Here is a 66378-nt window from a genome sequence, read left to right as displayed (position 1 = left end):
AATATATCTACCAACTGGAAGTTATAGTTGTCTAACAGAAAATCTGCAGAGAAAACTAAAGATTAGAGTAAATGAAAGGAGGCCTATCAGCTTTAAATACTTAGAATAGATAAGACATTACAATTCTAGTTAAAACAAGCACAAAGCTGTTCAATGATTCTAAGAAGAGTTTCATTGTTCTAAACTTAATTTTTTGTTTCATTGTGAAGGGCGTGACAAAGTTTTAATATTGCATTTATAAAAAGAATAAAGGAAAATAGAAAATAGATAAATTACTTTATTAAACCCATGCTCCTCTTACGTCTTCATTTTTATGCTGAAATATGAGTGCCCCATTTCCTAACATTAGCAAACTTTTTTAATGAATGCATGTGCTTTTAAATCTAAATCTGCTAGTATATGAATAATGACCGTTTTGGAATCATAGTATAAAGCAAATCTCCTTCTTTTAATCTATTTTCTTGTCAGGAATAATTTAACCTTATAAACAGAATAAATACAACCTATTTAGCCCTATTAGACTTGAGCCAATTTCTTGTTCCCTTATAGACACTTAGACAATTATATTCTCCACTTTGCCTACTTGTCTTCCAATTCTTTTATGTTTAAAAGATAAAAAACAAACTATGATTAACTTTAAGTATTATATTATTATGACACCATGTTGGCCTCAGGTACAACAAACCCTAAGGGATGCTTTTTGGGAAAACAGACTTAAAAAAAACTTAATCAAAAGATGTTTGAGCCAAAGGCTGCCTTTACCCCACCTCAGGCAGAATTAGAAGAAGAAAAAGAAAACATACTGAAATGTTAATTTTGACTCAGTTTTAATGTAATAGTTCCAATAAACCTAATATACACAAAAAGGAGAATGTATGTTAAGTCTTTCATTTCATCTTATCTCTTCTCTATTTTTTGATGGTGCTTATGAAGAACAGATGGTGTCATCCAGGACATGTTACTGTGAAGATTCATCTCTGCAGCCCAGATATTAAACTGTCGGCAGCTGGTTTTCTGTACATATTATTAGCATTAAGAGTTTTCCAGTCTTGTTCTAGTAGTTTTTTAAAGAACAACCCCTCCTGTTTCCATGTGCTTGTTCTTAATTAAAAACATGAACATGCTGCTGCTCCCTCCCCCTTTCATCTCTCTGTCTCAGAGACTGAATCGCAATAAACCACCAAATCATACTACGGTGACCCGCTATAATTTACACACTATCATTTATACACTCATTCGGATTATCATATTCTGTGATTTCTCCATTGCACTTAACACAATTCAGCCTCACTTACTGTCAGAAAACGAAGCAGACTTAGCTTGGGGCATTAGCACTTCCCTCGATCAAAGATACCTGATAAACAGACCACAGTTTCTGAGACTGAAGGATCAACTACGGAATCAGGTAGTGAACAGCACAGGAGCACCACAGGGAACAGTACTACCACCGTTCCTTTTTACTCTTTACATCTCTGACTTCCAGTACAAGATAGGGTCCTGTTATATGCAGACATACTTGGATGACTCTGCAGTCATTGGGTGTATCAAATATGGACAAAAAGCTGAGGTCAGGGAGCTGGTGAACGGATTTGTGGCATGTTTTTTTTAACAATCATCTGATCCTGAACGTATACAAAACAAGGGAGATGATTTTAGAATTCAGAAGAAGCAGGAACAAGATGAATCATATTAACAACAACGAAGTAGAACTGGAGGTGGTGAAGGAGTATTAATACCTTGGTTTTCACCTGGACAACTAACTAGACTGGACACACAACTGTAAAGTTGTCTACAAGAAGGGACAGAGAAGACTGTATTTAGTAGCTTAGGTTCTTCGTAAGCAAGATGCTGCATACCTTCTCAGTCTATTTTTGAGAGTGCAATCTTCTTCCATCATCTGCTGTGTTAAAAGCATCAGAGCAAATTCCTTTGATAAGCTCAACAAGCTGATAAAGAAGGTCATCTCTGTTCTGGTAGTCCTCTAGAATATTTAACAAAAAAGACTTCTTCATAAAATGAAAAACATTATGGACAACTGTAACAATCTTTTTCTGGCTTTCAAACAACTACTACATTTTCAGTCAAAGGTTTCTCTAGATCCAATGCAAGAAACACAAAGGATCCCTCTCTTCTATAGCTATCAATATCTACAACAGCTCGTTAAAAGAGCATTAAAAAACTGAGTTACTACATTATCTAATTTCCCACTTTAATCAATTAAGTATTTTCAATTGAACTGAATTTGAATTAACATAAGATACAATGAGAATCCATAGATAAATGCATTTCCCCTTTCTGTTTGTCAACTTTATCAGAGAAGAGAAGAAAGTAGGTTGGACCGATGCTGAGTATTTAAGCATGAATGGACTGATGCATGTTGTGGCCTTTTATGCATGAGTAAGGCTGTACTGTACATGACTTCGATACCCTCCAGGCTCTGGAATGGGTACTAACACACTGACACAGTTATCAGACCACACTAATTTGGTCCGGGACTGTGTGTGTGTGTGTCTGCAGATGAGGTTTAGATTGTATATGTACAGTAAGTTCCAGCACATGTCTGATTATTTCATGCAGCAAAAGCTTGTGTATTTACAGCAACTTTATAGCCTTGGAGTTTCAAATCTAGGGCAACGGAGAAAACATTTTTAACAAGTCAAGATCCTGCACTAAATTCACTTAATGCATTTGTCATCACAAACTCATTATTGCCCTTCATCCAAGGAGAGTCAGATAGACGTAAATTTGTTGGAGGAGCTCTTGGCGAATGATCATGCACTTGTGCTGTCTGACCCAATTTCAATCCTCATAGTTTCATATGGTGATGGAAATATTGCAAGATAAACACACAAACACACACACACGAAACATATTTCCCTACATCTTCACATTAACACTTGCACATTCTCTATTTTGACAAATCTAAAAAATAATCTGGCATGAAATTAAAAGAACACAGCTTCGTCGTTAATCCGGATTAAATCAGTCGGTCTGGGAGCGTTGATTTAATGACTAAATTACAGCGTTATGCCACCATACTTGGGCCTATGATTAATCCTATTTTGTGATAGCTGCAAGCAGGGAAGCAGAAACATTAGCCATGTTGAAAGTATATGTAGATGTGTATGTTTTTTTTCCTGTTTTTGAACCCATCCTTCAATTGCTCTGTTTATTCAAAATGACATAACTTTTGGGTGGTTGCCCAAAGATGAATCACACAGAACTAAAACTGGAACTAATGAGCTTCAGGTCTCAGATAGAGGAAAAGGTAAATAAAGAGAGAAAAACTGGTATAACTAAAAAAGGTGTCAAAATTCAAAGAAAAATTTGACAGTATCTTGTTTTGTTTTTTTTACTTAATCATATGCTTTGTATTTTGTTGAGCTATAATTAACATTGCAATTTCTGTAAAAATTAAATAAGGGACATTTTTATTTCAAGCACTGTCTTCTACCTACCAACATTTTGAATTTATTTTTGTTCTCTGTTGTGTGTGTGAAATGATTTTGTAAACATTCAGATCAAACCCTAAATTAGACACCTAACTTTGTTTCTTGATCTGTGACAGTTCATATTTTTAAGGAGAGTTGGCAACCTTATGACCCTGCACAAATGACACTTTTAATATAGGTCATATGTGCAGGTGTACTGGTTAGCATTAAAAAGAATATGAAACAAAAATTAGAGTAGTAAAAAAATTACTTTCAGCTTTGTATTGCTTTTTTTATAAGGAAAGAAGGAGTCTACTTTACAAGCTTAGAGTGGGACTGCACCACATTTGACATGGTGCATAAAAAGGGACAAAAGTTTAGGTGGGGAAGTGATGCTGGTACCCTTTGAAATAAAAAAGACATCTCTTATTAGTACATTCAGGGAGCAAAGCACCCCAAAAATGGCTAGAATGTTTTGTTTTCTAATTCTCGTTCCTAATAAAACAATAAAGAAAACGTTTAGGCATTGGCAAACTGAGAAAAATAAGTTAAAAAAGTTCTGGAAAAAAAATCTTAAATCACAATGCAGGCCTGAATTCAGCAATAACTTTAAAGGAAGCTTAAAGTGACAATTGCTGTGAAGCGTACCAAAATGTGCTGCAAAAATGTCCTAGTATTGAACCCCAGTCGGCCTCGGCAGATGGCCACTCACACTGAGCCTGGTTCTGCTGGAGGTTTCTTCCTGTTAAAAGGGAGTTTTTCCTCTCCACTGTCGCTACAAGCATGTTTAGTGTGAGGGATTGTATTTGAGTCAATGAGTCGATGCAATCAACTGGTTTTCCTTAGATAGAAAACTTTGTATGAATTTGACTGTATGATCTGGTTGAACTGTAAAGTGCCTTGAGATGACATGTGTTGTGAATTTGTAAATATATATATATATATATATATATATATATATATATATATATATATATATATATATATATATATATATATATATATATATATATATATATATATATATAAACTGAATTGAAATTGAATTGAATAGTATAATATCTAGGCACTGGAATTTGTACCAAGAATTAATACAGACCAGGCGATCCAGTAGGACAGGCTGGTTCCACTGACCCTGTGACTTCCTTCTATCCTTCATCAGTTCTACTTCTTTCTTTTTGTATGACTCTGAAATCCTCCCAGTCAACATTTGCATTACTATAATTTCACTAATTTTCAGTCGTTTTTCAGCTGTTGCACTTTTAATGGCCTCCTTCATCCATGATCTTTATAATTTTTCATTCGTCCTTTTCATAAATCTCACATTTTTTCTTGCTTCTCATCCTTCACCTTTTAGCCAAAGACAGTTGTAATATCTCAACTTAATTGGACTTTTATTAACTATGAAAATTAACTTTTCATAGTAATCTGCAATATGAAAATATCAAGATTTGAAAAAAAAACTCTATTTTATTACAAAAAGAAGTGTATAACAGGAATTATCACACTCACACAAGTCTTTAAAGAACCTCTCTATAGAAATCTTGTTCTCATGGTGGCTAATTTATTAAGAATACTTTGCCAGAACAGATGTAACATTTTTAATGATGCCTCATTACCTACCCAGTTAACTGTTTCAGGAAATCATGCAGAGGCCATTCAATTCCTTGTCTATCCCTTAAGCAATACTCCCATAGTACGTACAGGGTTTCCCTTGACTTCTGAAACATAATCCTAACATCAATTGGTCTGAAGCCCTCATTTTCTCCTCTCTGCACTCCCTCCTTGTCCTGCTGTGTCCTCTTCTATCTTTCTAATGTTGCTCTGTCATTAATATCTCACCAGCACTACGATTGACATTGATTTGCTCCCATGTGCTCCACTGCTGGCAGGCAGACTGTTCAACCTCTATGGCAAAGAACAAGAGGCCATCGAAAGCTATATCAGTGATTTACTTAAGGCTGGGATCTTACGCTCTTCATTGTCACCCCAGGAGCCTTTTTTTTGTTCAAAAGAAAGACAGGTCCTTTCGTACGTCCCTTTATTGACTATTGCTGGCCAATTTATTAAATGCTGTATCGTAGGTTTTTCAAAAATTATAGCTTTGTTGCAGCTCCTCTTAACGCCATCATCTCCACTAAAACACAGTCCTGACACTGTCTTGGTGATACGGAGCTTGCACTAGTCATTTGGAGAGTTCGTAGGTTCTAGCCCAGGGGTCGGCAACCCAAACCGTTCAAAGAGCCAAATTGGATGAAAAAAACAAAAAACAAATCTGTCTGGAGCCGCAAAAAATGTAAAAGTCTTATATTAGCATCATATGGCAACACGGACGCTAAGTGTATCAGACCACTATATAAAAAAAGGACTACATTGGCTTAAATATATAATGTGCATTCATGATTAAATGTTAATCCTGGAGCAAATGTCCCATGGTGGCATGAGGTGAGGGACGAGCAGTGAACGCTCTCACCCACGTGAAATCCACCGCGCACCACTTCACCGCCCTTCACCGCGTGGTTTAACTTTTGCTGCATTGATGAAATTATAGAATCACAATAAAGGAATCTTTCTATGGGGGAAATGTTTCTGTTGGGAGGAGTTGATTAAGTCACGATGGACCAAGCAGGAACTGACATCCATCAGAGCAGTGCTCTCTAACCCCCGAAATCGGACATCCTCAGTCATCAGCGTTCCTCTGTGATATTGTTATTTTGAGGATTTTGTGTGTGTGTTGGGGGGGGGCGCTAAAAATTCTCGTGCCAAAGGCCATGCTTTTTTAGAATGCTAATTCGTTAAGCAATAGGCAGAAGGATTCTAAAGCTTTATCGACATGTTTTATACCAATGTGCGATGGATTAAATAACATTATGCTTACCCTCATTATATAGGACTCTTATCTGCACTTAAAGAGAACTAATTGCAAGTTGGATTAATCATTCAAGTTATTAATATTGCAAACTGTCCTCCCATGTTGGTTACCATTGCATCACACAAGAAGTGTTTCCCAACAATGTTTCCCCAACATTGCTGAATGCACACAGCTTTTAGAGATGTATATGCCTAACCTACCATTATATCAAAATTCACAATTCTCACACAAATCTCTCATCAAAGCATGTTTTGCTAAGGTTGGTCCAAAACTGGACAGCTTCAGCTGCCAACACTACTACAGTCTGAAAGCAGCTTGGAGAAAACAGGAAATTTTGACATTCTTTTTTAGTTTTAAGCAACTCTATAGGAGGAGATAAAAGAGCTGTCATTCCAAGCTGAGCCTAGCACTGGATCAGTGACTGCACCACAGCCCCCACTGATCTGCACAACAGGAACCGATTAACACATTGTTACATCTGAAGCCAGCCTGATCCTGCACCATAAAAGCGTGTTTCTTCCTGGCGCTGCATGCATGAGTTTTATTCTTTAAAATGACTGGGTCAAAAGAAAAAAATGCTGTCTGGATCTGTGCAAACAAATGAAAAAAGGGACGGGGACTGTAGGTGTGTCCTTTCTGACAACACTTGTTAATCAGGTGGAGAAAGCACATCCTCTCAGGCTCACAAATTTCAAAGCATGACCGTCCTTATTATGCTGAAGATCAATGGTAGCAACAGACTGGTGTGCATCTGTATGCATGTCTGGTTTGCAGTGGTGAAAAGTAATAAATTACATTTACTTGAATACTGTACTTTACTTTACTTGATTAGTTTTTAGGGAGGATACTTATAGCTTTCACTCCAGTACTTTTCAAGGTGAAATATTATACTTTCTACTCCACAAAATTTTGATGAATCTACTAGTTACTTGCTACTTTTGGCTCAGCTTATCTTTGTAATCTACTGATGCAGTTTTACTGTTTTGAAATGCAATTACAGCATGCAATATAGCGGCCTTACGACTGAATTTAGACACCCCTGCTTTAGAGATTTGCATGACATACACACATGTGAGAAACTCAGGGCAGATATTAATTGTAGTTAATACATTTTATTAAGCCATTAGTTGTTGCAATGTTTCAAAGTTGTCCAGTGTCCAGTGTTGAGAGTTCTCAAATCAGAGTTGTGGTTTCTTTGTCATAATAAGATTCAACCTTAAACCTCTATTCAATATTCAAAATGTGAGGAGAATCAAGACACACCTTTTTTATTTTTGTTTTGTACCGTTTTTATGCTGCAGTTCTTTAAAAGTGATTTTGAATTTATAGCTGGTTCAATCTTAAAAACTCACACGAAGAGAAAAGACAATTAGGAGAAATTGATTGATACAATTACTTTGTCTTTGGCGCTCAGACCTCGACAGGAAACATAGCGCTTAATTTTGATAGATATTCATGAACAGGAGCAAAGAATAGGGCTGTTTCCCCCCAGGCCTGAAACTGGTGGTGGAGTGGAGATAGATGAAGTTGGTCAGTCTGTAGACTGCTGGTTAGAGAGACGGTCTGCTGAGCTTTATGGGGAGATCCAGTAGACTGCGTGAGCTGATACTAGAGCTTCACTTAGGGACCTGGAAGATGGAGGACTAGTTTGATAACACAGGTTGAGAGAATGTGTCCATTAAGAGCAAGCATGGAGCGACAGTGGAGAGGAAAAACTTCCCATATGGGAATGTTAAATGGAAGAAACCTCTATCAGAACCAGGCTCAACATGGCGGTCTTCTGCCAGACCGGTTAAGATGAGACAGGGAACGCAGTAAGAGTCCAGGAGGAATGACACTGAAGAAGCTTTAACTACGATGGTGGAGGAGGGCCTGGAGGTGGGTTGAAACTGTGTCATCTGAATGAAGTCATAGCGCATCCGTCACCCGCGCACAGGAGCAGAAAGGTGCGTATCAGAGACCTTTTAAGATTAACTTTGGATGCCGATTGGCTTCGTGGTGGTGTGGTTCAAAGCTGATTGGCTGTGTCGCAGGTGGATGAAGGAAAGCAATTAGTTTCTTCAGTTGAACTTCCGCCTAGGCTCCATTTCTACACATCAATATATCAGGTGGTTTCTGAAAGTTACAAGGTTCTGAAAATTATACAGAAATGTACTTTTATTAGAACTTATTTTTGAATACTTAAATACTTTCAAATACATGTACTTTTGAGTATTTTATTTTAAACAGTAAGTACTTCAGTCATTTTACTTAAGAAGATGTCTGACCCGATACCTTACTTGGAGTTGAGAAAGATTTGACTGAGTATCAGTACTTTTTCTCAAGTACTACTGTTGAGTACTTCGTCCAACACTGCTGGTTCGGGAGTATCTTTCTGTTGCCTCAGAGAATAAAGAAAAAAAAAATTTTTTAAAGGAGAATTTAAGGATACTGAGGAAGCAAAGTTAATCCAGTGAAATTAAAACACGTGTTCAAAGTACTTTTGTACCACATCCATTAGGTTTGCCATACAGAGTCTTTAAAAGCTATTCAAATCCTCTCTCTTTTTGACATCATCACCAAGAAATGTAACATATAGTGGTGCAAAACTGCCAAGTGATAAATAAATGATACAGGATTTAAGAAAAAAAAAACTTTTATCAGAGAACATTATCTTTACTGATATTAAACCCCTTTTACTCCTAAGCCCGTAAATAAAATCTCAAGTAATTGTTTCAGGAGACACATATTACATGGATTCAGTCGATCTTTGCATAATTCAAATTTATTTTAATAGTATAATAATAGTATTAATGCAGCTGTTCCATGAAGGCTTCAGTGGTTTGTTGAAGATGAAAAGTACCATGTATAACTAAAGAACGCGGTAAACAGATCAGATAGATATGAAAAAGCTGGAGGTAGGATAATAAAAGGATATTTTATACTTTACTAATCTACAGTAATTAAGAGCTACTGTAACAAGAATATGGGACTAATGGCAGATTTTCCACCTGCCAGCAGCATAGAAACACTAACCTACTAAAAGTTGTCTTTTGATGAAAAATGTTTGGTACAACTCAAAAGTGTTTGGCTTTCAGCATGCCCTCTGCTCCCTATCCAGGGTCATAGTAAAACATAATCTAAATATCCAGAGATTTATTTTTCCCTAAAAGGTAAAACTTGGTTGCTCCCATTCACTGCTGGTGCATTTTAAAGAAAGCATTTTAGTTAGTTTAATTTAGTTAACAATAAGGCAGATGCATAAGGCCTTTTTATCTTTTGAAGGTCCAGACATGCTTTTTTTCTAAAATTAGAAATATTGGATTTTTTTTATCAAATTGCGTGTTCTGAGTACTATTAGGCTGCAAAAACAAAACCTTTTTCAGTAAATTTATTCAGACCTTGTGAACTTTGAGTGCTTTATGTTTGTCAGTTTTGGCCAAAAATGTTTGAACCGCAAAGGTTTAGATGTGAGAATACATGAAGGTTACACACAAAAGCAGACGTCAGTCTAATAAAGAATATCTTTAATTTCTACATCCATAAAGCAGCTAAAACATAATTTCAAAAGGCATGCAGCTTTGACTGCAAATAAAATTAGAATTATTTATATTATTTTTTTGTGATGTGCTGCTTTGGGTTGTTACATAAATAATAATTTTAAAAACACTGAAGTTTGTGACTGTAATGAAATAGTAAAGAAATAGCCAGAGAAAAGTAAAAACAATAAATACAAATTTCCAGCTCCTACAGACACCCACACATACTGGCACAAGAGTGCAGGAGAATGCAAAACAATTTACTGTAACCAACGGATACAGGACTGGTATCATAAAAGGAACAGTGTTAAAGTTAGATACAGAAATACCCCCCCACCCCCTGCCACCCTCAATATTTCCCCTCCTCCACTGTACATTTTTACAGCTCCCTCCAAATTCCAGCTACTTATTTTCCAGTTTGGAAAATATTTATTCCGGTGATGTTTATTCACAACCAAGGTTCTGAGAGGAAGATAAGAAGCCGAGTGCTCAGCTGGCCTCCAGGGCTCCTAGTCACAGACATACAAATCCTGCGCATCTAAATACACACCATGAAACGCTGGCTGTGAGAACTAACGAGCTTGTTTGTACACAATTCTGTGTAAAGGCACTTGCATGTCTGCTTTTGGTTTCGAATCACGTACAAACTCAGACAGTGTGTCCATGGAAGTCTGTCGTCATTATCAAATGAGGCAGAAACAGCTGTATTCTTGTTTTTACTGTTAACAAGAAAATCAATACAAATATTTTGAGGGGGAGCATCCAAACATGGCCGACCCTCATCTGTCACCAGTGTTTATCATGTTGTCAAGAGAGACACACACATGCATATTTTCAGGAGGCTCTTTAAATCCTCCTCCCACGTGCAGATGTGTGATGCGCACACCCGTAGAATTGCTTGAGGGGAGAGAAAGAAAGAAAGATGGATGTGCTGCTAGAATTTTCACATATTTTCCAGGTTTCTCTGAGCAGCCACAAGAAATGCTCAAAACTTGCATCTGTTCTGAAATGTGAACTAATAGTTAAACCTGGCTTGATTTAAAGCATTCAGTGTAGCAACACTATTCATACTAGTGGGATGAAAATGATAGTTTAAAAGCTAAGTCTGTTATGGTTAGGGTGGAAGTAAATATTTTGCCTTCATATTCTCAAAAAAATAAATCAGTTTTGTCCAAATAAATTTAAAAGTCAACTAACTAGTGAATATATTCTGCCATCATATAATCCAATCTTAATTTAGAATTACTTTAAAGATAATAACAAACCTTGGTTTTCACAAAATGCAGGGCTACCTGTAGAGCTCTAACAATAAAGTTTCACTTAAAAGTAACAAAGCATAAAAAGATAAAGAAAACATTAAAAGACTCTTTAAATAAGTGGAAAAGCCCATGATTAAAAACCAACCAAAATCCAAAGAAAAATGGGCCTCATAAATCTCTACGAACTTATTTAACAATACTTTAAAAAAATAAATATGACGTTTGTTGGGCTCACTGGATTGTGTGCTGAGCTGTGCTAGGGTTCTTTCTTACCTTTTCCTCCTTAGACTCCAGTCCTGACGAGCCTCCAGCTGGTTCCAATTGGACGCAATCAGGGAGCAGTATTTAGAGGAGTGGATTCCCTGGGACGGACGCCAGTCGGTTAAAGTTCCACACAGTGGTAACCTACCTGCTAGCTCTCCTAAGACTGAACAAGATAGTTTAGACTTAAGCTCACCTCCGTGTCCTCCTTCTCTCTCCTAGAAGCCTTGCTGTTTCCAAGCCGGTCCTCCTCCCAGTCTTCCTGGATCCTTCCCTCGACTGCTCACCTGCCTGTCCACCCTCTGGAGCTCTCAGGTCGAAGCCCTCCATCTCCGCCAAAGACTCAATCTCTGTGGGCTCATCCAACCTCCCCTCCAGCTGCTCCGCTCTCCAAGAACTGTAAGGAATCAGCATCTTCTCTAAATAACTCAGATCCTCCTGCCTGCATCTAACTTATATCTCTCTCCGCGCAGTTCCAGATGAAGCCGCAGTAATCCGAACCACCACGCCAGGCTGAACTTAACTCTGTAAAACTTTTCAATAAACAATCAAAAACTGCTTCCTACTCGCATTGTGTCTGCGCCAGAGTTTACCTTTGAATCATGTCAGAACCGACTGGCCAGCATGACTCTGCAGCACAACTGCGAACCGCTTTGTCCGAACAAGGAGTTCTCCTTGGCCGCCATGATTCGGCTATCTCAACAATAGCTCAACAGCAAACCTCTATCATGCAGACTCTTAGCCAGTTGTCACTCCAAGTACAGGAACTTAGCTCCAAGTTGCCTTCTCCTCCTCCTCCTCCTAGACTTAACCTATCTGTTGGTTCTGCTGCCTCTTCCAGGTCTCCCATCTCCAGAGACGTTGTTTTGCCCACTCCTGAGCCATACGCCGGCGACCTGAACAAAAGCAAGGGATTCTTGCTACAGTGCTCCCTAGTGTTCGGGCGGTCTCCGCAGTCATTTCCGGATGACGCCAGCAGGATCTCCTACGTCATTGGCCTGCTCAGAGACAAGGCTTTAAGGTGGGCTGAAGCAATAATCGATGATTCTAACATTTATGAGTACACCTTTGGAGAATTTCTAGATTTATTTAAACAGACATTTTGCTTACATGTTGGTGAGGAAGAAGCAGCCAAAAAATTGTGGACTCTAAAACAAGGAAACAAGTCAGCAGCAGAATTGGCAATCGAATTTCGTACTCTTGCAGCAGAATCCGGTTGGAATGAGACAGCCCTCAAGGGGGCGTTCCAACATTCTCTAAGTGAAAAGCTAAAAGATGAATTGGCCTGCCGAGAGGAACCAGAAACCCTGGACCAGTTAATTAATCTCGCCATCCGGATTGACAATAGACTCAGAGAAAGAAACCGTCAGCGAAATGTTGCTCCATCACACCATGCTTATGCTATGGCACCTGATCCTCAGCCCCAGCCTCAGCCTCGCCCCCCGTCTCCCGAACCCATGCAGATCGGTAGAGCTCGGCTCTCACCTGAGGAACGCCAACGGCGGTTGGCATCTGGCTGCTGTCTGTATTGTGGTCACCCAGGTCATTTGATTTCCACCTGTCCGGTTCGCCCAAAAGCCTTTGCCCGTCAGTAAATCTGGGGGTGCTGACGGGCAAAACCACGATTCAAAACAACCTCCGCCTAACTATTCATTCGTCCATCTGCCTCGATCGTAAAAGCCTCCCCGTGCTCTCCCTGGTGGATTGTGGTTCCGAACAGAATCTTATAAGCCCAGATCTTGTTCACCAATACAAGATTCCAGTTCAAAAACTCCCAACTCCAATCTTTGTGTCTGCCTTAGATGGTAGTGCTCTCAAGACTATAACTCATCAGACTGTCCCTCTTCAGTTTGTGTCCCTAGGCAACCATCACGAACAGATATCATTTCTAGTTTTTCCCACCAAGAACTCCCCAGTGGTTTTGGGCTACCCCTGGTTAATTAAACACAACCCCCAAATTAACTGGTCTCTTTCCCGCCTTGAGTCCTGGAGCCCTGAGTGCTCTAATTGCTGCCTCCGCTCTGCTCTCCCTCCTCAGAGTTCCATGCCCAATCCTCAGCAACCGCCAGCTGACCTCTCTAAGGTCCCACCTGATTATCACGATTTACAACGCGTCTTCAGTAAAGATTTAGCCCTCTCTTTGCCTCCTCATCGGCCCTATGATTGTCCCATCAATCTTCTTCCAGGCGCCCCACTGCCCTCTGGCCGATTATACAACTTGTCTAGACCTGAACGTCAGGCCATGGAGAACTATATAAACAGTTCTCTCGAAGCAGGTATCATCCGCCCCTCCTCATCTCCAGTTGGGGCTGGTTTCTTCTTTGTCGAGAAGAAGGACAAAACTCTCCGCCCATGTATTGATTATCGGGACCTAAATAAAATCACGGTCAAGAACAAGTACTCTCTTCCGCTCATATCAGCTGCTTTTGAACCCGTAAGCCAGGCCACCGTTTTCACCAAGCTCGACCTCCGAAATGCCTACCACCTGGTTCGTATTCAGGAGGGAGATGAGTGGAAAACTGCTTTCAAGACTCACATTGGTCATTTCGAATATCTGGTCATGCCTTTTGGCCTTTCTAATGCCCCAGCAGTTTTTCAGGCCCTCGTAAATGATGTTCTGAGAGACTTTCTAAATATCTTCGTTTTTGTTTACATAGACGATATCCTGATCTTTTCCAGAGATCTGGAGGAACATAAGGTCCACGTAAGAAAGGTTCTCCACCGTCTGCTAGAAAATCGCCTGTATGTCAAAGCTGAGAAGTGTGAATTTCATGTTTCTTCAACCACTTTTCTTGGTTTTGTTTTTGAGGGTGGACAGGTGAAGACGGACCCAGCCAAGATCAAGGCAGTGTTGGACTGGCCAACCCCTGAGACCAGAAAACAGCTCCAGCAGTTTTTTGGGTTTGCCAACTTCTACAGGAGGTTCATAAGAAACTTCAGTGTCATAGCCGCTCCTCTCTCTGCCTTAACGTCCACCAAAAGACCTTTCATCTGGACCCCTGAAGCTCAGAAGGCCTTCTCCGAGCTAAAGACCCTATTCTCAAGGGCTCCCATCCTCATCCATCCTGATTCCACGGCTCAATTCATCATGGAAGTGGATGCGTCAGCTACCGGTGTTGGGGCTGTACTCTCCCAGCGGTCCCCAGCAGACAATAAGCTCCACCCATGTGCCTTCTTTTCAAAAAGATTCTCTCCTTCTGAGAGAAATTATGACATTGGGGACAGAGAGCTCCTAGCCATCAAGCTCTCACTGGAAGAGTGGAGGCACTGGCTCGAGGGCTCAGAACTTCCAGTGGTGGTTTGGACTGACCATAAAAATCTGTCCTACCTCAAAAATGCCAAGAGACTGAACTCCCGGCAATCTCGCTGGACCTTGTTCTTCTCTAGATTTAATCTAAACATCACTTATCGTCCTGGCTCCCGTAACATTAAGCCGGATGCCTTGTCCAGACAGTTTGCCATTCAATGGGCACACTCTTCTCGGTTCTCCTGCCACCCAGGGACAAGCCGTACTATTGGTTTGCTCCGCCGCTATTTCTGGTGGCCTTCTCTCAACAAAGATGTGTCGGAGTTTGTCTCAGCCTGCTCCACATGTGCTCGTGGAAAGAACCTTCACCGCCCTCCAGCTGGTCTCCTGCAACCTCTCTCTGTCCCTAACCGGCCTTGGTCGCATATTGCCCTGGATTTTGTCACTGGCCTTCCTGTCTCCGAAAATAAGACAGTTATACTGACAATCATCGACAGGTTTTCCAAAGCCTGTCACTTAATCCCTCTTAACAAGCTTCCATCTGCTGCTGTTACTGCTCGCCTCTTGTTTTCACATGTATTCAAACTTCACGGCATCCCCTTAGAAATTCTTTCAGACCGGGGTCCTCAATTTGTTTCTCGGGTCTGGAGAGACTTTTGCTCTATCTTGGGAGCCAAACCCCGCCTCAGTTCAGGGTTTCATCCCCAGACCAATGGGCAATGTGAGAGACTGAACCAGGAACTGGAAAACGCACTTCGTTGCGTCTGTTCCAACAACCCCTCCTCCTGGTGTACATATTTACCGTGGGTTGAGTATGCCCATAATTCTCACATTTCTGCTGCCTCTGGGTTGTCCCCTTTCGAAGCCTCTCTTGGCTATCAGCCATCCCTCATCCCCTCTTCTTTTCCAGACGCCATCATCCCCTCTGTGAAGGACCACATGGAGGCTTGCCGCCGGATCTGGGACCAGACCAGAGCTGCCCTGAACCGTACCGCTGCTCTCAACAAGAAGATCGCTGACCGCAAGCGTGTGCCTGCTCCAGTCTATTCCCCTGGACAACAGGTCTGGCTCTCATCAAAGAACTTCCCTCTTAAGGGGTGCTCCCGTAAACTGTCTCCTAGGTTTTTGGGCCCTTTTCCTGTCCAAGCTGTTATCAGTCCTACCACTGTCCGTCTGAGGCTCCCTTCTCACCTTCGGGTCCATCCCGTTTTTCATGTTTCCCAAGTCAAGCCTGTGTCTTTCAGCCCGTTGTGCCCTCCGTCCGGGTCGTTGACGGCCACCCTGCCTTCACTGTGCGCCGCATTGTGGATGTCCGCCCCCGGGGTCGGGGTTGCCAGTATCTGGTTGATTGGGAGGGTTATGGTCCGGAGCAGCGGTCCTGGGTTCCGCGCTCCTTCATTCTGGATCCCATGCTCATCTCTGACTTTGAGCGCCGTTTGGCGTCTTCTTCTACTCGTCCGCCAGGTGGCGTCCCTTGAGGGGGGGGGTACTGTTGGGCTCACTGTATTGTGTGCTGAGCTGTGCTAGGTTTCTTTCTTACCTTTTCCTCCTTAGACTCCAGTCCTGACGAGCCTCCAGCTGGTTCCAATTGGACGCAATCAGGGAGCAGTATTTAGAGGAGTGGATTCCCTGGGACGGACGCCAGTCGGTTAAAGTTCCACACAGTGGTAACCTACCTGCTAGCTCTCCTAAGACTGAACAAGATAGTTTAGACTTAAGCTCACCTCCGTGTCCTCCTTCTCTCTCCTAGAAGCCTTGCTGTTTCCAAGCCGGTCCTCCTCCCAGTCTTCCTGGATCCTTCCCTCGACTGCTCACCTGCCTGTCCACCCTCTGGAGCTCTCAGGTCGAAGCCCTCCATCTCCGCCAAAGACTCAATCTCTGTGGGCTCATCCAACCTCCCCTCCAGCTGCTCCGCTCTCCAAGAACTGTAAGGAATCAGCATCTTCTCTAAATAACTCAGATCCTCCTGCCTGCATCTAACTTATATCTCTCTCCGCGCAGTTCCAGATGAAGCCGCAGTAATCCGAACCACCACGCCAGGCTGAACTTAACTCTGTAAAACTTTTCAATAAACAATCAAAAACTGCTTCCTACTCGCATTGTGTCTGCGCCAGAGTTTACCTTTGAATCATGTCAACCTTACAATTACAAGGCTTTGTCACGTTATCTGGATTTCAAATTTTTTATTGTAAGCTCTTTATAATCGAAACAGCTGAAGAGTGCAACTGAGGAGACTCACAGGGAGAGCAATAATCACAATGTTAGACTTTCAGTGGTTGATACGGTAGATATATTGAGCAAGGTAGATCTAGGTTAGCGATACCTACCCCCGCTGGAGTGTGGCACTGGTGATGGACTGCAGTCTGTAGAATGCAGCAATCCCTCACAACCAGCATGCATGCAGCGACAGTGGAGAGAAAAGCCTCCCTTTTAACAAAAAAAGTCTTCAGCAGTACCAGGCTTGGTGTTTGCGGCCTTCTGTTGAGGTTGACTGGGGATTTCAAGAAGATAGCAGCAGAAACTAAAAAGGAACATAGAAGCACTGAGCCATATAAGCGCTTTAAGCGTTAAAGAAGGTTATGGTTAACTAGCTCCATAGGTGGTTATGTCTTAAGATATAACTTTTTTTTAATTAGTCACAATCCATCGGTCAACATTCTTCTCGATGATTTTTTTTATTTATTTTTTTTTACTTATTTTTGTGTCCTGTTTTGCCAATATAGCTCTAGGAATATATGTCCCTGAGCTGGACCATAGCCCATCAGCTTTGCTTTCAAAAGCAGACCATTATGACTGTTGCCATAAGGTTCTGCTTGGTACTTGAATATGAAACTTTATAAAAATTTATTTTGGGAGTAAAACTGAATACAGTGGACATGGAGATAGAAAGAGAGGTGAGAAAGAAAGAGGGTATAAGAACTAAGGGGAGAGAGAAAGAGAGAGACAATAGAGAAAGCATGAATAGAGAAAAGAAAACAATACTGCAAAAACAGACAACACAAAAGATAAACAACACAGAAGATAACCGGTAACTCAGGGAAGTCTGCTTCCACACCTGAATGAGATGAGAGGGTAAGAAAACAGAAGATAACAACAGCAACAACAAAAAAAACCCAACAGAAAACAGCAAAAAAAAAACAAAACAAAAAAACAGACAACCAAATTGACATGAAGAAAAACTTAAAGAGCAGCAGGTAACCCTTAGATATTTATGTGTGTGGAAAGAGAAACCTATTGTGATTACACAATATTCTGGTGATATATGTCTGTAGCTGCAGCTAAGAATTTAGTATAGATGTGTATCTGTGAGCACTGGGAATCAAACTCCAGTGGTATAAATGCATGAGCATGATCCTGTATAAAGAGTTTACAGAGCTTCTTCAGAAGGCAAATATGCTTAATAGCAGGTGTGGACGGTCCCAGACTCAGCCTACAGAGCCCAGGATAAATAAAGAGGTGATCCTGGCCCCAGATATCCAGAGGCACCCCAGATCACTGGGACACACGGTGGGCAGACATATGTATGGCTGCTCAAGCCAAAGAGGGGCAGAAGAAAGTGCCCAGAGTTCGACACCCGAGGAGCAAAACTCCAACTCCATAACTATGGCTGCCAGGCAGTCCAAACCCCTGGGCCAAGTACGGTTCACCAGCCACTAGAGCCCAAGCACCAGCCACCACCCAGTATCCCCCAACCGACTGCAGGCACAGACCGCACACAGGATCAGGGCAGGTACCAAGGATGGAGCATAACCCTGAAAAGTCCCAGACTCCCACCCAATGCCATCACCCATTTCATTGGACGGATAATTCGTCGAAGCCATAGGACGGGAACCAAAGTCCATAAAGCCCAAGGCAATGACCAACCCCAAGGGCCCAGACTCATCCCCAGGCAGTGCGGGGTGAACACAGGTATGAAAGATACCATGCCAGCACCCCTCCTGTTCAGATGTAGTGTTGTTGCCTGTTGGACCACTGTGTATTTACAACCCTCCCCGAAACCTTAACTGTCTAAATGCATTCCAACAAATTAGCATCAGAAGCAAAGCCAGAATGGCGTACTCTCCTCCAGGGCCCCAAATCTGCCCTCTCTGATGCCCTACAAATGTATATCTTGGAAATGTTATAAATGATGCTGATTCGGGTGTGAAAATTTGGGCACAGGCTACTACCAGCATGGAAGGAGACACATTGCTGATGGTCTCTTCTCTAGACTCATTTATGTGTGGTAGTGTGATAGAGCAGATGAGGGCAAGCATCAGAGATGGAGAGCAAAGAGCTGGCCATCTCCCCTACTGATACACACATACACCCCCCCCCCCCCCCCCCCCCCCACACACACACACACGCATACTCGTTCTGCCATGTGTGTTGACTCCCATTGACTGCCATTGATTTTCAGTTATTTTCAACCCTTTCCATGCCCTAAACCTAAGCCTAAACATATTCATTACCAACGCATACCTCACCCTAACCATAACCCTAACCAATTGACACCTTAGCTCTAAACCTAACCCCCCGTCACCCACCCACCCACACACACACAGAACTGACCAGTCAGCGTGACGTAATAGCACTAGGAGGTGCCACGCCTAGTTGACCCCCAGCCTGGGTAAAGTGTCCAACCCAGCCCCCAAGCCCAACCCGCCACAGCCGTATCAGGAAACAACCAGAACCAAACCCACACCTACGCCAAGGCGGATGGTTTGTCACACCTCACCCAAGAACACTAGCCAGTCTGATTCCCTGCAGCCACACACCCACCGCACACACATTCCTCATACAGATGAACTGTAACAGACAATCTAAGCAAAGGGACTGAGGAGTTTGCCCGACAGGTTGCCCCCCACATCCAGGCCAGTGGGGGAGCGGGTGAAGCCAAGAGAGGCAAAAGACAGCTCAAACAATATAGAAGAATAATTTAGTCCTTAAAACTAGGTCAATATTTGAACAACTTATGCAAAAGCTCTGCTTGAACAAAAAACAAACTACCTTTAGCCACACATTTGACCATACAATGTTTCTCTATTTTTCCTCTACACTTCAATGGCTCCTTAAATTTAATTTGCTCCTTTACTTCCCACCTCACTATCTGAGGGGGTCTAAGCGAAACTTAGGCCATTTCTCATTATGCATATGTGTGCATTCTCATGTGCGCTTGTGCTCGTGAAACATTATCATCCTCAGCCCCAGCACTGTTGCAACTAACAAAAACATAAGACAGAGAATGGACAAAGTCACCCGATGTTGTTCTCGCCCCTCCCTCTTTACCGAGCATGCATCAGAGCAGACCTGTGCGTTCTTCAGACTGATAGCTCTCCCAGCAATATGGCCCATTTACTGATTTAGTGCATTATTTTAAAAAGTTTCAGATGCTGAGAGGACTGTGGCGACTCAGGGTTTCATAATTATCTATAGACTGTTAATAACAGGAAGTCAAATACAGTTCCAGACAAGCTGTGCTTGTGGAAATATTACAAGTATGTTTCAAGGGGACAGAGACAGGTTTGTTCTATTTGCTCCCGTTCTTCCTGAGTCCAGGCTAGGTACACCCTGGACAGGTTGCCAGTATATCACAGGGCAACACAGAGACAAACAGGACAAACATGATACGAAAATTCACGAACACATTCACACCTGGGGACAGACATTGAGAATTAGCCTTAGCTAAAATGTTGTAGTGTGTGACATGATGCATGAAACATACTTGTCCCTATCAAATAAACGAATAAAAAATAAATAAATAAATAAATAAACACCTAAAGAGAATTTCACAGAAGTCAATTAACAGTCATGTTTTTTTGGACTGTTGGAGGAAGCCGGTGTACCTGGAAAAAACCCATGCATGCACATGGAGAACATATAAACTCCATGCTGAGAATGAACCCGGAAGCTGCTACCCACTGCTCCACTGGGCAGCCCTGAATAAATGTCTAATTTAACAATCAAATAAGATAAGTAGATCATTATATAAATGTTTATTTCAAAATATTGGAATGTCCATTTATGGATAAAATGTAATTATATGTTATAACTTTTATAAATGATATTTATAATTAATTTAAAAGTATCTCCTTAAATATCCAGTACCACAAGCTTCTCCTTGACAAAAGTCCTAAAATATTTTACGTCCTTTAAGACACCATGGCATGTGAACACAACCACTTCACAGCACAGCAGAGGTTGAGATGTTGAAATTAGTTGGCCTACCACAAAATAAAACAAACATTCTATTTAATATCAGTAAGTGTTTTTCAGATTCCTGGAGTGAATCTGAAATTCTCCTAGAGACAAATAAAATGATAATCCTAATACAATATGTGTAAATGCATCATCACACCTTGTACAACTAAGCACAGGAGTACAATTGTGCTTTAAACATTCCCTTATGGCGGCACTATCTGAGGCACACTGGCATCTGTTTCAGGAAAATCGACTGATCTCTACCTCCATCTGCTGGATATTTGATGCAAGTGCGACATGTTTTGGACACGGTCAGAGTACAGATGCTAGAATAATTATAGCCAGCTGGAAATATTTAGGACACAATGTCGTGACGTCAATATGCAAACAGCTAATGAATGACTGCGATGGGTTCACCATAAAATCTCTGTCCAAAGCTGTAAACATCTCATAACAAGATGCATGGTGTTATTTATGTAGCAAAGAGAAAAATATATATATATTTGAAGTGTCTTGGCACTTTGCCTTTCCGCCACTAGATGGGAGAGTGGGACAGAAAAGCAGGGGAGAATGGCGCCTTTTCCATATATTAAGGGGATTTAGTTTAATCCCTATTTTTTGATGCATGGCATCAAGCACACAACCTTGGTCTCTTGTGTTTAAAGGTACACGGCAGCCATCAGCAGTCCCCGTTTGGAGATGAGGAACCATATGTCAATCAGCGTGCGCTGCCAGGGTCCCCTTTATCTCCGCTCGGCAGGGAGGCGTATCCTTTACCCCTCTGCGCTCCCCTTCACCACTCTGCTTCACTCCCTCCCTATTTCTCTCTCTCTCTCTCCCCTTTTCGGCTGAAACTAAACCTCAACCTGCTCCAGACGACGCCCTATAGCCCATGAGATTCCCGAGTTCTCCGCACGCCCGTTTCGCACGAGCCGAAGCCGTCGGGTTCTCATTATAACGTGAGGCTGCGCGCGAGAGCTGGCAGCCGCGTCACCTCCACCATATCAGAAAAAAAATAAAGGAGGAGGAGAGAGGAGGGGGTGTTTGGGGGCTTTCTGAATCTAGAAATTAATAAATATTAAAACACCTAGTTTGGAAGACTTCTGTGGGAAGAAAGGGGACCTGCATCTGAGTAAGTCCTGATTTTTCTCTTTTTTCTGTAGGTGACCTGTTTTCTGTGTTCTTTGCGGCAGCATCTGTGGCTTATTGGGACAGGATGGGATGACATAGCGCAGGAAGGTCGATGGAAGGAAAATACAAAACATATTGGCGCTCTGTGCGTGTGGCCTTCTTGCGCCATGTAAACATCTTGAGCATATTTGATGTTAAAACCAACACTTACTGCGCCCTTTAGTGGGAAATGACCGTAGAATAAGAAGCAGGTTGAAATAGTGTTTGGGTGTAATATTATGCCGTGTTTTGGCTGCATGTCTTAGGGTGCATGCAAGACACGACAGGTGTAACGGGAAGGCATGTTTACGCGAACGCCTTTGATGATCCATCATGTTGTATCGATCGGCTTTTGCGAGGAAATAGGAGTGTTTGTGGGTGTCTCGGCAGGTTAATGTCTCCTAGGCGCCAGTATGGCCATCACTGCGCGGATGAGAGATGCTTCCTGTGGATGAGAGGAGAGGAGGCAGAGGGAGAAGCGGGGTATCTCTGTGCGTGTGTTGTGATGAGAGAGGTCTGCTCCAACATGGCGCGCTCCCACAAGAGCTGATAAAACATTGGTCATTACATACTCCTATCCGGAATTTCCACTCTGCTGCAGAACAGGGAGTTATGATCCCGAGCATCTTCAGCTCAGGCGCTCCCCTACATCCTCTGTGAACTGCACGTAAACTCATGCCTGTGTGTGTTTCCCTGTCAGAGAATAACACAATGTCACTCCCATTCATTTTACTCTCTTCCTTGTTAACTTTGTTTGATCCCAGCAGGTAAAAGCTAGACCAGACAAAGCAGACTTTTTTGATCCTTTGCTCCTTGCCAATTGTTTCTCCTTTGGAGTTCTTTGTGGACTAATCCTTTGTTGATGAGTATTATTGAATTTTGTTTGTACACACAACACACCCAGAACAGTTCTTGTTCTGAACATACTCTAAGCTACATTTTGTTAAACAAAATAAAAAAGCTTCCTGTTTGTGTCCCATTAAGATCTCAATTTCACAAGGCCAAGTAAGCCAAGTCTTACTCTAAAGCCAGCATTACTTATCCCCCCCAAAAATATTAAAAACAATCCACTGGACTTGGTTCCAAGTTTGAAGATGTTTCGCTTCCCATCCAGAAAACTCTTTCAAATTAAAATGTCAGGAATAGCGTTGAGTTTGAGGTTTTATACAGGAGCCCCACAAAGTCTGTTTTTTTGCTTTGAAAACAGGCAAATTGGAACAGACGAAGGGGTCCACCCATTTGGAATGGGGGTCTTTGGCTTCTTTTGCAGACTGCAATACCCCATACCCATCTAAGTACCGTATCTGAAAGGTCTGTTGTTAAAGGGGATGGTTGAACTGGCTGAATAGACAAGGTCCTCGGCTCTCCTTTACAGGGGTTGGGGCTGCAATGATAACGGGATGGGATTAACTCAATAGCTGCTTTGTAAGTTTTTGAAAGCTGGAACCTGAGTCCACCCCCTCTGTTTAAGGTCGGTTTGTCGGTTTATTACTTATTGCATTACTTATTGTTGAGATACCAAGAAAGTATTTCATTTGGATTTTATGTGAAAGACTAACACAGTGTCATGCATGATTTTAAAGTAGAAGTAGCATTATACAGGGTTTTGAAAAGGTTATACAAAATATAAATGAAAGGCTTTGTGGAGGAATTAGTTGTGTGATCTTTCTAGCAAAACAGCCAAAGCTCAGTCAGATTAAATGAAGCCCATCTGTGGACATCTGTTTTTAAAGCTTGTTGCTGATTCTCAATTGGATTTACATCCAAACATTAACATGTAAATATGCTTTCATTTAAATCCTTCCATTGTGCCTGTTTTTGTATGTTTAAGTTAATTGTTAAGCTGGTGAGTAAACTACAGGTCACAGCAGCCCTGATTGGTTTTTTTTTTCCAGAACATTGTACATTTTGCTCCATCCATCTTTTCAACTTACCCATCAGTGCTGAAGATGAGTCGTACCACGGTATGATGTTGGCACCACCATGTTTAAGCATGGGATGGTTTGTTGAGATTAGTCTTCAGTTTTGCATGGAGGCCAATAAGTTAAGTGACGCTCTTATCTGGAAAAAAACACCTTCTTCCATGTGTCTTTGCAAAGTAATGACTACTGCCAGCTTTCAATTAGTAACCTCCTCCCTGTTGCCAGTCTTAAATGTAGGATTTCTGAGTTTTCATGGCCCTCTTGGTGACGCCATTTGGACTACTATTCTGCTGGATTTCTTGTAGAGGAATTAAGGTAAAACAGGCCAATTTCATATGCATCCCATGCATAATATTAACCTAAACCTTTCTAAACCTTTCCAACATTTGTGCAATGGAAAGTGACTACTGTGCTGCTGTAGTCAAATCTTATCATGTAGATACCAGGCCTGTTTCTGCTCCTGTTATTTTTTTCTTCTGTTTTTAAAGCATGAACCAGACACGTTAGGTCCCCCAAAATGCCATGGCCAGTCTGAGCTTGGCGAGGAGGGGTGTCTCTATCCGGTGGTCTGCTCTGTGTTTTGTCAGCAACTCACAGTGGAGCTGACAGCACTTGTCTTGTTCACCCAATCATCATCTGGCGTCACGACTGTGGGCAGCCGCATTTCTGTCTCCGTGTGGCTCCATGTGCACCTTTGTGTGTGAGTTTTAGCCGTTAGGCAGTAAGATTGAACAAATAAGTCAAACTCGTATGGATTGTGTGGGTTTTTGTTTTAGTTGTGTGCTGATGGTTGCTGCCTGACCTGGCTGGCATGGTAATTGGATGGATCTGTTCCCATCAATTTAGATTTGGGAAATAGGCTGGTAATCGGAAGGTCACTTGCTGATTTGTATGGGCTGTCAGGGGAAAAAATGTGTATTGTGAACAGTGTTGGGCACATTACTTTGAAAAAGTAATTAGTTATAGTTACTAGTTACTTCTCCAAAAAAGTAACTGAGTTACTAACTGAGTTACTCCACAATAAAAGTAACTAATTACAAGTAAAAGTAACTATTGAGTTACTTTTGCGTTTCTCGCCCCCGTAACCCTCACCACCCAGCCTCCACCTTCTCGCCGTGTGTTTCCAAAGCCAGCTGAATAGAGAGGTAGACAAAGACAAGAATCTACAGAGAGTTTAGCATTTATTGCAACTCAACGTAAATGACATCAGGGGGGAACGCGATGTGAAGTTTTATAACAGGACATTCAGATCCGGTGAGTATATGAAATTAATAACTGGGGATGTCTAATTCTGAAATCCTGTGTGTTTGGGTTGTTATAGATACTGCAACATCTATCTATCTATCTATCTATCTATCTATCTATCTATCTATCTATCTATCTATCTATCTATCTATCTATCTATCTATCTATCTATCTATCTATCTATCTATCTATCTATCTATCTATCTAGATGTATACTCTGTGTGTGACATAAAATATGGATCTCCATCCCTGCCACAAAGGCCATCAAATAATGTTTAAAATAAAAAATACAGTAGGTTGAAAAGGCAGAGTATCCATCCATCCATCCATCCATCCATCCATCCATCCATCCATCCATCCATCCATCCATCCATCCATCCAGATTTCTCCCTTTCTCCATATAGGCTATCATTTCTGGCTGTTGTCAGGTTCATTTGATCGTTCACGCTCTCCATAGTTCTCCTGTGGCGCGAGCACAGGGCGACTGTTGCGCGCCTTTAGCGAGCATGCGCGTTTCCTGTCGCTTGCGCGGTGACTCTTGCTGCCTGCGCTGTGCGGAGATGCAGAGGAAACCGTATGTGATGGGGAAATGCAGCTCAACGCAACACCGGTATTTCCATGTGGAAAACGCTGTTTTGCTGCTGGATTCCTCCTCACTCTCCATCTCTCTGTGTGCTGTACGTTAACACCCACCAGCAGAAACACCCACCCATTCAACTGACAGACGGAATCTCATCCTCCCCTCTCTCATGACAAGGCGCGCACCTCTTGATGACCTAAAAAATAATCTTTAATATCTCTTAAACAAAAGTAGCACAAACAATATTTTTTTCTGCACAAATCTGCACTAACGTTGCACTAACCATTCAGTCTATTTGCAGAGTTTTTTGACGTGGGTGGGGTGTCAGCTTCACGCAGCTGCGCACGAGTCCTATCATGAAAAAAGGTTCATTGTGCGACCTGAGTAACGCGCAGTAACGGGGTGTCTGCAATGGTAACTGCGTTATAGTTACAGTCAAAGTAATTAGTTAGATTACTCGTTACTAAAACAAGGTAACGGCGTTAGTAACGCCGTTAGTTTCAACGCCGTTAGTCCCATCACTGATTGTGAATGAGTTCTTCAAACTTAGTACAGCTAATGGTGCTCTCTGAAAGCCTTAATGAATCTCCTGAAATAGCCTTTTGTAGTTATATGGATTATATTATCAGCCCCCAAGCTGCTTAACTTTAGTTATATAAATGTCTTTGTGACGTCTTCTGTGTGATAGAAATCATTTGTACTGACAAAGCAACTCTACTTTGAGTTACATTTTCTGTCTAGCTTATATCCTGTATTCCTTTCCTGCTTTGTTTATTTAGAATATGATTGTTTCAGCTAACAATGCGTGAAGCAAGGATTTACCTTTGCACATCCCCAGACTCCAAGGATGAATTAAGGTGACCACTTGGGAACACTCCAAGAACCACTTTGGCTTCCCTCTTTAGACCCAGAGAATGAGAGCGTACTGTATACCTCCTTTAATTTGGAATAATGTATGTAAGAGAATGACTTTGAATGGGGAATGGTTTTAGTATCCAGATGAGCTGATTTTTTTTTACTGGAGAAACTGTTAATCTGCTGGGAATTTTAGGCAAAGTGGGTCATTATCTGTTTAAAGAGAAGGGTCTGAAAAGATGAACTATCCATTGCTCTAAATGCCTTGTTGGGGCCGGAGGTCAATTGGTAGGATGGTTTGAGATGATAGAACAGGAACAAGATGGTAACCGAACAGCTTCACATGGCAAACCTGATTGGCAACAGATTGGTTACAGCGGCCGATGACAGCACTAAGTACCACTCCTTTCAGCTGAGAATGGGAAACCAAGGCTGTAACTCACACAGTTTTGTTCAAATTTGACAATAACTGTCAGGACTCAGGATGGTGGACCCAGAATTCAGGCAGATAAACTGAAATGATTTATTTAAGTGTTTTATAAGGGGTCAGCACCAAGGTGTAAATGTCCGAAAGTGACCACATAACTCTGACGGAGGACGATAACGAGAGTGTGAGTCACTAACCTGGTTATAAAGTTCAGTTCGAGCCTAGAGAAAGGAGTGGAATCCAACCGGAAGATTTTCCCCAGGCCTAGAGAGTTCCAGGAACTGAAGCCAAGAGAGCTGCAGCGCCAGCTGATGAGCAGAAGCCAGCAGCGGAGGAAGAGAAGGAGTTTCCAGAAGGAGAAGCCAAAGCCGGTGTTGATGAGGTAGCGGAAGTCCAGGCCAGAAGATTAGAGATCCGATAGGCTGCCGTAGCAAAATCCAAGTCAGGGTCGTGGGTCAGATCCAAGGTCGCAAGCTGGCAGAATCCAGCAGGAGTCCAAAGACAGGTCAGGCAAACTAATCAGAACAGGAGCAAACAGGCTCAGAGGACCGGAAGCAGAAACTAGTCAGGATCAGGCAATTGGAGTAACAAACTGGGTACGCTAGAGAAGTCTCACCAACGGCAGAAATAACCTGGCACTGATAGCCACTAAGGACCCATCTGCAGTCACATATATACATTCCATACGTAAAATATCCTCACTGAAAATTTGTTAAAATGTCAGAAAAAGAACATTTCCTCGTTAAATGTTTTTATTTTAACTGTAAATGACCCCTAGCTGCTATTTGTAGATATACCATTTACACATTTCTGTAAACTGTGTGGCAGCTTTACAAAGAAAGTTCTCAAACATTAAAATAACAGCCCCACAGACACACCCAGTCATGACAGATAAGACTGGAGAGGATTTGATTTTTTTCTTTCTGTCACTCGCTTCCTTATGGATCATCTGTCTTCTCATTTACTGTCATTTTAAGCCACTAAGTCGTTTTAATCTCTGAGGAAAACATCCTCTGCTGAGTGTGTTCGTTCACATTGTGTTTATACATTTGTGCTTAGCAGACAAGAGAGACTCTTGTGTCCGCTGGTCAAACCACGCGCACACCCACATGCTCATATGATGATCAGCGTAGTTGCTGCAAAGATCATTTCAAAAGCACTTTTGATAAGTGGCAGACAAGTTCCAAACATATTTTTATACAACTGAGCTTAAAAGGAAGGCTGTGAAAAAATATTAGAACGCTGATGTGAATGTGATATTTTTCTTGTAATTATTTTTACTTTTTTTTTCTAAAATCCCAGAAGAGATTTGCTGGGGAGATCTGAGACAAACAAGCACACTATAAACAACTGCTAGCAGTTGTTAGAGTTTTAAGTGGTGATTGGGAGCTTGCCATAAGGGAAGGCACATATTAGGCTTAATAGTTCCTGCGTTAAAATTGAGATGAGATGCTACTCTAGTAATGCGAGTCCATTGTCTCCCATATGTATAAAAGTTGCTGACTGATCTGAGAGGCATAATGGATTTATTAAGACGCAGGAGATGGTCTACTATGAAAACGGGTTGGCTGCAAGGATAAAAGCCCTGATGTCAGGAGTTCATGTTGGTTCTTAAGCTTTTAAAATATATGTTGGCCCTAGACGAAAGTAATTCTCAGTATTTAGAAACCATTATCCTATTCTTTACTTATTCATTTGAGATACTGGTTGACTTAATTTACTTTTCTAAATTTATTTTGAGATTCACAGGACACTGGCTGCAGGGCAGAATTGGCACATTTTTTGCTTAATCAAAATATCAAAAGCGTTGTTTTTATGTATATCTTACTTAATTCCGGCCAGGTCACACTAACAGCATTCCTGTGTGCTGGTTATTACTGAGTGAGGAGGGTTCATCTGGCTTTTTTCAGTGTTTGTGTTTGTTTGTTTTTTTCAAATGAAGTGAGAGGAAGCACAAAAGCTGTAATTTTGTACAAAAAAATTTGCTTTCTGAAATATGTCAGTCTTTTCCTGCTGCACGAGACAGCGAGAGAGGCTGATGCTGATGTCACTCCTTTCCTTTACAATTCATTGATTAAAAACCACTTTGGGGGTTTTTAAGTCAAAAAAATGTCTGGTATTGCATTTGAATTCGTTGCTGGCTTGAGGATTTTTTCGTGATTTAAGTTGATTTATTGTGTTGGCTGATGGAAGTAAACCCCACAATGGTCACAGAAACTACTTGAATCTGATCAAAGTAATGGATAAAAGTGATGGTACTCTTAACTAAATATTTTAATATCTTTTGCGGCAATCACTGTTTCCTGTAGCTGCCAGTGAGACTTTTGCTCTGCTCAGCAGATATCTTGGTCCACTCCTCATGAACAAACTATTCCAGTTGTCTCTGGTGTGAAGGGTGCCTTTTCCACACGGCCTGCTTCAGCTCCTTTCAAAGATACATAATAGGATTTAGGTCATGGCTCCGGTTTTTTCTAGTGTTGCGCCGATGCCATTTTTTGGCCCCGATACCGATACCCCATACCTGGCTGTGCAGTATCGGCCGATACCGATACCATAATAATGTAAAATAATTGCCATCATGGCTTTGTCAAGCTGCTGCCTACCTTTGTGAAGCAGGAAAAAATCTAATACAAAGTGAATCCAGTAGAACTTTTTATTGCCTACCAGGAGTGGGTGACAATAGTTGAATAAACTTATGGTTCATTTTAGGGCAGTATCGGGGCCGCGTCCGATACTGGTATCGGTATCGGTGCAACACTAGTTTTTTCATCTTACTCTTTCCTGGGTGTTTTTAGCTTTATGTTTTGGGTCATTATCCTATTAAAGACCAATGACCTGCAGCTGAGACCAAGCTTTCTGACCTGGGCAGCACATTCCTCTCCATAATCTCTTGATGGTCTTACAATTCCGTTGATCCCTACAGAGATTCAAGACACCTTGTGCCAGATGAAGCAAAGCAGACCCAGACCATAAGAGAGCTTCCTCCATGTTTCACAGTAGGGACAGTGCTCTTTTCTTGAAAAGCTTTATTTTCCCATCTGTGAACATAGAGCTCAAGTGCCTTAACAAGAAGTTAAAATTTTGCCTCCTCTTTCCATAGAACATTCTCCCAGAAGCTTGGTTCCATGTAATTCCAGTTTGGTATTTTTATGATGTGTTTTCAACAATGGTGTCCTACTTTGCTGACTCCTTTTATATCCACTTTGGTTCAAACAACGACAGCTGGTGTGATCTCATACTGATGTTCTTTTAAGCTTTTTTTTCTGAGCTCTTTTTTGTCATTCATTTTATCTGTCTTTTTGGTTCATCAATTTTCCTCGTGTGGCCATGTCAAGAGAGGTTGGCAATAGTCCCATGGATCTTGAATTTCTGAATAATATCTCCAACTGTTGTCACAGGAACATCAAGCTTATTGGAGATGGTCTTATGGCCTTTACCTTTAATATGCTTGTCAGTGATTTTCTTTCTAATCCTGAGACAACACTTTCCTTCACATCCTCTGCTCCATGTTGTGTGTGGTAGACACCATGTTACCAAATAGCACAATGACTACCTGTAGCCATATATATAGGCCCACTGACCATTTACAGGATTGTAGACACCTGAGATGCTAAGTAATAAACAAACCTTTATTTAATATGTCTCCTTGGTCACATTGTTTTCAGTCTTTTCTGTGGGTACCATCATTTTTGTCCAGGCCGGTATCATGAGTTTACTTTATTAAAATCATTCTGTGGAAGTATGGTTTAAAATCACTGTCTGGCATTTTTAATTTAGACACATTCCTCATTTTCGTGACGAATGTGGGTAATAACTTTGTCCATGTGTGTATATATAACAACTTTTAAAGAGAAAATAGAATTGGCTAAACTCAACATCAGCTTGTCGAAATGAAAATGTTGAACATTAAAAATATGCCAGTGATACATGAATGTAATGTTCCCAACAGCAGGAATCAGTAACATCAGCAATGCTGCATGCAATTAATTGTAACTTTCAGCATTTGTTCTGACCTTAATGGCATGGCTGTAATCAAAAACAATGAGATCAATAAAGAGTCAAAAGAGCTGTGATCCCTTGACACTGGTAAAGAAGAATTAACAAGCAAGAACTGCAGCTGAGCTGTTTTGCACTTTCAAGGGTTTATGTTGCAAAAGGAATGTTGCTTTGGAAGAGGCAGGTCACAATAAAAAAAATCAGGAACAAACACAGGGCGGAGGTTTTATTTGATGTTTAGATCAAGATAGGAAATAAGCAAAGCAAAATGGTTGGGTTTATCTTGGGTTTCTCCTTCTGTGACACCATCTTTTTTTAATACCAAATAATAAAATCTATTCTAGGACTTCGTTTTCTATCTGTTTTTCTGTGTAGAATAGGAGATATCATTTTTTTTTCAGCAAATTAAATGGATTTTGTTTGGTACCATCTTAAGGGTGCTACAAATCTGGTCATCTGCATATTCTTTTAATTGATTAGGGCAAACATTTGACTCACAAATAAAAATAATCTTATAATAATTGTCAGGAACAACGAAAAGTATTTCTATGGGATTTTTTTATTTATTTTTTTATTGTGAATTGAAAACTAAACTTCCAGCAATGCAAGGCAAACCAGCAGTAGGTGATCTCATTTATTAAACTTGGCTAATACAGTAAATCGTTGTAGAAGAAAATTGACTCATGTTGCTGAAATGACTGAAAAAAAGCCACAGTATCAATATGCCTTTTGTTTTATTATACTTATGTGCAAGTTCTTTTTTACGATTATATTTACGAAAACTTACAGATCTTTACTACAAAAAGTTAAGCTGTGTTTGTTTGGTTGAAATATTGTATGCCTGGTATTTATCAGTGCCTGAATGCACCATGTAGTGGTGCATTCAGTTGTGTAAGAATGGTTCGCAATAATGCACAGTTGGTTTAAATATTTCACACCCTCCATTAAATTTCTGTGTAAGACTGACAATAAAAAAATGTTTTTCTTCTTTTAATATTGCAAATTACTCTACATGCAAAGAACCCCTTATATTTACGAACTTGTGCTTCTCTGTCATGTTACTCATTTCCAATTCCACAACCTCTAAAATCTTCACAATGGTCAAGTTTAGGGACAAAGCTGTGCTTTATTGCCTATTTTTAAATAAACAAAACATTCAATTCTGTCATCTTAAAGGTACATTTTGCACTGATTTCTTACAACATAAGCATTGATTAATGCGGAGTAAACGAGCAAGACCTTTAATAACATGTTAAAAAGATTCATGTTGAATATTTTACGTTGCCGAAGTGATGAGTCCTGCCCCTCCAATAAATTTCTGAAAAGGTCACAAGTAGCTTTCATTTTAAATCTCCTTAATTTCCTGCAATGAAGTTGACAAACGTATTTTCCATTTTCAATAATCATTTCAAAATAATGTGCATCCAAACAAGTTCAGCGTCACTGTGGGAACATTTCCAAGCAGCAAGAGCTGGAGAACCACAAAAATGCCATCTTCTTTTGTGTTGTCCTGACAGTTTAGGCAAACGCTGTGGTGGGTCTTAGTTGCTTTGTAGTGTCAGAGCAAGACTTGTTGCACAAAGGGGTCCAATTAGGTATTCCTCTGTTGCACAGTTGGCTTTATTTGTTTAATGGCATGAGAGATTATATCTGGTTCAGGCAGCTGACTTGACAAGCCCATGCAATTATAAAGAGACATATGAGAAAGAACACAGCAGGTACAGAGACAACAGGGACAAACAAGATAAAACCAAAGTAGTAGTAGTTGTAATCTTATTACTTGTTCATACTGAAAAGAAAATATTAAAAGATACATAAAGAAATAAAAATAATTAGACTCAAAGAACAAAATGGGGCCAAATGCATACATCTTGCCTATGTGTGTGTCTTTAAGCACAGACATAAAATATAAAGTTTTATCTAGTAAACCTACAGTTGCACAGGGGGTAGACGCTGCCATCACCTCTAAAACCAAGCTAGGAAGCTGCCTCTTACATTCACATTCACAGACATAACCTGCTGCAGCGCATGGGCCAATGACCAGAGTCAGCTGGGACGACGGAGCGGGCAGACCCTGCTGGTTGCTATGAGCCAATGCCAGGACACCAAACCCCCTAGGATAAACAATTGGGATCCCTCATCTCCATGCTGCTGGCAGCCAAACAAAGACCCTCCACCACTCTGAAACCATTACACCCCAGTCTACCCAGAAATCCCTGCAGAGCTGAACAAACATAACTCAAACCAGAAACCACAACATCAGATCCAATACCACCCAAACTGGCCTCTGTAACAAATCCAGGGAATCCAGCCCTTCCCATTTTCTGTTCCACTGCAGAATCGAATGCTCCCCTCTTGGTAAACTTCAAGTAAAAGTTAATTCCCAACTGGAAGTGTAATAGAGCTGTTAATCCTAAACAAAATGTCTTTTATATTTTGCAATTATACATTTTACATTTCTCTTGATGAAGTCAAATGCTGACAATAACTGAGTACGGTTTGAATCTTGGTGTTTTAGTAGCACAAGATCTCCTGCCAATAAATTTTGTTGCACCCCTACCTTATACCTCCCTCAAATCATTTTTGGTGTAAAAATAAATAAAAATAAATTTAGTAGAAGTTCTTTTTATTTCTAGGAAGAAACAAAAAATGTTCTAGGGAATGATATTAGAATGGTAGCTCTTCATTTCTTTATTAAATGCTAGGAAGATGTAAATTATTCAGGGAGTTTCTTTGTGTTTCCCAAGAAATTCATAAAAGTCAAAATGATGCAATAAAATACCAGGAGTCCTGATGCAATATAGAGCTGCCAAATTAATGTTGCAAAGTGAGATATTATAAAATGCCTCTTGGCCCTGTTGATCCCCCCCCCACCATACCCTACATCTCTCAATCAGCGGGTGGTTTCCCATTTGTCTTCATGATGTGCATGTTTAACAGTGCTTCATTTGTGCTTTCGACATGGATGTCACACAGCGCCGTCCTCCTCTGTCTGCTGTAATGACAGAGCTGTTATTTACTGCTGACCTCAAATGGGGAAAAGACTTTTACCCTGTGACCCTGAAAGACTAACATGTGACCTCAGCAGACTTCCTTCAGTTTTCATTGGCACTATGCTGTTTACGTTTGGCACAGTTTGAGTTGTGCCTCAGATAGAAGCCTGGAGAGTGGAGAGTAGGTCATGGTGTGTGTGTTTGTGGTCAGAGACAAGGGCTTGGTTTGAGCAGAAAGGGGCAGATGTTGTTATCCATGTTCCCTTTTAGCCAAAAGGGAGGAAGTTGAGGAGATGAACAGCAGTGAGGAGAAAGAAGTGCAACTTTAACAATAAGAGTGTGAAGTGGTTGAGATTTGAGATTAGCTTCCTGTTTCAGGGTATGCAAGGTATTTTTTATTTTTTTTAATCCATGCTTGGATTATCACATTCATTAAACGGGTTTTAAAAGTTAAAAAGAGCTCTTACTCAGTCAGGCTGCTTCACAGCAGACATTTTTTTTTCTTTTTTTAAGATTCTTGCTGTTATGAATTTTCACACTTATAAGCAAACCTTTTGCTGCCTCAAAGGCACAAATTAATTTATGGAGGTAGTTTACTGGAGTTTGTTTGCCAACTTGTCATAAGTGGGGTCATTAAAAGCTGTTTTCTAGTTTATGTGTTGTATTTGTCTCTGTCGAAGGGAGCTGCTCCATGACTGAATTTAAGTCACGCTGCTTCATGCCTGATTGAATATAAGAAAAAAAATGATTGAACTATACAACAGATGTTTTATTCAGTTTTAAGAATGGATCACATTGGTCATTCATCAATAGATTCATCAAATATGTAGCTCAGTTCAGCTTAATGTTCCCACCATTCACGCTGGAGTAAATTCTGCATCTAATGATTTAATTCACTTTAATCTAATTTTGCCTGGCAAAGACATAACATCAACATTTTTGCTCGTGCTTTTTTTTTTCTTTGCACAATTGCAAAATATTCCCTTGGAGTATTCAGCTTGCATGCTGTTCCCTAATACTTTTTTAGGAATTCTGTTATAAAATTAAGACTACAGATAACAAATAGAAACTATTGTCATGATTTTTTTAAGAGATCTGACCCACATGCAGGAAACCACTCAGAGAATCAGAGTTAAAGTTTAACAGGTTTATTGAAATAAACAAAAAGGTTGATCCAGGGTAACTCAGAGAGCTGGTGAACCAGAACTGGAAGTGAGAAGGGAAGTTCAGAGGTTAGTTCACGGTCCGTGGGAACATTGAACAACGTCTTGCAAAAATCAGAGATGAACGTTAGCAGAAAAAGGTTCTCTTCCCAGAATCCAGTCGGTGTGGGTTTATCCAGAGATTGGGGGCTCGTTGGAGGGCGGACAGGTTTTTGGTTTGATTGGTTCCTTGAGGAGCAATGGAGGGGACTGCCACTTAGATTTCCAGGAGAACTTGAACGGGTCGTGTGGAGATTAATCCCCTGATCAGTGTGAAACTTAAAACAATCCTTCCAGGGGGAGAAGGCCAAAAATCCAGTTTGCAGGACGACTTCCCAAAACTGGCAAACACTCTGGCGACGAGGTAGTGGCAGTCCACCGCTTAAGAGCCCTCAGTAATTAGCACAACCAGCCGCAGGTGTGTGGGAGGACCAACGAGAACAAGGCGCCACCTGGTGGTGGAGGGAGAGAAACAAAAAACAAACACAGCCCACACACACTGGATTCCTAACAACTATAATCTTTCCTTACACTCTTCAGCCTTTTCCTGCACATATAGATGGTTTGGCCCCCACCACGATCAGGTTAATTATTTTTGTTTATGCAAAAACACCATTGGTATTTTTATGCCACAGCGGCATGATATATTCAACTTAAGTATGCATTGTTAAATGTCTCAATACCCAGTAATCTAAATTTTTCATGTTAAAACATATGCTGTTGTTGAGCCTGAGTTAAACCCTGACAGACGATCCACTGTGGAAGTGACTGTGGGATTTTTTTTTAGTGGACTCTAAAAAAAAAAGCCTGCAATGGCATGCTGTCCACTAAGTGCGAATTTGGTCCTCCTCCTTGATTCACATCATTTGTGGATGGTTGCTAACATTAGCCTGACTTGCTATCCAGACTCCCATATCTGTCCCACCAAAGTGGCGATTCCATCAATCATTTACCGACTGACCTGCAGGCATTGGGTAAATGTTGCTGCTTGTGTAACTTTTTACCGTAAATACAGTGTAACAGACGGGAGTAAATGAACGATAGCCAACTGCTTACCGGTATGTTGCAAATGTTTCCTTGCTAGTTATTCTCGACAACTTCTGTGCACAGCCTTTTTCTTGCTATGTGTTCAATTACTGTACTGTGATTGGACAGGATTTAGACGAGTGTGTTTAGGTTGGAAAAGCTGAAAAGTCTCACTTATCTGTTCAACTCTGGTAGCTTAAACAGTCAAACATGCCGCTTCTACTCACTTGCAGCATTTCATCTATAAGCTATTTTAGTAGGGCAGGCCCATTCCCACAGCACCACTCTCCACCGATGCAGTCTTTCCAAACAGTGCAGCGTCGCGCAATTACTGCTCCCCACTCAGAAGGATGTTTGCTCATTCGCTCCGCCGCTTAGTTTCGCCAGGACGCTCAGCTCAAAATTCACTCCGCGCTCACCTTAATTTTCCTGGCACTCCGGCGAAATTGCTCCACACTCGCTCAAAGTTTCAGAAGAAGGCATTTTCTGACATTTTTCCTCCATGTAATTATGCCTGGGCCCTGGGACACTGGGCAATTTAATGATGTGAGCAATACATGTGTATAGTCTTATTTAACTGGCTGTTAAATTTCCCAGCTGTAACACCTCGCTGTATTCATGTTGCCCAGTCTTTCCTATTTAATTATTAATTTAAAAAAATTACACTTAAATAAATGTTATTTTAGAAATTTTATGATCCAACATTTTTAATTGACTTTGTGAGTGCATTTGAATTGAAAACCGCTCTGCACTCCACCATATTTCTCCCACTCTGCTCCACCGCTCGCTCTACGCTCACATGCTCTGGTTATAGGCGGGCAAACTTCTGCAGCAAAGCATCTTGTTGGGTATGAATACTTTGAGGCAAAACAAACTTTGTTAGAATACGAAAAAGGTCTTAGTTCTCATGGAGTATGTAGCAGCCTCATGGTGCATTAATAAGAAATATGTTGTGAGCGCTAAAGACAAACTTGGATACTTGTGCATTTTAAACAAAGCTTGGTGCTCTGGACGTTCAACGCTCTGCGCGTTGAGCTGCTCTGGTCTTTCCCCTCAATCTAGAGAGTGGCTTCGCTTTATTTATTTGATGAGTTAGGGAAACGTTGTAACATGTTTACAAACGGTAAGGTACACATCAAAAAGTGGTCTGGCAAGTAATTTCATCAGGTGGCTGACCACCCTGCGTTTTGGCTAACTGGGATCTGGGAGTCCTTAGTGAAAACTCTAGAGCTGGCCAGGCTCTTTAGGATTTTCCACTGCGTTTTATAGCAACAGAAAGTGAAAATTAACCATTTTTTAGGTTTTTGGTAAAAAAAAATTATCCTAATACTATTATTAAGTACCGTATTTTCACGACTATAAGGCGCACTTAAACGTCTTTTTTTTTCCTCAAAATGTGCGGTGCGCCCTTTGGTGCGGTGCGCCCTATGTGTGTTGTAACTGCGACTTTTGAGACCACCTCATTGAGGAGATGATGAAAGAGTGGCTGAATGTAAGGAGACCAGGTGTTTTTTTTCCACTCATCACCATCGCTGTTAATATGTAACTCCATGCGTGCCCATCTCACAGCTGATGTGAAAAACATGGGGAAACAAATTAACGCTGTGCTCGCTGTTCAACCGCTCGACTTTGGTGTGAACCGGACCCAGCAGGTGCAGCAGAAGCAGCAAGTTTACATGCAAAGTCAATGGTTGACGCGCATATAGGTGCAGCAAAAGGTCCTGCAGCGCGTTTTGGTGCAGCACGTCGGGAGCGTTTAAGCATCTGACGCACCGCCAACGCGCTGCTGCTGCTCAGATGGAAAAATTGAAGTTTTGCTGCTGGACGCGCCGCATCAACCAATCAGAGAAGCTGATCTGGGAGCTGACAGCGAGACAGTACTGCGCTGTGATGACATATGATATTAACGCAAATGAAAAGGCTGGGTGGATGCGTGGCTGAGACAGGTGTATGTGAGAAGACCAGGTGGTTTTTTCCACGCATCACCATCGCTGCGTGCCCATCTCACAGCCGATGTGAAAAAAAGATGAATCAAATGAACGCTGTGCTCGCCGTTATCCCGGGGGGTCTGACAAAGGAACTTCCACCGCTCGACATCGGTGTGAAGCGGCCGTTCACAGTAAGGCTGCGAGCAGCGTGGGAGCGATGGATGACAGACGGAGACCACAGTTTCATGATAAATGGAAGGCAGCGCCGGGCAAGTTACGCCACCGTTTGCGGATGGATTGTAGATGGACTGTGTCTGCTGGCTCTGTTGTTCAAGCTTTCGCAAAAGCCGGCATTATTTCTGAGGAGCTGCGCTGCACGGAAAGTGACTCTGACAGCGCAGAAGGGGAAACTGGCATGTCTGATTTAGCGCAGCTGTTTTATTCAGAGGAATGCTGAGGATAACAGAGGATGATGACTTTGATGGGTTTGATTAATACTTTGTAATAAATACATGAATAAAGCACAATCATACTCAGGTTTGCTCCCGCTCTATTTTTCTACCTGAAAACTTAATTCAACAGCTGCCTCTGAGCGCGTCTCCTCCTCTTCAGCGCGGTGGCTGGCAGGTGTTTTTTCATCTAAATAATCTAAATCTTGCAGCTATTTGCTGTGATCAGTGGGAATAAAGTAGTTTTAATATGTTTTTAAGTGAGAAAGGCCACCTGAAAACTTAATAATTGCAGTCAGTTCATCCAGATTATCTATTTCTGTCGGAGGCGCTCAGACCCCCACATACCAGCGGTGCGCCGACAGGAGAAATCCTTTCGTTCACCGCGGCTGCTGGCAGGTGTTTTTCATCTAAATAATTTTAGCTGCAGGCACCAGGATACCGGTAATAAAAGCGAACATATTCCGTCGGCAGGTTTCAGGATTTTAAGTTAATTTAGGAGTGACCACAGCGCTGTGTCATCTGCGATGTGTCTGTCTCACGGCCAGCACCCAGGTTTGATTAATACTTTGTAATAAATACATGAATAAAGCACAGTCATACTCAGTTTTGCCCCCGCTGTATTTTTAAATACGCAGTAGAGCTATTTAAAGGTAGTAGAGGACATGCACCTGTATATAAGAATCGCGCCCTATAGTCCGGTGCGCCTTATGTGTGTGTTAAATACAGAAATGGGACACATAACTGAGAGTGCGCCTTTTAGTCCGGTGCGCCTTATGGTCGTGAAAATACGGTATTAGGATATAAAATTTACTCTTTTCATTGGATAGGTTTGGACATTTTTAGTCAGCGTAGGCACTATTAACTGTTTTACCACAGATCAGTAAGAAAATATTTTAGTGCAGTAATTATGATCGAAGCTTTTTAGGTAACACTAGTGGAGTTTAACCACTTTTATGTAATAATATTTCAATATTTTTATTTTATGCTGACAGCTCTGGTGTAGCAGAGCTCACTGGTTGCATATATAGTAGCTTTGCCTCGTCTGTTCCTGTTTGGCTGTGACACCATCCTGGAGAGAAGTATCAGCTGTGCTGCTGCCATCAACACCTTTGTTTATAGATGTTGTAGATCGGCCTGTTTTCCAGTGTAGTCCTGTTTCCCTGACTGTGACTGACTGGATGTGCTCTCTCCATCCTCTGACATGGGAGCTGACTCGGAGCTCGTCTGCCTGGCTGTGTGTTTCCTGGACAGGGCCGCCTTTTACAGCTGCTTTTTGTATCTCTGCTTCTGTCTCCTTGAACCCCAGTCGGCCTCAGCAGATGGCCGCTCACACTGAGCCTGGTTCTGCTGGAGGTTTCTACCTGTTAAAAGGGAGTTTTTCCTCTCCACTGTCGCTACAAGCATGCTTAGTGTGAGGGATTGTATTTGAGTCAATGAGTCGATGCAATCAACTGGTTTTCCTTAGATAGAAAACTTTGAATCAATTCAATTTTATGATTTGGTGAATTGTAAAGTGCCTTGAGATGACATGTGTTGTGAACTGGCGCTATATGAATAAACTGAATTGATGCTCAGCATCCAGCTGTAAAAGGACAGATTTCCCAATTAGTAGGTGTTGCTTTGGATGCTGGATGCTACAAAAATGACTCTTCACTCCTGGCACTCAAACCCTGTTGAAGGACCCCTCAACACTCCTTTATGCCATCTCCCTTAGAACTTGCATGTAAATCAGACATTCTGATGCTCAAAATGCTTTTGGTATTACCACACCCTTAAACTGTATTCCTTCTCTAAATGCATGGCTAAATAGCATTCTCCTCACTGACAATATTTTACCATTTTTTTAAATAATATTTTGTGAAATACATATGACTGCATTGTGTCTGTGATAAAAAATTCTGGCAGTGTTGTCAGTAAGGGACAGGCTGCCTGCTGGATTGTGGTGTCATGTCTACTACCCATAGGTGTGAGTGTCTGTAGATGATTGTGGAACTTCCTCATCTCTGTGTTGGCAGTGCGATGGCCTGCCTTTCCCCTAGAATATAGTGTGAATAATTCAAACTCCCCTTACAACCCTGAATAGGACTGAGTAGGGATTACAAATGAATTAGATTGTTATCAGATCAGTTGATAAGAGGAGCTGCGACATTTCACATTAAAGTTTTTTAATTACTGATAATCAATGAAAATCATTAAACAAGGTTCAGCACTCGGGGCATGTGCTCTTATTTTTGTAAATTGCATTAGCCTCTGCAACTGAGGCAGATGTCCAGTAATGATTGGTCTTATGTTAGTAGAGCATGTACTTACTGACCTTTTACATTCAGTCGTATTAATAATTTATACTCTGCTTCTGAACCCTCTTATTGGCAAATGACTTTGAAAATCAGCTTTCTTCTACAAAATAAGATGACTAAGGTTAAAAACAAAATATTTCTTTCACAGAAAATAAAAGATATTATGTATAGACTGCAGGAAATTAAAACCAGCCATAGGCAGAACTACATTGCTGCATTTTGGCTATACATCAACAAGTCTTAATATCTTTGAAGTGAAAGGCTTGTTTGATTTTAGGCCTGCTTAATGTCCCAAAACAAAGACAGATAACTTGCATTATTCTATATGTAGCTTCATAGACACTAAGTTAATTTATTTGAGGGAATTCAGTGCAATTATTGCAAAAGTGTTTGCTGGAGCCAGAGGATTATGAGCAAAATGTGGTTAGAAAACATTACGGCACTCTATGCAGCCAGATAATGTCTTCCTGGAAATGCTATGAGGGGGGTGGATACACAAGAAAGGAAGAATGACTATGTCTTTCTGCCTCAGACTGTCGTACACCTGCCCTGTCACACTGCCAAAAACATCCCTATTAACCCCATTGTTTGTTAGTCTGGATGGATAAGATTACATCCGCTTCCAGCCTTTCCTTGAGCAACAATTTTGATCAGTTACATTTATCTGGTTCAATATGTCATTTTACCCCGTCTGTAAGTGACTTCCTGCCTCCCTCATTGTCTTCCTTTCACTGTCACAAATGTAATTACTCTCCTAACTATGCCACAGAGCTTTTTCCTCTGTGTACACAGTTTATTTAACAGGCAGAAACGCTCTTAAAGAGTAGGGTTTGTGGAGTTACGGCGGGCACAAATTTAAACTTCAGTTTGTTTTTTAACAAAGTTTTAAAAAGGCAAAAATATCAGGCACTGATCAACCTTTCATTTAGTGTATGATATTCACTAAATGGACAATGCATTTGATACTATGGTTCATTTGTTTTCTAGCAGGAATGAAATAGCTAATCACATGGCAGCAGCTCAGTGATCTGTCATCTAGTGAAGTGAAAAAAGTGTGCTGAAGTTCAAATCTGGCATTAAAATGGGGAATAAAGGGGTTATTTTATATGTGGCATTTTTATTGATACCCAATGGGTCCTCAAAGTCTATAATAAACAGTATATATTTTATACATAACTATCTCACAGCTTTATAAAACATGTCAAGATGTAAGGAAAATAACCCAGTGAGCAGTAACCGTAGAAGAGAGTTGCTTTCAGAGGTCAGGTAGGAATAGGCTGATTGGTGCTAGATAGACTAAGAAGATGAGGTTAACGCTGTCTTTAACAAAAACATGTGGAAAACTGTTACCAAATATGTTACACATTAAACCCTGAAGCGGATATGCCACAACTGGAAAAAATGCACTTTGTTGGAAAGTGACAGATTGCCCAAAAAGTGTCTTGTCATCAAATCCCATGTTTAAATGAACCATTTTGTTGGCTTGGGAAGATTTACTAAGGAATCATGAAATCATTATTACAATATCACTGTACACAGTATATCAAAGAACAGCCTGGGATGCAGATTTTTTTTTTTTTTTGTGGCAATACAATATTGGGTTATATTTGCTATTTTGTGGAGCATTCATGGGTTAGAAGGTAAAGAGGTGGTAAGGTGGTAAAGTCAGTAAAGTTATTTCATTGCCTAAACAGCAGACTTCTGCAAAGAGCTACTTTTTCAATGAAACAGTGTCTAGGCCAATTAAGCGTATTTGTTTTTTTTCCAGGAACTAGAAAGACTACTGATATCATCATACCAATATCAATCTACACTTCATGTTTTTCTGATGTCTTGCAGTCCAGCTATTAACTAAGTATTCAGAATAAAGGATCGTCAGGTAGACACACCACTCATAATCTGTTGATCAGATTCAGTTCAGTCAGAATGTAATAATATTCTGAATGAGAGGCGGTTTACGTTGATCACTAATCCAACAGCATCCATATAAAAAGCTGTTGTGATAATTTAATTCAGATTGGGGAAAAAACTGACCTGACTGCACGTGTCTGTGGAGAAAAAGGCAGTAGGGCTGAGCAGCACAGAACTTAGCAGATAGTAATTTCTGCCCATTCCCTTATTCTGTGATGTAGAAAACGCAGCGTCATGAGTTGCTGAGCCTTTAGCTTTATTATGGAAAGCTGCAATAGTGCCAAACACTCTCAGAGTGTGGAATGGGTTCATTCTGGGTAATCAGAACAGTCAGAACAACATTCTTCCATTTTTGTTTGTTTTGTTCCCACATGTGGAGAAGTGCTTTTATTCTGAATACATCTTGGTATAAGTAAATGCACATCATGATTGGAATATGTGTTTTAGGGCTCACATGAATGATCTGTTTGGAAAATGATTTTTTTATCGATCCAAGCAGATTATAACTGAAACAAGGAATTATGTGAATGTAAACATGGATATCGAGTGCATTGCACTGTAGTTAAACATGAGCTTAAAGTTTGAGTGAGAAGCTATCATGTTAATATACAAGTTTTTAAAGAATATATGTACACCTCAGTTAATTTATAATAATTACGGCAGGTTTTAAGGCAAAATGGTTTCTAACAGTGTTTAAGCCAGGTGTGCAAAATCCAGTTTATGGTGAGTGTGTGTCCAGGACTCACTCTCAAACCCGCCCTCCAACACACTGACCCCTAGTTTTTTGTGTGACCTCAATGATTATCATTTACCCCTCTGAAACCTTATGATGGCCCTTCAATTCACTATAACCTTTAAAACAACTTCTGAATTGCCGATGTAATGTATATCGATGTTGGACTTGTTATCGACCATATTATCTTCAAACTGTTAGTGTTATTTTATGCTTCACTCATTCATAGCAGCTATTCATTGACTATATCATAAGCATAGTCATATTAGGTCAAAATGTGTTTAAGAAAGTCAGTATGGTCATAAACCATTCTTAATGATTGAGGAAATTACAATAATGAGGTGTTTATGTTAGCGTCCACTGGCTGCATGTCTGGTGATCCCAGATCAATGAGATTCCATGTTGATCGATTTAGTGTGAACTTTTTGTGTTCTAACTGCTGCATGAAATGTGGCATAATTAGTGCACCACAGTACAACTAAAGATGTGCGTGCAAGTTTTAACAGAACTGATATGCAGCTGATGCATTATGGAGGACAGATGTAGGCAATGGGGTGATTAGATGAGGTTGTGTTTCTGAAAATTACAAATGAGCCTTTTTATTATGTCAGGGGCAGGCATTGTTTTCCATGGGTGAAAATCATCTGCTGTATAAAGCATTACATGAAAACTCTAACGTGTTTTTTTTCCCAGGCATACTAAACATGAAGATTAAGACTGAAGTTTACCGTAGTTCTAATTATGACAGGTTCAGATTATTATATGACAGTTATAATGTCAGGATTTTATCCAAAGATCTGACCCACATGCAGAAAACCCAACAGAGAGACCAGGGGAAGGTTTAACAGGTTTATTGTGAGTAGTTAGAGAGGAGTCCAGTGCTGCTCTGAACACTGAATGAAAAGTGAAGGGGAAGATTCTGCGGTAAGTTCAGGCTCAGTGGGAAATTTGTGTCTTTGATTTGAAAAAGGGAATAAAGTCAACAGGACTCACGTTTCCAGAAAAAGGTGTGTCTCTTTGAATCCAGTCGGTGTGGGTTGTTCCAGTAATAGACTTGTTCGTTGGAGGGCGGACAGGGTTTACCCAGGTTGAGGTGTTTCCTTGAGGAACGGAGGAGCTGATTGCCACTTAGATTTCCTGCGGTACTTGAACGTTTTCTTGTGGAGATGAATCCCTTGCTCAGTGTGAAGCTCAAACAATCCCTTGGGGAAAAGTAGATCCAAATCTCCAGTCATAATCCCCAGCTCAGTTTGAAGCTCAGATGATCCTTCCAGGGAGAGAAGGTCCAAACATCCAGTTTGCAGGATGACTTCCTGCCGAGAGGCAAAGACAAAAACAACAAGGTTAAGGCTCAGGTTGACAAAAACTCAGTTTGACTCAGCAAAACTCAGCTTGGCTAGAGTACCCAAAACTGGCAAACACTCTGACGTTGAGGTAGTGGCAGTCAGCAGCTTAAGAGTCCACCGGTAATGAGGCAACCACCTGCAGGTGTGTGAGAAGGCCAACAAGAACCAGGCGCCACCTGGTGGTAGAGGAAAACAAACAAAAAAACACAACCCACACAAACTGGATTCCTAACATATAATAATAGTTCTATTTATTTGTATTTTGTTTACACCTATGGTCCATCATATTAAACTTTTTTTCTTTATGCAGATCTCATCTTTCTCAAATGCCCTTTTATTCCACCGGATTTTGCTTGATTAGCCTGACAGGTCAAACTTTAAAAAAGGAAACCAAACCAGAAAGTATAATATGTGTGTGTTTATGACTGAGCTTGAGGGGTTGATCAGATGATAGTGGTTCATTTTTTTCCCCAAAGCATCTCCATGTGATACTGATGTGGCTTGATGGGAAAATATTCTGTTTATTGAGGTCACTCATATGATGCTCCACAGGGGTGTGAGGAGTCGTAACCCACATGTTGGAGACCAGAGGAGTACTAAAGGTTCAGTGGATTACAGCTTACTGCAGGGCCAAAGAGCCATCAGAAGTGTGTGTTTTCAGTCTTTGTAATAAGCTCCATGAGTGCTTAGTCAGGAAGATATGCCAGCTAATTCACACTGTTACAGTGGGAACTTTGCCACTCAACAGGAGCAGTGACACCACTTCAACACGTGTTTTGCACTGAAACATGTTGAGTTGGTTGGTTAAAGTCATGCAGGGTTGTTCCATTGTTTCTTGTTTTGTTTTTTTAGGTGAGAGGTAATAAAGCTGCCATTGCGTGGCCATGAAACAGCTGCTTTTTGCTCAAATACCATCTCCAAAAGGGGCTGAAATCATTAATTCATTTACACAATCTTAAAATAGTTTTGCCTTTTTTTTTTCTTTTCTTTTTTTCAAAAAAAAAAAAAAAGAGAGACTCAAGGCAGAATGGAAGAATTCAATAGCTTCTCCTAAGGTAGCAGCTATTGATAATTTGACACCAATTCAGTAAGTTAGACTTGTTATCCTGTTCTCTGCACTATACAAATTAAATTTTTACATGTTAGTCCCACCGAAAAGTATCCATAGGTAATGTGTACTGTAGAAAAAAAAATCTTAAGGTTGTGCAAGTTTAATCTAAACCATCTCTTAAGTTTTCCTTTATTAAAACTATGAGGGTATATGAAAGTTAAAGGTATTGATCTAAAATATATGCAGTCGTTTTTAAGATCCATTTATAATTACATTTAATTTTTCCATATTCTCCTTTTCTTTAGAAATAGAATTGGTTTCAATGTATTTTGCTCACAGAATTTCCATTCTGCTCATTAAAATGCTTCTCCAATCATAAAAAATAACTAACACAAAAACTTATAGAGTCGAATTCTCATGTCCAGAAAACAGAACTTGTCTGACTTTAAACTGAGGACGTGTCAATAGATATTCGTGGCAGATACCAAATCTCATGTTTACAAGGTTAAATATAGGCATGCTTTACATACATTCCACTCACTGTGTCCCATTTAGCAGCAAGAGATAGACAGGAGCTGAGGCTTCTGTAAAGGTTATACAATAAAATGGTCTGATTGTGTCTTCTCTCTAACAAACAACAAATTTGTGTGGTTAATAAGGCTGCAACCAACAATTATTTTACCAACCAGTGGAAGTTTGTGTTTTACTGATTATTAATTGGATAGCAAGTGGTGCAAAACTATGCTATTTGAGCAGTTGTGGATTAAGACAAGAGTTTTTTCATCTTAAATGCAAAACATATGGCAATATATCCAGTAAATAATTACTGGGTTATTGCATAAGATGAGGATTATTCAATAATCAACCAATCACAACTAATCCAGTTAACTGTCTTAGCTCAAGTGGCTAATACTCTATTATTAATTCATGATGTTCTAATAACAGTTTAACAGCTGTATTCCTGACTTTTCATCTAAACGTTTTAGATTTAGATTTCTGTCTAACTGCAGTAAATCAGAACACTCAAAATAGTTTGACTATCCTTCCTGAGGAGAGCAGTCAATCATTTTAGTTTACATTTCAGATTTCCGAAAGGCTGCTAAAATTTGAATATTCAGGGTGTCCATATAACCATTATTTTTGCTCAGAATGGAAAAAAAATGCTGTTGTTAAATTTGATTTGCTGATTTCTGATCTTTTTTTGTAAAACTTTAATACTTTAATACTTATTTCCACCAACTCATTAATCCTTTCTGTTATTTATTAGAAATCTTGCTCTCTCTTGCAATATTAATGAGGCGGCCAATATGTCTCAAGATGCTTGATAAAAGGCAGTTTTCATTTAAAATATCCTAAATGTCTGTGCTTATTCTGACTTCACTTTTTAAAAAAACATCTTGTTTAAACATAACACTTTATTTAATATGTTTTAAATATTTTTTGCCTCAGTTTCCACATCCTAACAGAAAAGTGTTGAGTTTTAACATAACTTGTTGGCGTTTTCTTTTAGTAAAAAACAATGAATGCCCAATCATAGTTATTTGTTAGGTATAGTCCAGTTGAAAGCCTTCAAATTCAGCTAACCAACCAGTTTCCACCATAACCGTTTCTTCTTAAGACCTCAGCAGATTACCAATATGAAAATATACAAACTAGTAATTAGTAAAATAGTTCCTATTCTTTAAAGCTCTTTCGATGTGATGACCGTGACGGCATATTGACTATAGATTAACACAGGGGACATTACCTCAGGGGTTTTAACAATTATGGGTGCTTTTCTGTTTAAATGAATGAATTAATAACATTTGTACTTGAGTTGTAGTTGATAAAATAAAACAATGATATAGAGACTTAGTATGACTATAACCATATCTGTCCCATCTCAGTAGAGAAACAGTCTTTCCACTCTGACACTAAAACCTGCTTCCGTCCATCCTCCATCCTGGACCTCTGGTCTGGAACCCATTAGAGCAGGAATCTCCAGCAGTGCAATGAATCCACATTAGCATTGCCTACCCTGTCTCGCTCAGACAGGAAAGAGGCGCTGCCTTAGTGCCAAATAGACTGATATTTCACTTCATTCACATGGAAGGCGTTGGAAAGTAAACGTTTGTTAAAGTAACTTTTCTCTAGAAGAAAACTGTTTGTCAAAATGTTGATGGTCACATGGGGTTCCTAGTATCCATTTCTAAGTCTGTTTATTTTTTCTCTCTTTTCTCAGGATGGCTGAGGTGTCACAAGAGGAGAGACTCCAGGCCATCGCTGTAAGCAGTTTCCACATGCAGACACACACAAACACACAGCCTGTTTCCTAACTCTATCAGACCAGGCCACACTGACTGCTGTCGAGACAACAAATCATTGCCGCTTGTCAAGGTCTGATAGCATGTCTTAATGACTCTACCTTTTAGATCCCATCCTCTGCACCCATTAGCTGACATCCTTAGCTAATGGTGTAGATACATCTTACTCCTTTTTTCTTTCTGTCTTCTAGTATCTCACTTAGCTGTGCAACTGTTGTTTCTTTTCTACATAATATATACTTTTTAAACAAACTTTTAAATAAAGTTTGAAGAGCAAATGCACATTTGCTCGCCAGTGATTCTAGGACCTATCAATAATTTCAAGTATGCCAAGAATTGTACTGACCCTCTTATCATAAGATGTGTGTTAGAAATGAAAAACCTTTCCCTGGCTGACACTACAAAAGACTCACTTGTTTCACTCTTGTTACCAGATGCATAGTATTTGTTGTTCCTGTAATACTTTTTTGTGTTCGATTAAAAGAATAATGTGTAAAATTTGATACTATGCTGTAACTTTTTCACTGATTATTGGCAGAAGCAATTAATCTCATCACATTCAAAGGCTTTACAATCGCCATATCTTTCCAGCTTGTCCTGCTTTATATAACAAGTTTTATCAGAACTTGTTATTAGGGATGGGCGATATGGACTAAAAAATGTATCATGATAATTTCTCTTATTTATCACTGTAACGATGTTATTGTGGGGAATTTCTTGGACGCTATATCGCACACGATAAAATATCGCCCATCCATACTTGTTATATATATATAGATATAGTACAAATTTGGACAGCGTCAAAAAACTAATTATAACCCCCTTTTTTTTCTTAGGATCAATTGGATGTATGAACTTTGGTTTTTAAACAGTGATTTACTTGATTTACATAATTTATTGCTGCTGGCTGTGACTAAATCCTTTTTCAATCAAAATGAAATGATATTAGAGGTTCCCTTCAGGGAAAAACTGGAAAGGAACCAATCGCATAAACATGTATATGCAATGAGGCAAGCCAGGCTTCATATCTTAAAAGAAACCAGATGCCTCCTTAAACAAAACTATCAACCTTTTGGGGATTTGCAGTAAAACTTTACACAAGCACTTAGCAGTCTGGCATTGATTGCTGACCTGAGGCATAAGGGAGCTTAGCCCCAGGCCCCCCAAGACCCCTTGAACTTAAACACTGGGTATTGGAGAATGTTGTTTTTTTTCTTATCTGTTGTTAAGGTTATGATAATGAGCCAACTTTATAATTTGCTCAATTGTTTGCTAAATTATTTAGGTGTTTTAAAAGACTATAGCACTTTGTATTAAATGCATGGTGGAGGATTTTCTCAAATGATTGAAAAAGAGGAGTGGCGGCCTAGTGGTTAGGGCATAGGGCTTTCAATCCTGAGATTGCGAGTTCGATCCCCCACTCCCACAGACTGCCACTCTGGGTCCCTGAGCAAGACCCTTAATCTCACACTGCTCCCCGGGCGCCTCACAATGCCAGCTCACTGCTCCCCAAGGGGATGGGTTAAATGCAGAGAAGTAATTATTAAAGTATATATAGAAATCAATAAAATTCCAATTTTAAAATAAAATGCACTTGCACAACCCTGTACCTGTTCCTGAGAGGGAATGCCTATAAAACGTGTGGGAGAGCATCTTAGGCCTTTCTTTTCTTCTCGTAGACACTTTTTCTCTTACGACCCTCTGCCATTTCCAAAGAGCCGCGGTGAGAAAGGCGCACTTCAATGACTGCCTGAAACCGTAGCTCACCACAGATATACGGCAGAAAGTGCGCATGCGCAGAAAAAGATAGCTATGACGAGCAGGTAGGACGGCCTTATGTAAACAAATCACCAGAATGACTGACAATTAGGAGGACCACTTATTTTGATGATCGACCTGGAAAAAGAACATCCTCACCTATACCTTTAATATAACATTCAAATCTGTTAAAGAAAAGAATTCAAATGAGCAATAAATATATGGTTATGTAAACATTTTTATACTTTGATGAATATACTTGTGGAGTCATAATTTAATGCCACTGATGTAGTTCAGGTATTATTCTTCTTTCCTGAGCCTGGAGAATGATTAAGTTTGCAGATAGTTCTCACCAAATAATGTAATTTTAAGTATTTTATTGTTGACAAAAACTGTAAAATCTGGTCACTTCCTTTTGTAAAGATTTTTAATAGAACAAAAAGATTTAAAAAATATCTACAGCAAATAATATACAGAATAATAACATTTACAAACTTATTTACATCAAATTATTAGCTCAATTCTGCTCAGGGCCCTATTGAACCTCTGGCCAACCCTGCTCGTACCAGTGTAACTGTTTAAAGCAGGGGTCATAATAATTATTAATTCAAACTAGTCTACTTAATACAATTTTTTTATGCTTTACAATCTCTGTGGCCCTGTTGTTGCCTGTTCTGAACACTTTGTATTTGTCTATGGGGTGACAGGAAAAAAGGAAGAAGCAGACAGAGATTGAAAACAAGAGAAGGCAGCTTGATGATGATCGACGGCAACTTCAGCATCTTAAGGTATTGATGCATCTTTGTCCTTTTGTTTCTACTTTCTATGGATTTACTAAATTTATAACTCAGTGATGCTTCTGGAGAAGGCATGCTACTCATTAAATAAGACTGTCCTCTTTCATACTTTCCTCATACCACAAATACCTTTAACCTGTTTAAAATTGTTGGTTTCTCACATGTCTTCTTCATGTATACATAGTGTAATTTTCATTTAATATTCCAAATAACTTGATTGCATAGCTACACACGTTGTAGTTTGCATTCAAATGTCAGGGAGCTCATCGATACCCAGTCTGGTTTTAAAAAGTTGGAAGCAGGAAGTGAACTGATGAATACGATGCTGTCTGAAATACTCATATTCCTTTTGTTTTACCATTTGGCCCAATATACCCTATAAACTAAATGGACTTTAGTAAATTAAAGTTGTTTTCAATAATAAATCAAAATCTGAAAAATGCAGTGTGTATTTGTTATTGGCCCTTCTGAGTAGTACTACATAGAACCTGCATAGAACTTTTCACCATCACTTCCATTTTATTTGAGATTAAGTAGGGCTGGGACTAGGGCTGCAACTAACGATTATTTTAAAAATCGATAAATCTGCCGATTATTTTTTCGATTAATCGATGAATCGGACAAAAAATATTTTTTATATTAAGCTCTTTATTCCAAAATAAACATTTTAGACAGAACAAACAAGCACACAAGTACAGGTTCCTCAATAACTGTACTGGTGCAATATGAAAAATAAATGTTTGTGTTAAAACTACCCAAACTTACATGAGAAATGTAGCTGTACATCCACAAAATATAGGGTACTTTGTTTTATGAAGCGCAAAAAAAGACAGGCATTTTTGTTTTTTAAAGTCCCTAAAGGGTTCAAACAATAGGTTCCCCCATTTCAACAAATTAGTTTTTTTTTTAAACTAGAAGAGTTCTGCCTTTTAAGACAGGAAAGTATAGCAGTTAAAGTTGCTACTTGAGAAAATACTGAACCATAGAGATAAAAAATAGCCCTGTGATTCAAATTATAAATTGTATTTGGAATAAAAATGAGAGAACTAGGGGTGCTAAAAAACACATCCTCCAAAGACAGATATTTACATGGGAATGTGGCATATAATTAATCGACATATTACTGATCTTGCTGGATTTTATTCTGCTTTACTTCCATAAATTGCAGGATCTTCTTTACTTTGTCTTTGCCAGAAGATTTAAACTTTAAAAGCCTTGCCCTCATAATTTGAAGTTAATTTATTTATAAAGGCTATTTTAATTATTGTGATCAATTTGCGCCGTCAACCCCGGCGCATGCGCGCTTCATTTGCAGTCTGGACGCTGAGGGTAAACATCCTGCTGCTCTGACAGCAGCGCTGAGGGACTCCTGCGGGAGAACGGGGTGGGGAGGGGTTAGGCGCCTCACGGCAGCAGCTGCCACTGGAGGACAAGATTATGAACGATACATGCTTTCACGTAAGAGTCTCCAAAAGCCGCCAAGGACACCGTAAACAGTCGTCAGATTTGTCGCTAGTCGCTTTTTTGAAAAATAGTCGCTGGAGGGGTCTGAAAAGTCGCTAAATATAGCGACAAAGTAGCTGAGTTGGCAACACTGCGCACCTGCGGCGCTGGCTCGCTGTGCCGTAATTTTTTTTCTTCCCCCGTTTCAGTCAAGTGGCAGTGATGACGACGGCGGCAGATGACGCATTAATCGCGCGACACAACTAATCGATGATGAAATTCGTTGCCAACGCTTTTAAAAGTCGATTTTTATCGATTTTATCGATTCGTTGTTGCAGCCCTAGCTGGGACATTAATGTATTAGTTTAGATTAATTAGTTAGAAACATTTTAATGTTTTAAAAAAATAATCCAATTAATTTCATTTTCTTATATACATACAGAAGTCCCAATGGTGAGCATCCATACTCGCTTGTTTATTGTACACCTACAGCGTGAGAAAGCCATGCAGATCCCCCTCGCTCAAAAACTCTCTCTGCCATGCGCTCAACTCTGACAAGCCACCTGTGCTCCTGCTTCACACCTTTTCCTTGCTCAATTCACAAAATGTGCACGTGCGCTCCACTTCGTCTCTGCACACACCCTGTCTGATAGATCCCACGCTCTCTACGCTCTCTGCACTCTCTGCACTCACAATTTCTTTAACTGTATGTAAATTAACCACTAATTGCACTAAAAGCTCCATATTAAATAGCAATTTTTAAGCTCCGAAAGGCAATGCTTTATCCAGAGCTGAACTGTAATAGTTCTGTCAGTATTAGAAATTAAACGTATCTTCTGTTTACAGGCAATAATGTATGCCTTGTTGCAATATTTATACTTTTTTTTCTTAACCATAATTAGTTGAAGGAATTGTGCTATAATTAATGTTCATGGACTGTTCACACTACTATAGAAGTAGTTTTTCAAAGAAATTGCATAAAATATCAGGGGTTTCTAAATAAAACTAAATGATTTTAACCTTCTACAATGGCTCAATAACCCAAATTAAATACAAGAAATATATGTGTTGCTGTGCTCATATGATTATTTATTGAAAACTCAGACTAAAAAGGGTTTTTAAATTTAAATGTTGGTTTGTTTTGTCGATATATGGTTTTCCTTTAAAATGTGATTAATTGTGATTAATTACAGGCTCTGTAATTAACCCAATTTAAAACACTTTATCACGTCACACCACTAATTAAGAGGTTGACATTCATGGTTGATTTCCATTGCAAAAAACTCAGTCAGGTTATCTAGAGAGGCGATTTAAATGTAAAATGATCAAGTCATGCTAAAGCTTTTCAATTTGGTTTATTTCTTGACTTTTGCAGATCTGTTCATATATACGAATGTACTTTGACTAAACCTGAGCTACATTACTGTTTAGATGCAGTATTAGGGAGGCATTGTCATTTCAAGCGTCAACATTTTTTTGTGTCGTTCGAAAGATTTATTTGGGCAGTTTGATGGACTTATAGCAAATTAAATATCTTTTGATATATTTAACTCATATTTGTGGACCTGAAAAAAGTTTTCATACAACTTTTTGTTGTTTCCTTTACAATGTCTGCTTAAATTTATAAATAAGTCTCCTTCTACTGCTCTGAATGCCTGTCCTTGATGTGGATCTTAATAGTGGGAAGACCTTGATGACTAAAAAGAAAAAGTAGAGGAAAATTTGGATTATTGCAATCAGCTATATTTAAAAAAATACATTGCTGCTGCATGTTTCCCTGACACTGTAGCACTAATGATACCATGTATGGTATCTTTTGTTTGTGTGTATAGAGTTGTTGTTCTGGAAGGGGGATCTTTGCTCAAGTCTTCAGTCTTTTGCCCCTAAGAGGTTTTCCTCAATGATTAATCTGCACAGCAAGTCTTTTACATACAATTCAATTAAAGTATGTTGCAATTTTTATTTCTACTGGGTTAAAATTAGAAAAGCTTCCAGGGATATGAATGCTTTTTGAAGGCATTGGGGTGGCTATTGGCAGCATCACAATGCACATTCGAATAGAACACAGTTTTAACCTTGTTTGAAATATGGTGGAGCTCTCCACTGATGAAATCCAAGTCTGTGTCATCCGCACCCCCTCACGCCTCTCTCTCGGCAGAACTTGAAGCAGGACTACGTTTTTAGGAGTCATGCTCTGTGTGTGAGTGCTGTTACACACCCACACAGCAACATTAAGCTCTCCAATGAAGCAGCCCAACACAGTAAGATACTCCCTTACCGCCGCTGTCACGGAATGTTCAGAATGGACAGCAGATAACGCCATCAGCTCCTCCACATGCTGTTTATGCACACACACTCATACATGCACAGGCGCACTCATTATATCTGAACCTAGGCTATTGTTGGTGCATGTGTCAGCTCTATCACAGCTATTTCATCCTGGGACAGTTCACAGGCTCAAAGATAGGAGCAAGGTTCGAGGCTGCGGGTGTGTTTGTAAAAAGTGATTGTGACCTACGTCGTTACCCCTGCACGCTCCCACTTTTTCTATTTTCAGAGTAAACCATTGTGAGTGTATCTGTACATGCGCTTGCGTTGCTTCATGAAGAACGAAAGAAAACACAGACCCTCCAGACAATGCGGTGGGCTTTGTGAAAGGAAACAGATTTTTGTCCCACTCCCAGCAACAGGAAACTGCTCTTACACCCACCGCACCCCGTTTTCATCCCACACACATGCACTCACGCACAGGCTGACACAAACAAGCAAAAGGGGGAAGTGCAAACTTTCTGTGGAAAGACACTTTCTACACTGTGCATATATTTTTGCAAGGTTAGCGTTCATATAGAAAAGTCCAAATGTACTTCAGTGTAGTTGAGCCCCTTTTTATATACCTTTTTCTTCTTTTTTTCCTTTTATTTGGTATTTCAAATAGGAAGAAAAATATTAAAAAAAAGCTATAAATATATGTATATATAAATATACACATATGGTAACATGTAGAGCAGATTACAAAAACAAAGAACATTAATAACAAAATACAACAATATATTTGTAAACCAATTTTCACAATGTTTGAAAAGTGAGCAGGAAGAAGCAATAGCTCATCCTGTCCTGTCCCTATATCACTGTACATATATATGTTCCTAATTGTATTAAGAATAAACCTGGTAAGTTGTTAAAACTCAAATATTAATTTAGAGATTCCAATGGAAATAAGGCAATCCAGGTACACAGTCTTTAATTACCAGCATTGTATTAAGATATTCTTTCAGCTCCATTCCTGTACGTATATAATACCGTATATATATCCCACTGCTAAAAAAATTACACCTGCATTCAATAGTGCTATTTAAACATAATGGAGGTAATTGGAAACGAGCGTCATGTAAAGTCCCATAGATGCATCATGCACATAGAAGACTCAGCTGACCTTTAAATTGTAGGAGCAGTGAGTTGAGGGTGTCGTTGAATTGATTTCAACTGCTTCCAACCTTTGCATCACATTGTAAAACACCACCTTTAGTGACATGATGCAGGATGCCCACGGACTCTAGAGCAGATTCTCTGTAAGTTCATTGACCAAGTCAGGTTTAAGCAGTTACCAGGAGAACAACACTTGTCTTACTGCATTGTGTGAACTGTAAGATTTGGTGCTGGAGAGATTCTTATTTGAGGTTGTGGTTCAGGAACTGGACTCGGCTTCTTAAGTTAAAAGGAATTCTTAATGCCACAGCATTCTGAGACACTTTGGTCAGTTTCATATCCTTGACTCTGTGAAACAGTTTGCCGTCTACCAGTTCACCAAAGTTCCTAAAGGCATGAATGAGTCGATTTAGTGTGGATGAACTTAGCTGACGTGCACAGAGCCAACAACCTGGAACAACATCCTAGATAAATTAGATTGAGACTGGTAGCTAAGTTTTCAGTTCAATTCAATTCAATTCAGTCTATTTATATAGCGCCAAATTCACAACACATGTCATCTCAAGGCACTTTACAGTTCAACCAGATCATACAGTCAAATTGATACAAAGTTTTCTATCTAAGGAAAACCAGTTGATTGCATTGACTCAAATACAATCCCTCACACTAAGCATGCTTGTAGCGACAGTGGAGAGGAAAGACTCCCTTTTAACAGGAAGAAACCTCCAGCAGAACCAGGCAACCTCCAGCAGAACCAGGCTTCTAGTCTAATGTCAGTGTCTGACTCAGGATAGCAGAAAAAAACTTTTAATACACTAAACCTTGCAGAACTCCTGACCATAAGAGTTGAATCTCTTGTCGCTTTTAAAGTTGAACCGACACTATCTTAAACAATATGGATTACAAATGGGATGTAAGCAGGTAGGGTTGCCAACTGTCTCTTGAAATATGTAATCATTCTGTATCAAGAAATAGAAATACCTGTTCTGTATTTAGTGGATAAGGAACACACTTTGCTCCCTATTACTGTGAGAGTAAAAAAATAGTCAGCTAAAAGCTTATGGAAAATGAAGAAGAAGGGCACGGTAGATACATAACTTGCAGTAAGCCTGTTCCTAGGCCCTGTCCTGCGTTGTGACCAGTGAGCTGACAACATATATGTAACAATCTAGAATACCCTCAGCCAAGTGTTGCTCACTGAGAAGATAGCGGGAGACAACAGAGCAGTATGGGGGACGAACAGGGTAATTTAATTGCCGAAGCTGCTTTTGCGGGTGGTGCACCTTCGCATAGCGGTGCTCCTTCTTTGGAAAAAAAAAAGGATGCAGAAATATAGGGAGGAATGGGAAAAAAACAAATACCTGGGTAGAAAAAGTCAGCAAAGAATATAAAGCACACTGCAAATATGCATCTAATTTAATGCAGATTTGAGTTACAAAAAAATAATTTCATACACAAAGGGGGGCTAGGAAAAAATCACCACGCCAGGAGGGGTAAAAGCAATCGGGTCAGCTGGCATGCACATGAAGTGTCCCTTTTTTTTCAGGGAGTTGGCAATCCTATAACTAGGTTTGTAAAAGCTAGTGACCAATAGCTTTGGCAATATGATGTACTTCTGTCTCTATGTTTTTTATTTTTATTTTAGATGAATACTGACAAGTCATTAATCTAAAGAAAGTCAAAATCAGTATATAATGTTTTGCTGATCTCAAGCTAAACGGATGGACAGGCTTAGTTTGTATGAAATTGGGTTATGAAAGATAGAAAATGAATTTTGAAAGAAGGCTCTTGAGTCTACAGCTGTTCATTTCATTTGGATGTGCACACTGGTCTGACGCGCGTCTGTCTGTGTTACCCCAGTGTCCCAGTTCCGCCCTTTGTCTGCAACGCAAGCAGCTTTTTCTGAGAGGAACAATGGAACGAGATGTAACTTCAGCTCTCCGGCTTTATGACTTTTCACACGGCCCAATGTGAGCACGCGTGCTTGGGTACGCATGAGTGAGCCAGTTAAGTGATGTCAGGCGTTAGAGTAGTAGGGTGTGGCAAGAGAGCAAAGCTGAGAGCCAGAGAGGGATGGAGGGGAGGGCAGGTTTAAACTCAGTGCCCAGGAGACCATGCAGGGCTGGGGAAAAGAGTGTTGAATTACACTGTGAGAGTGTTGGTTGTAAAGCTTTGGACAGCTGAATGTCTGAACTGAACCAGGATTACAGAGTGGAGAAAGTGAGACAGAAGCTTTACTGTATACTAACAGGTAAAAAAAAAAAAGCAGGAGGTGAACCAAAGTATTTCGAACTATATCCAGGGTCATGGACTTTATGATGGATAGGGATGCCTTTGGGAGAGGAACAGGCCAGGGTTGAGTCTGAGAGGGAAAAAGAGAAAATAGGGGAAGTTTGATGTCGAAATTCAAGTTGCATCACTGGAGAGGAATTTGCATCGAGCAGGAGACCAGATTGTTAACCGAACTTGAAAAAGCATTTTTTTTCTCCTTCACATTTTCATCTGCTTACGTTTTACTTTGTTCATTTTTTTCATAGTTATTTTTCTTGTGTGTGTGATCTAACAGCTGCAAGCGAGGCACTGTTATATTTACCTCAAAGCATCTCAAGTATTTGCTTTGATATTAGCTTCTCCACGTAAGGGAGTCAGGGTAAGAATACATGGTCATTTGGAAATGAGGAAAAGAAAGAAACTCAGAGCAGAAGCAAAACAGCAAAAGTGAATTGTGAAAAAAAATGCGGATGGGATACAAGAATAGAGCTGGTTTGTTTTGATTCCACTGACGCAGCTGCATTTCTAGTCCCGTGCTCAATTAAGTTTGTTAGGAGAGTTTTATGTTCGATGCTAGCAGCCTCTGGCCAGACGTGTTTTCTCAGATTGTTTGGTTGCAGTTCAAGTTCGACTGTAATTGGACGGAGAAGGATTTTGACTCGGATTTACTTAAAAGGCTTGACACTTGTCTCAGTGAAAGTGACACTAATCCCGTCTGTCCAAAAAAGAACAAGGGGTCATTTGATAGTAGTAATGGGAGGGGCTGTGGTGCTTGTATTAAGTACATATTAAAGTGCCCCTAAAAAAGTAATAACATACCTCTTACTTTTTTACATATTACACTTTGGCTAAAGTGACAACTAAAGTTTAACAAATCTGACCCACATGCAGACAAATCACTCAGAGAGCACGGAAAAAAGTTTTAACAGGTTTATTGGAGGAGTTACAGGAGAGGATCTGGAACTCAGTGAGCTGGTGATCGAAAGTGAGAAGGGAAGTTCAATGGTCTGTTCAGGTTCTGTGGGAATCTTGGAAGCTCGGATATCTAGCATGGTTTGGAACTCACGTTTGTTAGTCCTTGAATCCAGACTGTGTGGTGAATCCAGAGTTAGGTTCACACGTTGGAGGGCGGACAGGTTTGACCAGCGTAGGACCCGGATGCGCAATGGAGCGGACTGTCACTCGGATTTCCGATGGGAACTTGAAAGGAACATGTGGAGGTTTTCCCCTGCTCAGTGTAACTCTGTTTATCCTTCCAGGGGGAGAAGGTCCAGGTATCCAGTAACACAGGAAATTTTCCTGCCGAGGAGCAAAGACAAAAAACAAGTTAGACTCAGAGAAACAAAGTTAGATTAGACTCAGCTAAACTCAGCTTGGCTAGAGTACCCAAAACTGGCAAACACTCTGGCGTCGAGGTAGTGACAGTCCACTGCTCAAATACTCCTCCAGATAATGATCCAACGAGCCGCAGATGTGCAGGGAGGGACAGTGAAGACAGGGCACCTCCTGGTGGTGGAAAACAGAGACACACAAACTGGATTCCTAACATAAAATTCTTTATATTTTATGGGAATTTAAAGCAACAGTCCAACAAAAAAAAAAAGTCTAACAGAAACTCCAGTAAATAAGTTGTTTACTGCGATTCCAGCCTCACATCTGGGTTCTAATTTTTATTTGGATTTTGGTCTGCTTTTACTTTGACTTGGCTGTATGCTTCTGGCTTTTCTACCAGGATTGCCTCGTATACCATTGGTCTTCCCATTAACGTTGATCTCTTCTCAAGAAAACCATGATGTTTCCAGCACCATGTGTAGCAGAGGGTATTGTAGGTTGAGGTTGATGTTCACTGTAAAGCCTCTTTAAGATCATAGTTTTTCAATAAACACACAACCAAGCCTACTGTCCTATTAAAGTTCACTATGTTTGTTCACATGCGCGTTCACGACGCTACGGAAGCCGGCAGACCAAACCAGCGCATTCAGCTCGGCAAAGAACTCATGCTCTTCCTCAACACTGAAGTCCTCAGACATTTTTCTTTCGTTGTTTCTTTCTTTGCACAGGTAAACAGCACATTTCTTCTTCTACGCTTGCATTATTGGCAGAGCAGACGCTGAATGCGCACTTTCATCTGGTTTGGTCTGCCGGCTTCCGTAGCGTCGTGAACGTGCATGTGCGCGCTTTCAGGAAATCCTATACACTACTGTTTATGCTCTAAAAACATTCTAAATGACTTTGTTTCGAGTAAATTCTGGATGCTACCCTCTCAGGACACTTGGAATACATTGGACGAGCAGTATGGAGGAATATTGACACGTTTTTTGTGGACTTTTATGGACTTTTCTGCCTCGGGCGCCATAGACCTCCATTATTTGAATGTCAGCAGACAGCAAGAAGCCTCCCAGATCTCCAGATGCATTTGAGATATCAAAAAAGTACTCCAGAGTGTTGTTTAGCATGGGGGTGAGTAGAAAATGAAGGCTAATCATGTTTTGGGTGTACTATTCCTTTAATAATAGATAACAAATCGAGGAAGCAGCAAACCCAAGCGCTTTACGTGATCTCAAGATATGGCTGTTAAACGCACCTATATATTGGCAAACACTTTTATGTATCAACAAATACCGATACAAGGAAATAATTGGTTTATCTCTAATCCTTATTACCGCATTTTACTAACTATAAGGCAAACTTAAAAACCTTATTTTTTTCTAAAAAGAAACAGTCCACCTCATAATCTGGAACACCTTAAACATAGATTATATCTGGTTACACTTACCGACTTTAGGGCTGAAACAATGAATCGGATTAATCATGATTAATTGATTATTGAAATAATCGTCAACTAATTTAGTAATCGATCAATCACTACCTGGAGTGTAGAGGCTCTAAATCGTGACCCTAGCTGACAGAGCAACCTACTTTGAGCAGTAATTATACCAAAATTGTAATAATGATTTATAAAAATTTTGCATTTAAAATATAAATCATTTTTGTCTGTCAAGGTGCTCTATCCTGCACTCCTCAAGGGAACAAGTTTAATTCCACATAAAGCCTTAAGGAACATATTGGTATCTGATATATTGGTACACCCAGCAAAAAAATAATCTACAGATGAATCGATTTGCAAAACAGTCGGTAGCTGCAGCGCTACTGACCTCGAAGCAATCTTGTATGGTACACAGCGCTCTGTCAAAATGTTTTTACATGACTCATAAACTACAAAACCCCAGCGCATGCAGCATTACACCTACTACAATGGAGAGAGTGATATAGTAATACATACTGTGCTTCACCATAATATTCCAGCGTGTGTGTAAGGACCCCAAAAGGGCACCTGTCAACAGCCATGCTTATGACGCAAACCTTAATGTAAAGGCTATAAGTCACGCATTAGAACATGGGAAACAAGGTGCAAGACAATTCAGCATTAATGAATCAACGGTACAGAAGTGGAGAAAGCAAGAAGATGGCCTGTCCCTTATATATGTGAAAGTTTAAAAACAGACCATTCATTGACAATGCACAATATATAGAAGAATAAATGGTACATTTAATTACACAGAACATTCAAAGAAAAGCTCCCTGCCTTTTTTAGTTTTATTCCTGCTTCAGCACAGCTGATTCCAGTGGATAGATGATTAAGAAGCTTTTGTTGAATTACAATCATCTGAATGATGCAGGACATCAGCCTTTGAAGACCGGAGTCAAATACCTCTGCAATAGTGTCTATGCAGTATCTCAGTAGAGTCCAGGTCAAGAGGAGTAGTAGGGTACCTTAAGATGCTAGGTTTGAAGGAGTTAAGCAAATAATTTTGAGTTCATTTTAAATGTGTCAGACAATCTGTGCAGTGTATGGTGTTTCATGAATTTCAAAGCCTCAGGTCGCTTTGTTTTAAACCTCTCTAAAACTTTCCCTCTGACATCTCTGCTGTGTTCCTCCATCTTTATTTTCCTCTATGCACTCGAATATTCTATAACAAACTTCTGAAGTCTTTACAAAACAGCCCAATGTCTAGGTATGGAGTTTACTCTGGATGTTTCTTATTGCTATTTGCGTGATAAAAATGCAAAAAAAACTAAAAATGTTACTTTTGGAAAAAACTCAGAAAGAGCCTTTTAGGTTTATCTTTTATGATGTCATTAACTTCTGAATAAAGAACACACACAATCTCATTTCCTGGTGTTGTGTTTACTTGCAGTCAAAGTCATTGAGGGAGCGCTGGTTGTTAGATGGAGCTCCAGCAGAAGAGGAGACACAGAGGCGTCTGCAGGAGGATGAGATGAAGACCAAGCTTCTGGAGCAGGTCATCCTTAGGTGAGCCTCCATAAAAAAGAAAAACTGTGGGAACACTTTCCTGCTAATATACATGTTACGTTTGAACACTACTTGTTTTAAAAGCAAAGTCTCATGGCCTTTTGTCATCCATGACTTTGTTTCTGAGACAGGCTGGAGCAAGAAATCGAAGAACTGGAGACTGGTGTCCCAGCTAATAAAGGTGTGGCCAAAGAAAATGGTGAGTTATGTCCCCATAGCAACACAGCTTTAATAACTAACATAAAGAAAAAGCCATCTAATAATAGCCTCTTAATTTGCTTCACTCATTATTAAAACAGTATATCCTCTCTGCCCCAATCACCTTCTCTTCCTATGCCTCCACTCAATAATACTCTGGCACCCCCTGTAGGTGAGAATGGAGTAGTGCAGACCTCTGGCCAGACCCCGAAAAGAGAGGTGACAGGGGTGGAAGCCAAGCTTCTGGGCCCCAGTCCTGACCAAGCCAGTGAGAACAACCCAGTCACTCTGGTGTTCATGGGCTACAAGACTGTCGAAGACGAGAAGGAGATGCACACGGGCATGGAGGGCGTGGACGGCAACGTGAAGGCTGAGTTCGTAGTGATTGATGATGGCGAGGGGAAGGCGGCGGATGCAGCCACGGAGGAGCAGGCACCGCCTAACGGCAGCATGGCGGAGAAAGAGAAGGCCAGCGGAGAGGAGGGAGAAAAGGAGAAGGAGAAGAAACAGACCTGCAAGTGCTGCACTGTCATGTGAGATATGAGTGCCTGTTTATCGGTGTGTGTGTGTGGGTGTGTGTGTGTGACTGAATGCGTATGGGTGAGTACACACCTGCACCCGTGCAGAGCTGTGGGCCATTGCATGAGTCCCTATTTGCAATCGTATGTAGCTTTTGTGTTTGTGTGAAAGTGTGTGTCAGGACTGATTTACAGCTACACAGTCAATATCCCAACAATGAGAGCCGAAACGAGCTCCAGCTCCAAGAACCACAAAGACTCATAAGTACACTTACTCTATATACTTTCTCTGTATTTTGACTTTTGATTTCTATTGATATTTTTCTATTTTTCTGTCTTGACCTTTCTATCGTAGCCTACTTGTGTGTTTATCCTTATTATGAGACTGTGTACCGTATGTTCATTGTTCTTATTGTTTAAAAAAAGAAAATGTATGAGCTCTCTGGATTGTACTGCAGCCAAACTGGAAACATTTCTGGAAAAACAAAATCCAAAACAACAAACTATGAAGGACACAGATACTTAAATATATATATATGTCTCTGTGTAGGCCTACCAACTATTTATCAGTCAATTTCATATTTCAATATTGTCTAAGATATTATTTTGAATAGTATTTTAATATATTGATATGAAATTATGTTTTATACAATGTATTTATTGCTTTGGTTCTATGTGTCACCCCCCCTCCCCAACATCACCTGCATGTTAGGCTAGTAAGTGCCACCAGATTAACACTCTTTAACAAGTGTCTGTGCTTTCTTAGACTCATAAGTGCTCATATCTTTAGTCACACACATTTTTCTGTTGCTTATGGTTAATTATACATGCAGTGTTCAAGTAATGCATCATGCTTAAGAAGAAACATGGCGAAGACGCCCATAAAGTCATGTTACCGGTCACTTTATTTTAATACTCGATATAGCGTGCGGCACATGTACATGGGGATCACTGCTTTTACAACAGATTAGATTATTTGCACCATAACACTGTCTTTCCAAAGGTGTATAGTTGGGGCCACGTGAATTGGAAGACCTCATAATAATAAATTTGACTTTTAATGCATCAGCATTATCTCACTCTGAGATTTCTAAAGCAAGAATCAATGTGGGTAAAAGTATTCAGTGTGGCAAATGATTTTATTTAAAGCTGTTATTTGCCAACGGGACACCAGTCTGCTGAAGCATTTCACAAGGTTGCAACAGCAATGAGGGAGAGGGACCCGGAGCCACTCAGTCAGGGGTGCTTTTTGCAGCCAATGGGTCATTTGGAACCCTTGAAATGATTTCGTGGGGCACCTCGGATCAATTTGACATTGATACAGATTTACCAAATCTCCACAGAGGTTTGATGCAGATGGACCGTGTTGCCTTTTATTTTCTAGGTTGATCAAGTTGTTCGGGTTTTGTTTTAATGTTGCAATTAATCAGACTGCAAACAGGCAACGATTTTACTCAGAAGCAAACCTTGGTGTACCCTCTCATTTGAAATAGAGGCCCCTGCTGAGAATACATTAAAATTAGGAGTATTTTTAGTGTCTTTTTATTTTCCTCAGGCAAATATGTGGATCCCTTTGATGGGTCACATCTGCTATGATTTACATATTTATTTTCCACCTGACTCCTTTAAAGCTCCAATAAGATTCCCTATGTGCTTTTTTTTGTTGAGCAGATTAAAAAAAAACACTCACATTTAAAGTAGGTTTACAAGTTTATATTTGTAGCCTGAATAGATTCTAAAATTCAATAATTTGCATTCATGATATATTAAAAAAAAGTTTGAACAGCACTGCTCTAGATCACCCAGGGTCCTGCGTCTCTTCATTTACCTCGTCTGTTTTCCACAGACAGTGAGATGTCTAAATGAGCCATTTCTGTGTTGATTTCTTTTTTTTTTTTTTTTGCCTGTATCATTTTAAAAGATCATTGATAACCATTTTTATTTGCCTAGTGATGTGCAGCAAATTTGTACTGAAACCATTTTGGAATTTTTTGCTATAAAAAGGTTCCCATGGTTTGTTGAAGATTTCCCTCAGCATTATTGATCCTCCACCATACTTGACAGTGAGCATGACGTGTGTTTCCACACATTTTCTAAACCAAACCCCCCCGGAGCCTTTGTTGCTAAGAATTGGTTTCTAATCCCAGTAGAATTCAGCTAATCCATGTCTACATTTGTGATGTTGGGACAGAAACTTTTTTTTTTTTTTCCAGCATAGAAGCAGTTGTTTTTAGAAACACTTGGTGGCCCTGATATATTTTCCTATCTTTTCCTTACCTCCATGCTCATTGTGTCTGGTGGCAAGACACATATAGGTCCTCGTCCAGTCAAGTAAACGGGTCTGTGTGTCACACCACATTTATACTCCTGGGAAACAGAAAATGGCTAACTAGATGTTTCCTAGGAGCTAAAACCTAAACAGGTAAAATATGATTAAAATGATACTTTAATTATATTTTTTCTAAATGAATTGTAAATGGGTACCATTAACTCTGTTGTTATTAACTTTGCTTTAAACCACAATTTCTGAATTATATTCCAGCATTATGTGAGATTATGCCACTACAATAAAAGATAGATTTATTTGCTGGGTGTACCAATAAATGTGTCCTGCACTGTAGGTACTGTAACTCTGTTTTCTTGTCAATGTAGATTTAAATAAGGTAGCACTGCATGAAGCCTTGCAGCTTTGTTAATATCTCCATTTGTTAGGTTTTGGTTATACGCTGTCATTGTTCACATGAATGTAAATCCAGGGCTTAAATGGGGATTTTGTTCACCTTGATGAGACAAGTAAAAGCTATTTAACCCTCGTTACAAAAAAAAAGAAAAAAAGCTTTTTGGTATTGTATGAACCAAATTAATCTTAAATATACTGTAAGTTTCCTGTGTGTTTTCCAGGTATTGACACTTTTTTTTCTCCTATTTTAATCCCTGACTTCTTTTGAAAATTCTGCAATCTCACCTAAAAAAATAAATCCTAACCTTTTCTTTGCTAAAATAATGATAATCTTTGATCTGCCTTAAAACTCAGTTTAGTGAATGAGGTTGTCTTTTACTTGTATAGATAGTTCATGCTCTTGAATAAAAGTCAGCCTGGCAGTTTCTAGCTGTGGATCTTAAAGCCCAAAAGGCCTGCTCATTGTCCTGACCCTCGTTTGTTTAGCTGACACACGACATTATGGATGGTCTGAGTCAGTGATGCTTCTTCTCACCCACATCTTTTATACCCCAGCAGTATTTTCTTTCATCTTCTCTGTAAAACAGTAGCTGCAATACTCTATATGCTTGGATACCTGCTACTCCAGAAAAGGAAAAAAAAAAAAACCTCTGACGCTGGTGCTATACTGCAAACTCATCAACATCCAACTTTTGTTCAACCTGTGTCCTCTTTCTTACTCAAAAAGCTAAGTGGGCAGATTCAACTGCCCTCCTGAGAATCTTCTG

The 66378-nt window shown here is 40.1% G+C and overlaps 1 protein-coding gene and 2 long non-coding RNA genes across 3 annotated transcripts; all 3 read left to right on the top strand.

Annotated features, from left to right (window-relative positions):
- Positions 1-11336: 11336 nt before the first annotated feature.
- Positions 11337-11891, top strand: LOC119788184. Its single transcript, XR_005281431.1, has 3 exons — positions 11337-11480; positions 11564-11740; positions 11815-11891. It is a non-coding gene; the product is annotated as an uncharacterized LOC119788184 (long non-coding RNA).
- Positions 11892-16126: 4235 nt separating this feature from the next.
- Positions 16127-16666, top strand: LOC119788160. The gene is made up of 3 exons (XR_005281429.1): positions 16127-16255; positions 16339-16515; positions 16590-16666. It is a non-coding gene; the product is annotated as an uncharacterized LOC119788160 (long non-coding RNA).
- A 5108-nt stretch (positions 16667-21774) lies between these two features.
- Positions 21775-64604, top strand: palm1b (paralemmin 1b). The gene is made up of 6 exons (XM_038292352.1): positions 21775-21900; positions 48124-48166; positions 50671-50751; positions 62100-62215; positions 62347-62414; positions 62586-64604. The coding sequence occupies exons 2-6, from the start codon at positions 48125-48127 to the stop codon at positions 62948-62950; spliced, it is 672 nt and encodes a 223-aa protein (XP_038148280.1). The 5' UTR covers positions 21775-21900; position 48124; the 3' UTR covers positions 62951-64604.
- Positions 64605-66378: the final 1774 nt, after the last annotated feature.

The sequence above is a fragment of the Cyprinodon tularosa genome, unplaced genomic scaffold (assembly GCF_016077235.1).
Source record: "Cyprinodon tularosa strain WSP-4 unplaced genomic scaffold, ASM1607723v1 ctg310, whole genome shotgun sequence".
Lineage (NCBI taxonomy): Eukaryota > Metazoa > Chordata > Actinopteri > Cyprinodontiformes > Cyprinodontidae > Cyprinodon > Cyprinodon tularosa.
Note: the sequence above shows the minus strand (reverse complement) of the source record. Positions and strands in the feature narration are given on the sequence as shown.

Bases quoted from the DNA above. Each gene is read 5' to 3' on its own strand.
- palm1b (XM_038292352.1), top strand. From the start codon at position 48,125: ATGGCTGAGGTGTCACAAGAGGAGAGACTCCAGGCCATCGCT. The intron at 48,167-50,670 runs GTAAGCAGTTTC...ATGGGGTGACAG, and splicing joins AGAGACTCCAGGCCATCGCT to GAAAAAAGGAAGAAGCAGAC. The intron at 50,752-62,099 runs GTATTGATGCAT...GTTTACTTGCAG, and splicing joins GGCAACTTCAGCATCTTAAG to TCAAAGTCATTGAGGGAGCG.